This window comes from Misgurnus anguillicaudatus, chromosome 21 (genome assembly GCF_027580225.2).
Source record: "Misgurnus anguillicaudatus chromosome 21, ASM2758022v2, whole genome shotgun sequence".
Lineage (NCBI taxonomy): Eukaryota > Metazoa > Chordata > Actinopteri > Cypriniformes > Cobitidae > Misgurnus > Misgurnus anguillicaudatus.
Genome location: NC_073357.2, coordinates 1,947,891 through 2,016,342, shown reverse-complemented (window position 1 = coordinate 2,016,342; position 68,452 = coordinate 1,947,891). Strand labels below are relative to the sequence as shown.

Sequence of the window (68,452 nt, the reverse complement as noted above, 5' to 3'; positions counted from 1 at the left end):
AAGCATTTTCTTTTTCTACCAATCCAAAATAATTCTCCAATCGATATTATTTGATCTTCCAATACCTTAATTGTATATGTTGCTCTGATTTGATTATATTATTCTTCTAATAGCATTTCTCTTCACACTTTTACACCTTAAGTTATACTTTTTGATGTATTCATAATAGATCTACAGGTTTCTTAGTTGATTCATTCAAAATTCTTGTTATAAAACATTTCCTATTTAATTTCCTTAAGTCTATAATTCCATAAGGCTTATATTTTCTTGATTGTAATCTTACTGTACCATTTAGAATTTTTACTGTACCATTCTGAAATATCTATCCTTCCTTTTTTATTTTTAGTGTTTTGTTATTTACGTCCATTGACACAAATTTCCAAATTGTGGCCTACCAGATGTATTTTTAAACTCAGAATTTCCCAAAAGGCCTAAATATTATCCAGATAAATTGACCTTAAACTTTTTCTCGTAATCCATAAGAATTCTTGTTGAATTTATCACCCCAAAGTATGTGGACTTGAAAATGTTATTGCATTATTGAAATCTGGTTTTGCAAATATATTTCCTTAACTGTAAATATTCCCCATTTGTATCATTGTTATCTTTGGGATGTTTCCCATAAAATGTCCACCTTAAGTTCTCTGTTCAATGTCTCTATGTTTTCAGTCTTTCTTTCAGAGTCTGTTCCTTTGAAATTATCGCAGATCTTTCACTGGGCCTTGTTTAAGGCAAAAGTCCATCGCCAGGAAGTTTAATTGACTTTAGTAATGCAAATCTTCTGTAGTTATCGGTTTCGTTCTTTAATTGACTGTAGCAATGCAAATCTTCTGTAGTAATAAGTTTCGTTCTTTTCAATTCAATTTCTTTTGACAATTTCTCTTTTTCACTTTTTCCTCTCGGTGCTCAAAACTTCGCTCTCCATCCGTCGGTATACTTGAATTGCTTTAACTTTGATTTGGTTTTGATGTTTCTTCTTTCATATCATTGGCATTCTTTCTCCTTCTCTCCTTCCTACGAGCTCTGCTACATTGACTGCTCCTCCCACTTGGACATTCTGGAGCTGGTCTCATCTTGTCTCCCCCAGTTAGGCCCCCTGTGGCCGTGTTTGGCCTCTTCCGACTTTTCGAACCTCAGATAAGCTAGATCATCTCGCACTCATCAAGTCATGTTGTCTTATGTCCTCCTCAACTCCTTTCAGCTTTTTCTGTACACAAATAACTCAATACATAGACAATTAGTTTGTTCATATAACACTTAATTCCAGATGTTTTTACAATACGCATAGGTCTATCGGCAAATATTTCATGCAGTGTTAAAGGTGTACGGTTGTTAGTTTAATTAATACAAGGTAAAACATCAATTCTGTTATGATTAGTATTTTCACACATTTTGTTAAGTATGGCTTTGATGATTATTCCTTTTCTATACCTTTTTATCTACCATCCTTTGTGATTATAGATGATAGTCAAATTTTTCTTCTCTCTTCCCCGTCACATCAGTTTTTCCCTTTTTATCTCAACTCAAAATCTTTATTTTTCTCATGAATCAAATAATTTATTTTCATTCCACTTATTCGCCCCATGTACATCTATGATAATAATATTTATGACTGAGATTTCTCACTTCTTATACAATCTAAGAAGATCTCCTGACACTCTGAGGCCTTTTTTAGCTTCCACATCTGTTTGTCCATGCTGGCAAATCAACTGTTCTCCTGTGTCCCTATAACTCAATAACAACCAATCATTTTATCAACTTTTTAGCAATAATCAACCAAATTAACTTTCCGCATGTTGTAATAGTAGTTCATCCATTCTAAACCTGTATAATATTTTCCCTTATAATTAAATACGTAAATGCAAGTATCTACTTCTTATGCAAATCATAATTCACAGTAAAAATGTTTATCAAATGGAGAAACACTTGTAAGCAAAGTATGTACATTTTTGGATCATCAATCTTTTCTTGTCATTAATTGCTCTTAAATCGTGACTAGATAAAACTTAGATGTATTTCCTTAAATCGTATGTTTGTTACAATAATTAGTTATTTCTTTTTCCTATTCTCACAGCTTTTTCTTGTTTACCTATTATAGTATCCTATGGTGTTTTTTCAATTTATTTCTTTTATCTATTTTATTTTCCTTTCTGCCATAGCTGTTCGATGCCATTTATATTTGCTTTTTAGCTTAGTACCATCATTGGAGTTCTAACTTCCTCTGTAGAATACCAAATTCAAACCCCCCAATTTTCATTATGCATTTCTTCCTGTCAGATTAATAGGAGTCTGATTGATTTCAGAAAAGGTAGTCACACCTAACAACATAAGTTCTTGATCAGCCTTTAAATTTGTCTAGCTGATTTTCACCTAAAGATTGTATGTGTCCCTACAGTTATAAGGTCCTATAGCCAAACATTGAACGGCTGTTTACTCTTTCCCCTTTTTCACTCAAAGGCTCGTATGAAAATGAAAAATTATAGTCCAGTTTTTCTCTTGTCTCCAAGAACAATATTGTCTTTGTGGGTCTCTCTGGACTCCACTCAGTCTTTTTTCTGAACATTGTTTCAGAACATTGTGCAGTGCCCCCATCACTGCTTGAGATAAGTTATAGTCCCATTCCTGTAGGATGTGTTCGCAGTCCAGTTTATGAGTTCTCCTGTCTTTGCAACTCCAACACTTTGATGTCACACAGTTTTTGCCATTGTCTTTTCATCGCCAGCTTTTATTCACTTTCTTGAATGTCAAAGGATGAGAGCTTTCAGCCTTTCAATGTTTAACTTAACCCATTGCAAAATATTGCCTTTTAATTTAAAATAAATTTTATTTTGTGACCACCTTCAATCATCAGATGAAGACTCCTTTTCATTTTGTAATAATTTATCTTTGTATAATTTATCTGTGTCATTCACCTTTTAATAATTTTCCTGTCCTTTTTATTTTTCTCTTTATTTCCACCTTTAATAACTTGGTCTCCACTATTTTCCTATAATTTGTTGTTTTTCTTTCAAAGCTTTACTTCTGTCTTCCTGCTAGATTTAGCTTAATCCCCCAATTCCCTCGAGCTATGGGAGTTGACCTTCCCCCTCCCTTTCTCTCTCTCTCTCTCTCTCTCTCTTTCTCTCCTTCTCCCTTTGAGCATTTCTTTGTCTGTTAATTATCTCCTCTTATCTTTCATTAGTTTATATTTTTATTTAATTGTATTTCTCCTCACACAATGCCACATCAAATGTTTCCTCATTTGAACTCCAATTATTTTATTTTCTAATTCTCCACACAACAATAGTTTAATCCTTATTTTTCCATTAATGTGACTGCCATAATCTTTTCTTTGCAATATAACACACCTTATATTTTATAATTATTTCTCATTTAACCACTTCACAAACTTATTGTTTTTATTTATCCAATTTATATATTCCCCAAATTGTTACTTAGATTTCCAATGTGTCTTTAAAATAAAATTTCCTTTATAATATTTTGTAGTGTTTTGTCAAATAGAATCAAATACCATCACCAACATCTGTCCTTTTTTGGACTAGCAATCTTTTCCTATTGAGCACAATTTTTTTATTTTAATCAATCATTTAAACGAATTATTTAATTTCTAGAATTAGCTTTATACTTCACTGTAAAAACTAATATTTTTGGCTACAATACCTCAGAACCACAATGTCTTCAAATCTAATCTTTAATACCCAGCATTTATAACTGTCTCTTATTCATACTCTTACTCATATTTTCAAACTTTATCTCCTTTTTTATAGTTTTAAACAATCTTCACTCCTGTAACACAACACCTCTCTGTGCTCTCTACAGAGCAGCAGAAGAAAGACACACCCACTGCTCACTCAGCCCCCACTCTTTCCATCTCATACATTCCCACCCACAGACTCTTTCTAGCACAGACACATTGCATTCTCACACAAATAAAATAAAACAACTCTATCTAGACTACCTGGCCAAGTTCATCTTTCCACTACACTTCAGTCAACGTGGAAAAGATTCACTTACACAATTTACCAATCCGACATGACAAATAAAACAAAAACAATATCTCTCATCAGCCCGGGCCTTCCAAAACAACAAAACAAATAACACATAGACCGTACCTGACCTGCAGGACTTAATAACTCTTTTCTCCGAACCCCAACGTGTCTGCCCCGACACGATAACACTCAGGTTCGAGAAACTTCTTAGGCATTTTCTCAACTTAACATTAAATCTTTATCCAAGCCACTCAACGACAAAAATAAAACTCATTCACTCAATAAACCATCATCTGTCCTAGCACACATTCCTTTTGAAAATGAAACCCTTTATTCTTATCATTTAATCTAGTAATCTTTTAATTTCCCCTTTTATTCTTAAATTTGGACGAGCATTTGTGATTTGACCAGCATTTGTGATTTGACCACCCCGAGCCATCTCAGGTGAACAATACAATCTTTAAACAAGCAAAACTGCTCATCTCTGTAGGTGGCCACCTGATTGCATTGTCCATTGAGAAAGCCAGCTGTGGTCTCAGGTTCTGTGCTCCTTTTGATGTCCCATCTGATGTCAATTGTTTTTACCAAACCTTAAATTTCAAATGTATGTTTGATAACTTATAAACCAAATTGTTAACCCAACCACTTTTCAGTAGTAACCCATTAGCATTTATTTATTTATTTATTTATTTTTTTAGGGCTCATTCTTCCACACTCTAACATAGTAATTTACCCTATACTCACAGGATATACCCCCCTTAACAGCCCAACTGCCTAAGGGAAAGCCTCTCCTTGCTTTACCAGATTCACGTTCACATTTCTCTCACTAACACACATTATGCAGCTGCATACATACACACTCAAACACAAATCATTCAACAAATAACCAATCGTTAATTCACATAACGATTTAAACTCTTATCCGTTCACTTAACTTAAACCTCTACGTCATCCACTTACTGACAGACGCAGCATATGCAACCTTGCATACAAAACTCTTATCCGTTCTCTTAACTTAAACCTCTACGTCATCCTTTTCCCCGATAGACGCAGCATATGCAACCTTGCATACAAAACTCTTACGCGTTCTCTTTTACTTAAACCTCTACGGGCTCAGTCACACCAAAAGCGCTTTAAACGCTTGCAAACGCAAGGCGCGACGCACTGCCTTTTTTAAAAAAGAGCAGTGCAGCGCGGCTTTTCATATTGCTAAGCAACCACCGAGTCAGCTGTCTTGTCAATCAAATATTGAAGCGTGAGCGCTCTTTTGCTGTTAACTGTCATATTAGCAGAAACTTTAAAAAGAGGGCGCTTGCTCTGACCTTGTTTGAGGATAAGAGGAGCACAAACACGCAGGAGAGAGTGAGCGAGTGGAGTCCGGTTCTTCAAAGCAACTGTAAACTTCCCTCGCCACAACGTAAAGCCCGCCTCTCCCCTCATTCGATTGGACAATGGAAGACGCGAATGACGTCGGGCGCTCCTCCACTCTCAGCGCTCCTTCAAAAACGCGTGCGCGGCAGGTGGCAGAAAACCGCAAGGCGCTCGGCGCGCATAAACAGCGCGCAAACGCGCCCTGCCCATAGAATATCATTCAAAAAAGGCGCCTGCAACTGCCATAAACGCTTTTGGTGTGACTGAGCCCTTAGTCATCCTTTTCCCCGATAGACGCAGCATATGCAACCTTGCATACAAAACTCTTACGCGTTCTCTTTTACTTAAAATCTGTTTCAATTCACCATGATCATCAAAGCCAAAGTAATTAACACAGATTCATGCATGCATGCCTTAATTAGATTGTACCCTTGAAATCAAAACCCAGTTCACCTATATGGTTCTTAAATTTAGAAGAGCTTAAATTTCTCACCACATTGAGCAAAGTCTGGCCAACAACACAAACCTAAAAAATAAGCAAAAAGTGCTTACCTTGTATATGGCCATACGTTGTTTGTGTTGCTCGTCAGGTTTGCCCAGGTGGTGTGACTGTCCAGCTCCTGTCTATCCCGGGTTTCGGCACCAAATGTTGTGGTTTTCCTTTTCCTCAAATGAAACAATCTTCAGTCTTAGGTTCTGATTTCAAGAGATAGACTTTTATTTTCCGGACAAAATAATAAGCCGAGGCCGCCCAAAGATTTCCTCCCAAACCCAGTCTGCCGGCCTGGGAGGAAATCTCCAAAACAGTCTGACCCTCCAAGCCAGGGCCTGGCAAATATACGGGTCCTGGTCCCCTCCCCTCATAGTTAAAACAATATGTTTCTGTTCAGGCAAGACCCACATGACATTCATCAGACCAGTGTATAGTACCAATCACCTATTTGCAATTTGTCTGAAAACACTTTTTGCCTGTCCGAACACATAAGACACCACACAGATGGCTTTTAAACTCCTGACCCACACAACATAACACATGACCTGCATAACTTCATAGTAAACAAATTGCGTGTGATTATAATGGTAAACTCATATTCATCATATTAATGTAGATTGGGATTAAAATAAAACTTCTTCACCAGCCGGCTCGTTATTGTGGGGAGTCCGAAACGTGACGCTAGATGAAATAAACTGTGATTGGTTGTTTGACATGTCGGTCAAACAGCTCGTGGGCGGGCTTTGTCCAGAAAAAGCAGCGAAAAACACCAGACCTTCAGTATTGAAGGTCTGGCTACGCGAGACTATCCTGCAGGTGACCTTGTAACACTTACGATGCACTTATGAATTAACGATTACTCCAGAGCACTCGTAGATCTACGATGATTTTTAAGTGCTACTTAAGCTACGAAGCTTTTTGAAAACGGCCCGTAATTCTAAAATGATTCGTACGATCGTTTTTACGATCTACTTAGCCTTACGATGCTTTTGGGAAACCCGGCCCAGATTGATACACAACTGTAACCATCTAAAAATTACTTTATGGTCACACGGTTATATGTGCTTTTCAAAACAAAACAACGTACCTTCTTCTAATCTAGACCATGACCCAGAGACTGACTAAAGCATATACATGACACTGTACCACAAAACCAGTCATAGGGGTCATTTTTGAGATTTCACTGTAAAAAGGATGTTAAAATATGGCAAAAATGTTCCCTTTAAACATACTGTAAAAAAACCCAATGCACTTTGAGCAATATGTTACATTTACAGACAAATTTCAACAGTAATCTTTTGTATCTATGTAATACAGTTTAGTACTGTTTTTTTGCAATGCATTGTGGGTTGCTAATGTTTTAAATTGCAGTATCATGCAGTATTTTTTGGAAACTGGAGTAAGAGAACAAGGTGCAGGTCTGCTATGCATTTTAGTCCTTCATTTGGATCAATATGCATCTGGTCTACAAATAACATGGTAATTTAAAACATTTTCAAATTTTTTTATTTGAAAAAGCTAGTGAAAGCTTGAAACCTTTTGCACTCAGAAAATGATAATGAATTTTAAAGGAACTGGTATGTAAAAGCTATGTACTCATGAGTGAATTCGTTATTTGTTTTGAAGGCATTATCCGTGCCCTTCCAAATAATGTATTCGGCTTCGGGCACATCCCTAGTGTCCAGGCACGGTTGGGTTCATTGTGCCCGGGCAGGCTTGCAGAGTTGGACTCAAGTGCAGTTCACTTGGGGTCAGATGCGGAGCGCGCAGTGTGATCGCAGATCGCCAAAGCGGGGTTCAAAAGGAGATATGTAAATTGCGTGATCACTCACCTTCATCTGCCTTTGTGGAAACCTTCTAATGCGCGCAGCTTGGTTATGTAAATGTCTTAACTGCACATGCGCAAGATCAACTAAGCAATATGAGAGGGCTGTGTGTCATCACACACCAAACGACTCCAAATAAAAAACACAGACTTAACATTACGATGGGTTCCAGTGTTAAGAGAGCACTTAACTTCCTGTTTTCTTCTAAACAATCATACAGTGATCCTAATGACGAAAGCATGCCCAGGCTCGGATCGCTCATAGTACAGCGTGAATGCGTGGTTCTGGGGGAGTAGGGATGGGGGACAATCGTGCTGGGGCACGGTTTGGTTAGGTTAGACTAATGTGAGTGCGCCTTAAGTTGTTATAAACCTGTATAAATGTGTACAATAATGTAAAATTAAATACCTGTATAAATAATGTCAATTTCTTTGTTCTGCTGAACACAATTAAATTTTTTTTGAAAAATCGTAATAACCAAACAGATCTGGGGCTTATTCCTCATTGACTTCCATAGTATTATTTTTATTTTTTCTACTTTGGAAATCATCAACGCCCCAGATCTACTTGGTTGCAAACATTCTTCAAAATATCTCTTTAATTGTGTTCAGCAGAGAACAAAGAAAGTTTGGAACAACCTGGGGGTGAGTAAATGATGACAGGATTTTCATTTTTGGGTAAATTTTCCTTTTGAGTGCCAGTTTATGTTTTACATTTTGCTTTAGGTGTAGGAGTTTTCACCACTACACATGCCAGCTCTGCCCAGGAGGAAGGTAAGAACTAAAAACCTCTTTATAACTGTTGAGACAAATCATAACATATCATTGAGGATTCCTCATAGATTTTAATTGGTTGGTTTATGTCCAGATTTACTCATTGAAGACATTACACAGATGAATTTGGCAGATGATGCTTTTATCCAAAGCAATTTGCAGTACATTCAATTTGTACATTTCTTTGATCAGTATTTGAGTTCCTGGTATTGAACCCATGACTTTTGCACAGCTAATACAATCCTCTACTAATTGAGCTACAGGAACACACACTTTCTTTATAAATGCACAGGGTTGTAAAGCAGAATTAAGAGTTACGAAAAGAGTCAGCATTTCTATTTCAATCCAGATTGACTCTTCCTTTTTCAATCTTTTCTAGAGAATCTGGCATTAGGAGGACGGACTGTACAGTCATCCACAGCGATTTATGGTGAAGCAGAAAGGGCTATTGACACTTCACCTTTAACCTGCACCCATACTGCAATCACAACTAGTAACCCTTGGTGGAGATTGGATCTTCTGGATTCTTACTACATCTCTAGAGTTTTCATCACTAACAGACCAGACTGCTGTGGGTATCGACTTGACGGAGCAGAAATCCGTATCGGAAACTCTTTGGAGAACAATGGCAACGATAATCCCAGGTTAAGTTATTACTGTGTATTTATATAAAGGTAAAGATGAAAGCTAAAGGTGCAAAAGCAGTGCTAAACCTGCTTCAGCTGTCTTTAGAATGAAGATAATCCAGAGTTAAGAACAGTGTGAAAGGCCCTTAAATGTACAAATAAACAAATATGTTATAATATCAGCGAATTTTCACTTCTTACAGTAAGTGTAGTATTAGTTCTTTTTGTAAATGTTATTTTATTTTTTGCTCATTTGCAAGGTTTTACTAGGTTTACCACGGTTTTACTTACATTTCATAAAAATGTCAAATTGTAACATTCTATCCTCCGGTGAAGACGTACATGAGAGGGAATTTAACATTACGTCTAAATGTGCAATAATCTTGTGATTTGATTTTGGTTTCAATTCAAGTAGTGTTGCGCCTAAATGTAACCTTGATTATTTTAAACAAGGTTTGCAGTTTGATATAAAAAGGTTTGCAATAAACCTTAATTTAATCTGGGTTTAAGATTAAACGATTTTAAATTCATGGGTGACCACAGACGTAATGACAGTTTGAAGTGAAATCTTCATTAACACAATGCTAGGGTGGCCATTCATGCCAGTTTCGCCAGACATGTCCCGAAAGATCAAACGTGACTTGAGAAAAACAAATGATGTGACACTAGGAGTTTGACTAGGATTGGCCGGATCAGCGGTCAGTCAGTGATGTGGAGGTTAAATGAGCCCGAATCTCCCGGAGGATGGGCAAATTCTGGGGTTTGTATGGCAAAAAAGGGCAATAGTGACCCACAGAGATAGCCTTCTCCTATTGTGGATCTCCAAACAGACAGGAGCTGAACAGAGCAAAAGAACTCTGCCTGCGGTCTGGGTAATGCAAGATGGACTGGGCTGGATTAGATCAAAAGACAGGCCCTGGAGGCTAACTACCTTGTCCCAAAGGAGAGTGGTTGGAGCCTTGGGCACATTGCTGTGCTGGGGTCTCAGGAAAATGTTTGAAACTTAGGAAAGAAATGCTCTGGGCAGGGGAGACCTCGCTCTTTTCCCAGTTGGCCTGAAGGCCCAAACGTTGTATGTGCTAGAGCACTAGGTCCCTCAGAGCACACAAATGCTCTCGAGAGTGAACTAAAATAAGCCAGTCATTAATTGTGCCAAGGCCCTTCTCCCATAGCTCATCCCTCAAAAGCAAACCGCAGGAATGTCTGTGTGAAGGGGAAATTGAGACCTGAAAGTGAAAGCATTGCAGAGAGCCGCAGCTGGACAATTGGCATTTGGGGTATTTCAGCATTTTACAGATCCAAAAGCAGTAAATACTCGGTATAGGTTTGGATCATCGTTCTGAATCTTATCTTTAACAAAAGCCTTTAACAAAAATTTAATTATCTCAGCTTTTTGTTTAAAATGTGGTATCTTTGAAGAAACCTACCAAAAAAGTCATTTTTTAAATTTGTTTTTGTGTAAAAGCAGAGGATCTGTTTCTTCATATTGTATGTTTATATACTGAAAGAAGAAAAATGTCTGAAGAGCATTAGAACTTTGTGAAAATCATAAAAAATGTTGCCACTGACTGGAAACATTGTAATAAAATGCAGGTTGTGAAAGAGTTAAAATGCAGATGGACATAAAACTGTGGATTGTTGTTTTTTCTCTCTCAGATGTGCTGTGCTGTATGGTGTGGCAACGGGTCAGTCCGTATCTGTGTCCTGTGGTGACATGAATGGACGATACGTGAACTTCATTATACCTGGAAGTTCGAAAATTCTCACCCTTTGTGATGTACAGGTGTATAGTACAAAAGGTAATTTTCCATAGGAAGTTTTAAAAGGTAAGCATAATGTCACTCTACCCAATACATTTCAAAGCGGCTTTACAGGCAGTTATACTGTACTATTGTAAATTAACCTTGACCCTAGATCAGTGTGCAACACCGTGTGTCCTGCATCCTAAAGTTACTGCTTAGTAAATATTAATGCAAAAATAGTCTTAGCCTAGTAACTAGAGAGTCGGGCTTGTGGCCCGAGAGTTGCGGGTTCGAGTCTTGTAGCTGGCAGGTAGCGACTGTGTGTCCATAAGCAAGGCGCCTTAACCCCAATTGCTACCCGAGCGCTGTCCAGGTGTGTGTGTTTGTGTTCACTACAGGGTTAAATGCAGAGGTCACATTTCAAATACGTGTTGCATACTTGACAAGCATGTCACACTTTCACCTAATTCTTCCCATCATATGTTTGGGATGCATCCACTGCACAACTCAGGCTATTATGTCTTTTGTTAACTTTTATGCCCATTGAAACTAAGCGGTGTTAACCAGATGATAAGAAGTAAAATTTGTTATTATTATTTGTAGTTCTGTGAGGATGAGTTGGTCAATATCTCACTCAAAAAAGGACAACATTTGCTTACAGTTATTACTTCCCCCAGGGCCTAGTGCATAATGATGATTTTTTTATTCCTTTAGCTGTTTATTATGACGATTTAAAGGGCCATTTCACCGATAGGAACATTAATCTTTATGGAAAGTGAGTCATATTTGTAGTCAAAATGTAACATAAATGTAGAATTTTGTGCCTATTTGACAGAGAAAAGACAAAATGTGACTTTAGAGCGCATTTGTATGAAAAACTACAACTGCCACTATGCACCACAATGCACAGCTCTGCAAGCCACTCCCATTAATCGGAACACGGCTCAGACATGCTATTATGTACATAAATGCCACGTTAGTAAAACAAAGAAAATAGCCACCACCACTGTGTCTGACAGACACCAATCATGATTTACTTTAAAACGTGATGTTACATTGTGTTACACACAATAACACTCTGGCCTGGTGTGTAGCAAAGTCTTATTTAAACAGTAACGTGCGGTTTCAGATCCGCAGTACAAATGTCTTTTCAAGTAGTTAAAAAAAGGGTATGCATTTTTAATGTTTATTTAGTTTTACCAATTTTCTTTTTGTCTCTTGTGTACTGTAATTACATCTGTGTAATATCAGCCTCACTGCTCTCACAATATAGACATATAAAACACCGCTCAGATATGCTATTGTGTACATAAATGCCACGTTAGTATAACAAAGAAAATATTAACACTCACTTTAGTCAGACGTCCGTTTATCCCTGCATCCTCCACACAAACGTGTCCCCTGCATAATATCTCCACACACGCGCTGCCTCAGCTCTTGGAGCTTGTGCTCGTAAACCGAAACACGTCTTTGAAATAAGCACGCGACCAGAAACATTCACAAAACAAACGTTCATATCCTTATCTGATCCAGAAATGTTAAACCGAAAGCAAACGGCGCGAGTCCGTCCAAGCCTATATACTCCGCAACGCGTCTGCTCGTAAACCGAAACATGTCCGTGAAATAAACATTCCAAACGCGTGCAAAGTTCCTCTCTTGTCTAGAAACCTTCACCAAACAAACGTCCATATCCTTATCTGATGCAGAAATGTAATAAAGCAAGCACAGCGAGAATACAGGCAGTAGTCTGTCCAAGCTTCTCTACGCAGCAGAGGCCGATGGTTGCTGCGTCTTCACCGGGCTCCTCTACCCAGCCGACGCCCAGGCTCCGGCCTACTCCTCGGGCTTCTGTTCCTACATCTGCCTCAGCTCTTTGCAGTATTGTGGCTCATAAAGGTGCAATGTACAGCGGATTAGAGCATCACGCTTGTAAAATCACCCTCTTCCATGTAATATTGATTAACTTCCACTGTTATTGTAACATGAATTCTGGCTCGCTCCACAACTTCTGTTTAGCTTAGCTTAGCATAAAGATGGCGGCTGATCGTTTTTTTCCCGTCTGTGTTCGTATATTTTCGTAAGTCCCACCCACTTATCTGTAATTGGTCTGAAGCGTGAGTGGGTCCCACCCATAACCCCCACCTTGGAAAAATGAGGATTGAGTGTCTGTAGTCTTTCACACTCAATAGAGATACAGGATTTCCTTCTTTCAATGACGCAAAATGACGATTTTTACATCATTGAAAGAAGGAAGTGCCTCACTGAAATCAGCATTTCTCCCCTCTCAGGAGAAACTGAGGGAATGGTGCACGACCATTCAAAAACATGACTGGGGTTCTATCGTTACAAAGCTTAATGCAAATGGGTGAAGTTTCCCTTTAAGATTTTTTTTGGGGAAATTCTTTAATACAATGTACAGAAGTGATGACAAGTGAATTAGATCCTCTTGGAAACTTTACAATAACCCAATTTGTCTCTTTGTTTGTGTTTTCCAGTCAAAAAAGGGGTTATGAGGATAAACTTTACCTCCAGTCTCGATATGTCCAATCCAGCAGAGAGTAACAAAGTTCTTAATGAGGTTAGAAAGACATTTTAAGAGTTTGACTGATTCACTGAGCTCTGAATGACTCGCTGAGCTCTGAATGATTCTCTGAGCTCTAAATGATTTACTCAGCTTTGATAAATTCACTGAGCTCTGGTTGATTCTCTGTGCCCTAAATGATTCACTATGCTCTGAAAGATTCACTGTGCTTTATATGATTCGATGATTCACTCTAACTGTTATGACACATGCTGTGTGTGATGTCATTACGTTGAAAACTTTTCTAATAAAGGGTCAGTATCATGACATAATGGGGTGAAAATTAAACGTGTCATCTGAAGGTAGGGAATGGAGACGTTGATGTCGATAACAGACGAATTGGGAACTTGCTAGAGAGACCAATCTGCTTAGAAAGAGGCATGCCGTATTTGCATATGCTGGCCTAGCTGTCTGTGCGGACTTTTAAACATTTTTAAACAACATCCTTTGAAGTGCTTTCTTCAGCTTACACAGATCCAGGATCGGTTGTAACCCACCACCTTTCTTGGGTACAATGAAGTAAGGGCTGTAAAAGCCTGACCTTATATCGGTTGGAGGGACCGGGTCTATTGCATCATTTGCCAATAGGCCCGCAATCTTTGCACGTAAGACGTGATCATCTGCATGTTTCACAGCAGTGGACTGGATGCCCCTCAACACAACATCCCGATGAGCAGTCTTCGCCATCTCTAGGTCGCCCTTCTCAGGGCCACTTGCATTTGCTGACAGGTTTCACGGGCAGTTAGATGGGCTGGGGGGCGTTTCCACACCTGGCTCCACAACACTGTTTAGACTGTGGTTGCTGCTGCATGGGGCTGGCAGACGATGGGGTGCAGCAGCTTTCTGCTGGGGCAGGATGTGACTAAATCTGCTTTTGGGTGATCAAAAATTGCTGAGCAAAGCTCTGGACTGTGTTGCTGAAGAGGCCGGCCTGGTATACGGGGCATTTAGGAAGATGGTGCTGTTCCTGGACCACCAATGTGGACATTGCACGGCCCAGAGACTGGGACATAACTTTGGTCGCCAGGTCTATCACAGTGTGCAGCTCAGCCAGAATTGCAGGGTCATGACTACCCTCCTGCAGATCCTTCAGGGCATAAGTCTGATGGATTTGCAATAATGCCATGGTGTGCAGAGGCAGCTTCCCCAAGGAACCAAATACCAACTTGGTGGCAAAGCCCCGTCAAGTCCGACCTGCCTGGCCAGCCGGCCGAGCATAGCCATCATTTCCGGGTCGGATTAAGATCATGCCACCTGTCCCGAAGGTGGCAACGCATCCTCGTCTGCGGAGCCAATGAACTCATCAGCCGGTGCCGCAACTGACATACGGTCATCCACAAGAGACCCGAAGGATAGGGACGGTGTACCCATAGGTAGCCTGCTCGTTTCCCTCCACATCTCAACTGGCTGCAGCCTTGATGAGTGAGGGGCCTCATTGTAATCGTAATTACAGCCCTTATTACGCAGCCTGCCCCTTATTGACCAGGGCATCAGGATGGGAACTAGACCTCAAGACTGCGGTAGTCATGTGCCCGTGTGTGCCAATCCCAAGCATGTCAGGCAGCGACTGTAACCATCTGTAGCCACCAGAAATCCACTGCATTTAGAAACACACGGGAGAAATGCTGTCTTTAAAAAGACGCAAAACCCCCTGTGCAGCTCTTTTAAAGGAAACTGCTCTTGTAAATGTTGAAGCTGTTCAGGGTAGCCGGCAACGCTAGAGGTGAACGGCTGATACCGCAAGAAGCTCTTAACACCAACAGTAAAACTTGTGAATGTTATGCTTAATTAACTGAAATAAACCAGGCTTAAGGACGTATGCAGCCTGCATATGCGACCTTTGGAGGCTACAGCCTTCGGATTGAAAAAGGCTTCAGTATAGCCTGTGTATATTTTTAACAGTAATGTTTTTTATTTTAGATGAAGACCACTCTGATTTCTGAAGGATTCTCTGTTTTCACATTGACCTGGACAAAACTCCCTCAGGAGGTCAAACCGGAGACTAAGCTGGGTAAGTATGTTTACACAACAACAACAATAAATCCTATCAAAATCTACATTACATTAAAACAAAAGTGTATTTATTGTTCCTAAAGTCTTAATGTTTTATATCCACAGGTCCATGTACTAATGATACTTTCTGAATGAACAGACTGTCTTTGGAGAAGGAAAGAAATTATTTTTTATTAAAACAGGCAAAGATCTCTGTACATTTTAATGAAGCGATAAAGAAAGTTTTTCTATAATTAAAGCAAAGTCAAAAGGCACAACACCACCTAACAGTTAACTTTTACATTTTCAACAAAGTTTGTCTGTTGTTGCATCGGTTGTGATGTTTGTGTGAGCTGCGGGATGATCAATATTGAGCCCAGTTGTACTATTAAATGTTGGTTTAAGAGACACCTCTGCATTTATAACAAGTATGTTTATAGTTTCAGTGGTCAGTTTTTGCATAGTAGATACCTCTGATTTTGTATGTGCTTTTACTGCTTTTGGGACAAAAGGTATGGTGCATTCAACACAGCTTAACCTCTAAAAATCCTGGGATTTCCTATAAAATCATTACCATCAATTTAATCATTAACAATTCCAAAAATCTTTATACAAATTAAGTGATCATTAAATATTATCAAAAGAGATTTACTTACTTTAGCTCTCCTGCTGTCCTGATCCTAAATGACCACAAATCAAAGTTTCTAAACAAAGCAGAGCAAAAATGCAAGCTGGAAAAAGTCTCAGTTTCTACTGTAACCTCTGTTCCCTAAGATAGGGAACGAGATGCTGCATCATGAAATGACACTTTGGGAACACCACCAGCATTCGTGCATCTGAATAATTTATAAAACTAGTCCGTCTTATAGGTGATACCGTAAGGCATAAAAGGGAATTGCAAACAGTGCATTACAGCTTTAGGAAAAATAAAGCAAGCGCAACAGGCACAAGAATTTATGGCAATGAGACAATGCGTCTTGTTCCCTATCTCAGGGAACAGAGGTTACAGTCTTAACCAAGAAATTACACTTTGGGAACGAAATGCCCGCTATGCCATAAAGATTGTGTCTCTCCTGTGTGAAGGTGTTATGCACAGATCAGGACATACGAATCTGGTTTCCAGGTAAGGATGATAGGTCCAACCTGTAGTACCTCATAAACGTATGTCGTGTGGATCACCCTGCAGCATCACACACATATTGGATGAGGGCCTGAGAAGATGCCATACTTCTAGTAGTATGTGCCCTGACTAACAGAGGTGAAGGCAATCTGCGCACCTCACAAGCTAGCAAAAAAGCTTCCACAATTCAATTACTGATGGTCTGCTTGGAAGGGGGTTGGCCCTTGTTAACTCTTTCCCCGCCATTGACGAGTTAACTCGTCAAATATGAGAAAACGCTTCCCTGTCAATGACGGGTTTTTCCGGCAATCCGTATTTTCGCTATTATCCACCAGGTGGGACTCTTACCCAACCTATAAACGGCAGAAGTATCCCCTTAGAGCAAACAGTTCAAAAAAATTTATTATTTCAGCTATTTTTGAAGAAACCTACCCATATTTGAGAGGTGATAAAAAGAGAACAAATGAAGGTAGGATGAAACAAGTTTGTTTTGCTTGAAAGCAGAGGATCTGTTCTTTAATTTTATGTATTGTATGTGTCTACAACTTCCAAAACAAACAAAACATTGATCAAACATTTTCTACAGAGAAGAACTTCTCACATACTCTTCTAATGCTCTAACAGGGGGCTGTCATCTGTGCTGACTAGGCTAATATTAGCCAATAGTAAATATAAATTAATATGCGAATGCCTTAAAAACGCCAGGGCAGCATTTACACATTTTGTAAATATGTGAGGGGATTGAGCTAGGCCGAAGGGAAGGACCCGATATTGGTATGCCATGCCCTCAAGAGCAAACCTAAGATTCTGTGAGCAGGAAAAATCGATATGTAAAAATAGGCATCCTTTAGATTTATTAACACAAACCAGTCCTCGGATCTGATTTGTGACATAATGTGGGTGACACTCAGCATCATGAACCATAATTTTCTGACTGTTCTGTATAGGCGGCGTAAGTCTAAAATTTTAAAAGCATCCCTGTGTGCCGGCATAACTTTCTCTATAGTGCCTTTGAGCAAATAGGATTTCATTTCCTGGTCTTAAATTAGGTAAATAGCCGAAATTGATTGTGATGCACTCAAATTCAAACACACTAACGCCTGTTTACTTTAAGTACATGAACAAATAAACTATTATTTACAATTAATCCTGTTAAATGTTTTTATTCTATGCAAAATTTTCTATTCTTTTTTCATATAATTTTCTTGTTTATTATTTGGATTTTTTCTCAATTTAATTTTGATAATACCACACTTTTGCTGCTGTAGACGGTAATGGTTTCTCTTGGTTCATATGAATTCATTTTGACGTATAAGTCACACCTGACTAGAAGTACCAGGACTCACCAAACTATGAAAAAAGTGTGACTCATAGTCTGAAAAATATGGTAAATGCAGAGATACATAAAATAGTTGTCACAGGTCGGAGTGGACCACAGACTTTGTGAGTCACGCCCCTTCCTATGTTCCACCTCGAGGAGGTCCCAAAAGCACCACAATGACCAGACACACGAGAGTGATAAGTACAATTTAAGGCAATCTTTATTAAATTGTTTAAAATGAGTTTGGGAATGGGGAAAGGGAATCTAAAATATTTCTCTCTCTCTTCCAGGAGAAGATAGGGGTCCAGAGAATGGAGAGGGGGAGATCCAACCGACACAGGTAAGGGTCTACAGGGAAAGGACAGGACGGAGCTCCTTCGCCTCCAGGTCCACCTTCTGCATTACTGTTGTTCCCGTGGCGCCCTTCTCTTCTCCTGGAGGCAGATTAAAACACACAATGAGTATGAGGGAAGGCAGAGACCAACTACCTGGACCTGACGACAACGGTTCTTCTCAGGCCTGGCTCCTTCGCTCCAACAGTTCCTGTGAGTGCAAGCAAGGGGCAGAAGTGAGTTAACTGGGACTCCGCTTGGTAGGTGGATCGTGACTGACCTTACAGACTCTTCGCCCCGGGTTGACAAGGCACACAAGGTAGGTTTAACCTAGCCTCGACGGGCAGGTAAGTATCAACACATTCACAGGCTCTTTCTCTGGGCTTACGAGTTTCACAGGGTGGGTATAGCTTTAGCTCGATGTAAGGTAAGTATCACACATTCACAGGGTCTTTCTCTGGGCTCACGAGTTTCACAGGGTGGGTATAGCTTTAGCTCAATGTAAAGTAAGTATCACACATTCACAGGGTCTTTCTCTGGGCTCACGAGTTTCACAGGGTGGGTATAGCTTTAGCTCAATGTAAGGTAAGTATCACACATTCACAGGGTCTTTCTCTGGGCTTACGAGTCTCAAAGGGTGGGTATGGCTTTAGCTTAATGTAAGGTAAGTATCACACATTCGCAGGGTCCTTCTCTGGGCTTACGAGTTTCACAGGGTGGGAATAGCTTTAGCTCGATGTTTGAGTAGGTATCAACAACAGTGGGAACAAAACCATACGTCACCTCTCGGCTTTGTTCAAGGGCGAGAAGAGGGAGAGCTTTTACCAGCGTTCGGCTGTGGCTTGTAGGGCCAAAGATGGCCAATGGCACCTCTGTGACTGAATTCAGGTGGAGCAGCTACCGTGCGTCCGCCCTCCTGGGCTAACACATCCTCTTCGCTTCCTCGTGTGGACAAGCGAAGATCTAGACAGTGGGGTGAGCAGCTCAGCACACACCGCCACACACAAGTATGATTCCTCCCACAATGTTCTCACAGTACCTCACTCAACGTATGCAATCCACTTCTTCTGGGCTGGGGTTGTATCGAGCAGTTGGAAAATTGGTGTCCACCGTCTCAATAGCTCACGCTCGTTTCCACAGAGACCCTCCTAACCTCGGGCGAGTACAGACGACAAGAGACACGGCACAACACTGCAAAGCTTCTGTGTACTCACGTCAAAACAGACTCACACACTGCACGACACACACTTCAGTGATTAATAAGGTCCGTACTCTTCACCTGGCCGGGATCCGCCCTGAGGGAGACTTGAGTTCGCTGCACAGAGCAATGTCCTACCCAGTCGTGGTAACTCCGCACACAACGCCAGCTCGGTCTCCAAGACTTTGGCTCGCCCACCCGTCCCAACACACACGGTGGGGCCACTAAAAAGCAGATAACACTCCAATACTGTTACTTATATCCGTTACAAAGATGTCTTGTACTTTGTACTCACAATCTCTGTGTCATTAACTGTTCTTCCCTTCCGTTCCTCTCTCCTTAGGTGACCCACAGGATGCCCAGCAGCAATGTTTGCTTCGCCCAGACCTTCAATGAAGCACACACTTGGTAAGTATCAACTTTCTCAAATGTTGCTTTCTCTCGCCCTTCTTTAGGATCTTTGTTCTCCTCTCCGTTCATTCGCATAGCGAATCCCCAACGGTTTCAGCCTGCGTTTTCCCACACTCGTATTCCAGCCCTTCGCTTTGCTTGCAGCATTCCTTCCCAACAAACAACACAACAGCGCACCTCTTCCTGTGTTTCCAATGCTCCTTTTATACTCCTTTCACTCGTGTGAACCACCCACTCAGCAATCGCCACGTTGTTTACACACCTGCGGTTGATTTCATTTGATTTGGGGGTTCCCGGGGATACCCGGAAGTGACGGTGTTTGTAGAATTCAGTCCAGGCGGAACCTCTTCTCTCACATTTGGTTCCGCCATAAAAAGTCACTCCGTAACATAGTTGCATAGCAAACTTTCTCATTCATTTATTTTTAGTTTTTGTGTTTATGCAAATATAGGGGTCCCGGGTCTGGATGAAGTTTAAGGCTGAGTTTTAGTCCCAGTCCAGTTCAAATAAAAAGTCCTGTCTTTATCAAAATGTTGATCATAGACTGTGGTTAGAGAGTGTAATGCTTCAACTGGGAATTCATTGTGCTCATTCATCTCATACATTGCATTGTTCAGCAACTGAAAACACATTAGGTTGTCCAAATCAGCAAATCTTTGTTTGATTTGCATCGTCTGGCTGTCAATTACTAACATGTAAAGCAGTCGATAATATCCTGTCACATCCACTCCCTCTTTTGTCATGTTCCGAGTCACCTTTGGAGCACAAACAATCAGGGAAATGAGCAGCACTGTAATACACATGTGCAAAGTGTTCTTTGGAACCCAGACTCTCCAATTGGAAAGAAGACAATATCCATTGCCTTGTGCAGGGGCGGTTTTAGTATTTCTTTCATTTTTGGGGGGGCTTAGCCCTCAGTGATGATGTGAACAGAGAATTGCGATGCCTTTTTGTAAATTGGGACCAGTATTATTATATTAATAAATTCATATAGCCTAAATATTACTCTCCCATACAGTTCCAAGTGTATTTTGAATTAATTATATCTATATAATTTTGAATTATATCTACAGTATATAGTTGAAGATTATGCCTACTATATGTATAGTCAAAGTTTACTGTATGAATTACTAACAATTAATATAAAAACAGACTGTACTTCTCGTTATACATTATAATCAAATTTTTTATTTTCCAGTTAAAGCATGTGACAAGCATGCAACGCATACTCGAAATGAGACCTCTGCATTTAACCCATCCCAGTGTAACACACACATACACAGAGCAGTGGGCAGCTATCCCAGTGCCCGGGGAGCAGTTATGTAAAGGGGGTCGCACACCGGAAGCGGCGCGTCGAGTCGCATCTAGGACAACTCGGAGGTATCATAAACCGGAAATGTGCACATTAAATAGCGCAAGCTTAGTCAGATAGCGTCTACTAAAAAATGCAAAATATACGTTAGCAGCCAATGTTATTCATTAATGATTTGGGACAAATATGATGTTATTTAATGTTAAACTATTTGAGTGGCACGGCAGGGATTTGCTCAAGGGCACCACAGTTGCAACCTGCTGGCCATGTGACTTGAACCGGCAATTCTCAGGTTACAAGCCTGACTCTCTATTCACTAGACTACAACTGTCCCCATCAGAGTAATGTCAAAAATACAAATTTGTGTTATTAATCTAATAAAAATACATTTATACTATAAATTCTATGACCTTTAAAAGGTTTGTTATAGATAATTTAAAGATGAAGAACCACGCACCTATAGGGTTAACCCTTTCTTTATAAAGGAATATGTAAATTCTCCATTGAATATTTGAATTTGTCACTTCATTAATGTTAGTGAGAAAAGGTCTGTCATTTGTCATTTGTTTTATAAAAAGCTTAATCAGCTAGCTTTGCATAAACTTACCATGGGATCAACAAAACATGATATTTCCATTTGGTGTCAAATAGAGAATAGCTGAGAAATAGACAAAGAGGAAAGAAGGAGAGAAAGAAACTAAAGGTAAGCTCTCACTTTTTGGATGTATATTTGGAGGGAAATTGCATTAATGCATTCTTGAGATTTATGTCTTGTTTTCCAGTAAAATAAATAAAGAAATCAAAGATAAAGACTTTATCTTGAATTGTAGTTATTTTCTTTACAGCACTTACTTATTAACAATAATAAACTTTAATGTGTAGTCTGTTCTCGCATAACTGCTCATTTCATCAAATAACTTTTTTTTGTTTAAAAATGTTTTTTTGTCATGTTAAACAACTTTTATTTGAATATTTATGTTCCAAAACTGATGTAATGTATATTTATGTTTAACTCACTGTGTCTTACATCTCAGAAGAAAGCATCTGTGTGAAATTTGTGACCTGTTTAACAGTAAGATGTGGATTTTCAGTTGTCTCTATGTACTTTTCGGTAAGTTTAACTTGTTTATTTTATTTAAGAAATTCTAAATTCAACCGACTGATGGCAGAAACTTTAATGTAACTAAATCCTAAATCACTTTAGATGAAAAACCTTGGACACTACAAAACACACATTTCTACACATTCTATATATATATATATATATATATATATATATATATATATATATATATATATATATATATATATATATATATATATATATATATATATATATATATATATATATATATATACACACACATACATACATACATACATACATACATACACAGATTCTACATTATATGTATGGATTTATGTATGTATGTATGTAAGCAGTAAGGTACGAGAGGCTGTGCTGTATCTTGAATAAGTAACGGCTGAAGGGCATTGTTAGACACAACGCGAAGCGGAGGAATAATAGAAATAATTTGACAATAATTTAAAAAAGACAATACAAAATGAGACAGAAATCCGTTTAAAAGGTATTTGGAATGAAGGCTTAAGAAATCGCATAAATGGTTCTTGAAAAAGCTTACCAGGTGTTTTAAAGAATCAAAAGTTTAACCAATTACTTTGTTGACAGTCTATTGTTCAAAGATAATGCAAATAATTTATCAAAGGTTTAACGTTACTATTAAAAAAAGTGATTTTCACAAAATTTACAATTAACACAAATTATTTGCTTACTAAATAAAATGCATTAAACTTATCAAATTAGCCTGTGGATTATTTGTAAACAATGTATTTTTCATCCATGGAAAATTAGGTTAAAATATAAATTAATGATTCAGATAGACCAGCAGAAAAGGCTTTGCTGGCCCTGACGGCCCATCGCTGATGAAAATTTTCACCTAAAGTTAATTTTTAAGTGTTACCAATTGAGGTAATATTTTAAGTTGATCCAACTTTTCACTTTTTACAGTGTATTCTTAGTTAATTGTAAATTGTTGTAAAATGCTTATGACGTGCCAATTTAATGCTCAGTTAACTGAAATAAACCAGGCTTAATGACGTATGCAACCTGCATATGCAACCTCTGGAGGATGCAGTTGTCCATTTGAGAAAGAGCCATGATTTTATTTTCTATTGCCTTTTTTTGTATGTTTTTTAGCCTTTGTATTTAAAATTTGTTTTTCTGGTTATAACTTGGGACATAATTGTTTTTTATTTGTTGACACAACCCTTTTAAATATTTTTTTTTATTTATATCCTTTTTGAACTGAAAACCCTAATAAGTTGATTCAACTCAAATGATTTGAGTAAACTCATTCCCTCAATTTAATTGAGTAATGGGGTCTCCCAAAACGTGCATATTTAAGTTTACTTTTGGTGCTTATGTAGATTTGACTTAAATTGTTTAGTTCACCAAACTTTACGATTATTTAATGTACTTAAACAATAAAGTTCATTTAACTTAGTGTTAATTTCAAGTGTACTTGTATATTTAAGTAAACTCAACATGACAATTTAACTGAAATTAGAATTTAATTCTAAAGAATTAATTCTATTTCTTTAATTGTAAAGTTATTATTTTTGACTGAAAGCTTTGTGCACACTGCCCTTAAATAAAACAATGACAACAATTTTAAGTTGAATAGACTTAATGTTTTAATTTCTTCCAATATTCCTGCACTCTTAACCCTGATTAATTGACATTACTAGAAATTTGTAAGGAAACTTGTTGCATATAACTTTAGTTTTTATCACTTTATATTATAACACCAAATTAATGACTGACTTTAAGTCAATCATTGAATAAACATGATTCTCCACAGAAACACACAAAACTGTGTTTTTGACATACATTGTCAGTACTGTGGAGAGAAATACAATAAAATGTTCTGAACATGGTTCATGTACGGAAACACTGATCACCTGAATGGTGACTTCACAAAATTATCATTTACAACAAAACAACATCAATGATATAAGAGCTTAAACCTATATGACATTTTATTAACAAATATTTGAGTAGTGCAAGTTCTTAGCAGTTTTTATTCTGTGAAAAAGCTGAAAATAATAAAAAAATATTCAGGCTCAAAGGATTATGAGTATTACTCACAACAAGAACTAATAATTTTAAGTTCATTTTACTTGAATGTTTTAGTTTAATGGATTTTGTAAGCTTAAAAGTTAAATCAACTAAACTTTTAAAGCTTTGGCTTCACAACAGAAAATATTAAGTGATGTCTACTTGATTGTTTAAGTAAAGACAATATCTGGGTTAAAAGTATTGCTTATAGATTTTTTGGTATAATGTTTTTAGCAGAGGTGTGTAGACCAGAACAATAGTGTTCTACTATTAATGTTATTTAACAGTTATATTATTTAATTTAAAGTTAAATATTTCAAGTTATTTTATTTCAAGTTGTTTTATTATAAATTATACCTATAAATTAACCATACTGTTACTGATAACTAAAATCACAAAAATATACTGCATACTTTTTTACAGAAAAATGCTGTAAAATAAGTCACAGTACGAATACTGTAAAATTAAAGTAGATTGCTGGCATCTGTGCTGCCAGCATTTTACGCACAGATTCTGGAAAAGGAATGAACCTAAATTAAATTATCCTTAGACAAATCCTGCATGCATTTTCCATGTATTTTTCCTGTAACCTGGGCTTAGAAGTATCATTTGTGCCTGCACCAGGTTTTCTTGAAATTTTCGCAGTTTAAGTGAGATTGAAGTTACCAATTGAAATATTTTTTTTTTTTTACATTTTTTCGTGTTAATTTTTTTGCATCAAGTGAGAAAATTTAAGTTTACAAACCTCAATTTTTAAGTGTTACAAATTGAAGTAATTGTTTTAAGTAGGGTCAACTTTCACTTTTTATAGTGTAGTTTAAAGGAAAACTCTGTCCTCTTTTAATCACTCTTAAGTTGTTACAAACCTGTATAAATGTGTAAAATAAGGTAAAATAAAATACTTGTATAAATCATGTACATTTCTTTGTTCTACTGAACACAATTAAAGATATTTTGAAATGTTTAATAACTAAACAGATCTGGGGCTTATTCATCATTGACTCCCAAAGTATTGTTTTCTCTTATGGAAATCATCAGTGTCCCAGATCTGGTTTGTTACAAACATTTTTCAAAATATCTCTTCAATTGTGTTCAGCAAAGAACAAAGAAAGTTTGACCTGAAGGTGAATGATGACAGGATTTTCATTTTTGGGTGAACTACTCTTAAGTGTTTACATGCCAGTTTATCATTTGCATTTTGCTTTAGGTGTAGGGATTTTCATCACTACACATGCCAGCTCTGCCCAGGAGGACGGTAAGAACTAAAAACCTCTTTATAACTGTTGAGACAAATCATAACATCTCATTGAGGATTCCTCATAGATTTTAATTTGTTGGTTCATGTCCAGATTTACTCATTGGAGACATTTACGCAGATTAATTTGGAAGTTGCTGCTTTTATCCAAAGCAATTTATATTTAATCTGTATATTTCTTTAATCAGTATTTGTGTTCCTGGGATCAAACCCATGACTTTTGCTATACTAACACAATGCCATACCAATTGAGTTACAGACATTGAACTCCATATAGAATTGTGAAGCAGAATTAAGGGGGTATGCACACCAAAGCTTTTAAACGCGGATGAAAACGCCAGGCAGACGCCGACTGCCATCTTTTTTTTAGCTGTGCGCTTTGGTTGCTGTGATACTTCTGCTTTGTGTATCAGTTGTTGTTGTGATATTTGTCCCGCCCCTCCTCCACTGTGATTGCATGGCCGTGTGAGAACTGACATTGACGAACTGAGCCTTTCACCCAAGGTTAAATATTTTTCAACTCTCGGCTCTCAGTGCTGAGCGTGAAAAAACTGCAGAGTGACGACTTTCAGCGCAGAAAAAACACCGGCTGCTGACTTTTTAAAAAAATGCTTTGCTTGCCAGCCGCCGGCATAAAAGCTTTGGTGTGCACGCCCCCTAAGAGTTACCAGAAGAGTCTGTATTTTTTCATCAACCAGACTGACTTTCTTCAATCTTTTCTAGAGAATGTGGCTTTAGGAGGACAGACTGTACAGTCATCCACAAGATATGTTGATTGGAAAGCAGACAAGGCCATTGACACTTCACCCTTAACCTGTACCCATACTGTAGAAACATCTAACCCCTGGTGGAGAGTGAATCTTCTGGATTCTTACTACATCTCTACAGTCGTCATCACTAACAGACCAGACTGCTGTGGAGAACGACTTGATGGAGCAGAAATTCGTATCGGAAACTCTTTAGAAAACAACGGCAACAATAATCCCAGGTAAAGTTATTACTGTAACTGTGTATCCATATAAAGTTACAGATGAAAGCTGAAGGTGCAAAAGTGCTAACCCTGCTTCTGTGGTCTTTAGAATGAAGATAACCCGGAGTTAAGGACACATAAAAGGCCCTCAAAATAAACAAATATCTGCTATTTTCACTTCTTAAGTGTAGTTTAGTTCTTTTTGAACATTTATTTTATTTGTTGTTCATTTGCAAGGTTTTACTTGATTTACCATGGTTTTACTTTTACTTAATTTCATAAAAATGTAAAATTGTGAAATATCTGAGATGACGTATCTGGGTGGGACAAGACCCACCCACTTTTTAAGACCAATGGTCTGCACAGGACAGTTTTTCATCCCTCTCCCACACCCACCCGCTCACACTTAAAATATCTGTTCAATCTGTGTTCCCCTGTTATCTGCTTAGAATTATTTTTTCTCGACCCGACGGGTCCCGTTCAATTTAGATCAAGTCTTCAGAATCTCACATTAAATTTTTTTTTAAGTAAGATAGAGAGAGTGTCAGGACCCTGTCTGTTATGTATGTGTTTAGTCTTGTTTCTAGTGACAGGGTCCTGACAGCCCCGTATCCTTGTTACAGCAGCAACCTATAGCCGCTGAGACGTTAAGCAGCAGGAAAGATCTATGACGCGTTTACATGCATTTCAAATCCAAAAACGTTTATTGATAAGACAGAATATCCATGCAGGAACATTTGTTGGTAAAAACGTAGCCTACTGTATAAACGTGAATGGTCAACAGAAAGTGAACACTCCTGGCTCCTCACCCCCCTCTACACACACAAAAACAAAACATAAATGCCATTATGTCTTATGTTGTGTGGCCGGATCATTAGATACCGTTGTGTCTGCTCTGTCTGTCTTGTTATGTTTATTATTTGAATTATTGTCTTTGTTTGCGCCCTCGAGGGTATTTATATTATAATAAGTCTTTTGTTACAAGCTGTCTGCGATTAAGTTTAGTCCATCACTATACCCTGACAGAAAGATCCAGCCAGAAGAGAACCCAGCAGACAGCTCTGTTTTTGATTTGTGAAGTGTTCCTGTTGTCCGTTGAGTGTTCCTGGTGTCCGTTTAGAGCTCTGTGGGAGTGCTCCTCGTCGGCTAGCCCTGCAAAAATGTTCCTGGTCAGTGAGCCCCTCGAGTGTTCCTGGTCGACGAGCCCCGTCTGGTGATGCGCAGGGCTTAAAGTTTTCCGGCACTATGCTGGATCTCCGGCGTGCAGCATTGGCTGCAAATAAAAACGTTTTTTTGGACAGCTGCGATTAAACACTAAACGGCTAATGCCCCCTTTCGATCCCCGCGGGGGCAAATCGGGCTTAAAATCTTTACATTTGTGGCCAGCCTTAATCTGTGTTCGTGCAATTGCAACCTATCCGAAAAGTTTTCGTCACTTCAGGAAAAGTGTAGAGAGAAAGGTCAAAACAGTGGAAAACACTTAACTCTTTCCCCGTGCTTGATGAGTTATCTTGTCAATTAAGAGTTTTTGCGGCAATCCGTATTTCTGCTATTATGCAGTAGGTTGCGCTGTTACCCTCCTTATAAAACAATGCGGCATCTATTGATCCAAAAGCAGTAAATACTCCATGTAGGTTTGGATCATCGTTCTGAAACTGATTTCTAACAAAAGCCTTTAATAAAAATATAATGATCTCAGTTTTTAGTTAAAAAATTTGTATTTTTTAAGAAACCTTCCCATATTTGAGAGGTCATATTTGGAAGGCATTACAATTTTGTGAAAATCATAAAAATGCCGGCACTGGCTGGCAACTTTTTGATAAAATGCAACTGTTTGATAAAACTTGGACATAAAACTGTGGATGGTTTTTCTCTCTCAGATGTGGTGTGCTGTATGGTGTGGCAATGGCTCAGTCCATATCTGTGTCCTGTGGTGACATGAATGGACGATACGTGAACGTCATTATACCTGGACATTTCAAAATTCTCACCCTTTGTGATGTACAGGTGTATAGAACAAAAGGTAATAAAGTTAAAGTTACTGCTTAGTACAAGCAAGCATGTCACAGTTTCACTTAATGCATCCCATCATACTGTACGTTTGGGATGTGTCCTATTCACAACTTCCGGTTACTTGACTGTGGTAAAGTACATGACATTATGTCTTTTGTCTGCTTTAATGCCTATTACAACTAAGCGGTGTTAACCAGAAAAGTTACATCTATTTATTATTATTATTTGTAGTTCTGGGAGGATGAGTTGGTCAATTTCTCACTCCAAAAATAACAACATTTGCTTACAGTTATTACTGCAAACAAGGGCAGCAGTGCATAAATGATGATGTTTGATTCATGCAACTCTTTATTATCATGATCCAAGATGGGTTTTTTTTTTGGGGGGGGGGGGGGGGGGGTAATTCTATTTACTCTACAAAAGTGTTGACATGTGAATTAGATCCTCTTGGAAACTAATAACCCAGTTTGTTTGTGTTTGTGTTTTCCAGTTAAAGGTTTTATGAAGATAAAATTTACCTCCAGTCTCAATATGTCATATCCAGCAGAGAAGAACAAAGTTCTTAATAAGGTTAGAAAGACATTTTAAGAATTTAAATGATTCACTGACCTCTGATTGATTCACAGAGCTCTGAATGATTGACTGAACTTTGACTGAGGCTGCGTCCAAATATCCACACTTGTGGTCTTTGCACTTGAACACTTGATTACTTACATAACATATTTCTGGTATTTTGCCCAAGTGTTCTAGTAGGCGTGAAGATCACAAGCGTGCATGTAGTATTATTCACCCAATAGGACACACTTAGCAAGTGTAAAAATGTCAATCCATGCAGTGGCCGCAATTTGCCCCAAAACTTGTTCGTTTATATTTAGGCTACTTATACATATATATGTTTAATATCTTTAAATAAAATGAACACATAACTAAATAAATAAATGAACATTTGCTGAACTTAAAGATAATTATCTACACTTATGTGAAACTTCAGAAGCAGAATTCTTTGCACCTGTAAAACAAACTCTTCATTTTGTGCATGCAGCTATATTAAAGTTTATTGTTTATTCAGTAGTCCCTGAATAAACGACACAATTAGTGTTGTTTTAATGTGATAAAGCAGTATCCCGAACGAGCCCCCAAATTTGTTACAATCCCAGATGGCGTTTTAGGGGTATGGATGGGATGTAACAATATGAAACGATTATCAAGTTTTATTTTGGTGCGTGTATGGAAGTCAACGACAAAGACAGCTAAAATAGTTGGCAAAAACTGTTACATTTATTTATATTCAAAGGTGTTCAGTAGTGTGACAAGGTGATAAAGTTGATGATAATATTTACAAGAAACAAATAACAAAGACACAACATGGGACATTTTTTACAAAATAATGTTTGCACCAATGAAATGTGCTACACTTTCCATTTCCAACCAAAATATGTAATATCCAATATGTATTACTAACTTACAATTAAAAGTTTCCACGACATCTCTTGAGGTTTGGCATCCAGAACATAATGCATGATGAAAATTACACGTTTAGCCTTGAATACTAGGGATGCACCGAATCCAGATTTTTTAGGTTCGGCCGAATCCCGAATCCACCGTTTAAGATTCGGCCGAATCCGAATACCAAATCCTACTTGCATCCTTATTCCATTAACACAGTAAAACACATTAATGAATTATACAACGTCCACAGCAGTGTATTTTTCATTTTATTTAAATTTAACTGTACATTATGCCAGGATGACAAGTTGGAAAACTATTTTGACAATTACCATGGTAAGCCTATGCATAATGAAAGCGATGCGTTGCGACACGCTCGTTTTTCCAATAAGCAAGCAGCTCCGCGCTGAAAACTATATTTAACTTTGAGTGAGAAGCTCCGCTCGTCAATGTCAGTTTTCACACGGCCGTCCAATTACAATGGAGGAGGGGCGGGACATTACCACAACAACCACCCGGCTCACAGCTGAAGCATCACAGCTACCAAGCGCTCGGCTGAAAAACAGCTGGCATTTGGCGTCCTCAAGGCGTTTTCAGCCGTGTTTAACAGTTTTGGTGTGTTTAGCCCCTAAGGCTCACCGAAAGAAAAAGCTCATCTCCACGTCAGCACCCGATGTGTGTAATCAACGGCCGCGTGACGTCGACCAGCGTAGCGCAAGCCTAGGGTTCGGTTCGGTGGAAAAAAAATGTAGGATTCGGCCGAACCCGAACCCCGTCAAAAAGCCCAGAATTCGGCCGAATCCGAATCCTGGATTCGGTGCATTCCTATTGAATACTGCTCCGAAGCGGTATTTGAGACAGTGTGGGTTTAGTGTGGGTTAAGGGCACTGCACTTTGCCTGTTGTGAGACATGGGATAGTCTGGTGCACTTACTTCCTGTCACGTGCAAGCGCTCTTGAGTGGCCAAGACCTCAAGTGTGTGTATGTGAATGCAGCCTGATTCACTGAGCTCTAATTGATTTACTGAGCTCTTATTGATTCACTGAGCTCTGATTGATTCATTGAGCTTTTCCACTGGGTGCAGTACATAGTATCCAATACTTTTTTTAGTACCAACTCCGTTGGGGTTCTGAGCGACCCAAGCTGATACCAAAACATTCTGCAAAAACACAGTAGATCACTGATTGGTCTTAGAGAATTGCCATTACCAGCGTCCTCGCCACCATACCTTTTTTCCCAGACTTGCAGTTTGTGGCGGCACATTCACGACACGCACATACCCAATATATGCTTAAATGCAACTAAAATGCACCACGGGTGTTTATACAGAAACTGTCATGTGAGACATAGGTATTAATAAACACGACGTGTAAACATCTATTTGTGGTGGCCAATTTAACTTTTGTTGCGGAATGAGGAATAACGTTAAATTAATGTATGGGCATGTAATCCAGCAGCAATCATTGCTAGGGAAAATTCAGTGTCCCAACCTAGTGTCCCTACCCAAATCGATGCCCCTGCGTATGCCGAGCGGAGACACATAAAATGTACGTAATCAAGATTTCCCTCCAAACATTTGTTTTATTGTTCTTAAAAGTATTGCTTTTAACTGTTCACAAGGCAACCAACTTTTTCTTTTTCTTTCCTTTTTTATGTTATAATTTTTCTGAGTTTAATATTTTTCTCACTACGTGAACATGATTAGTGATGTTACGTCTGACACAGACGCTCTGATGCTTGCTTCAAACTCGAAAAGTCTTTGCAATGAAGCATTGGCTGCATCCGAAATCTCTAAAATGATGTCCAAGGTATGAAGGCATCAAGCCATGCAATGTTAAGTTTACTTCCCGTCTCCTGAGATACCTTCATTGTCCTGTCCCACAATTCTATGCGTATACAGGGGATGTGATTGGTCGAGTTCAAAAAAATGGCTGCTGTAGTTATTCTTTCACACTTTACACCTTTTAATTGCATTTCTAGAGAGAAATGTATTGTAGTTTTTAAATATGGGATTAGTTTTCACAAACGTTCTCTTTGCTTATACTGTATTTCAAATAGAAATCCATTACGCTGCCTATGAGGTCTCCCCAAATGCGTTTCTGGAAGTCATAGCCTCATGAGGCAGCAAGGCAACAAGTCAGGGCTCATTACAGTTGTGCGTAGGTTCTATGGCCTGGCCTTGAAGCTGTAGGCTACGCGTCAGTTTTAACATATACTTCCGCATCAACTGGAAGCGATCAACACAGTTTTCCGGTTTGGTCATGTGACGTTCCACATATAAAGTATTGCACATACAGACCATATACCACATACAGTATCAATCCGTGTAACCCACAGTAGCGGTGCAAGTGAAGTCACATGAAATATGAGGTCTGAAGCAAATACACTGGTTCACTCCTGTAGTAACACATGAAATTCATCCGTCTCTGTGAATTTCACCTACTACATAAATGGGTTTGAAACCATGAATAAACACTGTGTCAAAGCTCTGACCGGATGGTAACATAAGCCTACTTGCATTTCATGGTTGTCAGCTTTGTTGCATTACATTTCCTTCACCAGCAGATGGTGATGTGCATTTTCTGTTTGAATGAAGCTTCAAGTAATGAACCATATTCGACACAATTGTATCCAAAAGCAATAATGCTTCAAAATGCTTTATTTGGCCATCACTAAACATGATATGTATTTTCATTATGTAATATAAATTTTTTCTGTTACCTGTATGATAAAGATGTGTAAGTGACATGTGCAGATGTAACATTTGGTCTTGTTAGCATAATCTCCTCTTGGCAGAAAACGTTCATTACTGAAACCCACAGGACATACTTTTTGGGTTTGGTGCATTACGATTCCAGATTTGGGGGGGGGGCTTGTTGACATGGGGGCACTGGCCCAACCAACCTCTGTCCCCCCAGAACTGCCCTTATTAAACCGGCATCTAAAAGATAAAAGTAACACACACAATATTAGCCTTCATGAGATAATCTACAACAAACCATTAACTGGCTTTAGAGATTTTAGAATATTGACTTGTCTACACAATATTAATGATGGGCGCTTTTGAATCCCAATCTTCCCAAATGGGACGCACCCACCATTTTATAAAGCTTCAAAACATGTCATTTTGTTTTAAATAACTGGGTGAAGAGTGTGTATTAAATTAGGCAAGTCACATGGCTTCAGCAAAAGTGATTTTGTTACATCATTACAGTTTTGAAAAGTTTTACAAACTCGGATGGCTGCCACTAGGGGGTGTTGAACTATGAATGTCATAAAATGAAATGTGTCAATTGTGTTTATACGGATCTATTATCATAGCGTGTGTATATATTTTATTTTATATTTTCTGTATATATTTGAACAGTATTGTTTTTATTTTAGATGAAGACCACTCTGACTGCTAAAGGACTCTCTGTTTTCACAATGACCTGGCTGAAGGTTGAACCCGAGATAAAACTGAATGATGATAAGTATGTTTGCACAACACAACAATAAAAAATCTTCAAAATCTACATTATATTAAAATAAAAGCGTATATATGATTCATAAAGTCTTATTGTTTTATATTCACAGGTCCATGTGTTAAGGGGAGTTACTGAATGAACAGACTGTCTTTGGAGAAGGAAAGAAACATGTTTTTGTTGTAATAGATCTCAGAAGAAACATACATTTGTGTTTCATCTGATTTATTTCATCATTCATTATACATTATTTCATTCATCATTAATTAAATTATATATTTTTATTCACTTACGCTTAAATTATAAAGTTGTTCATTTAATTCATCATTTAATCATTCACTTTTATGCTTATATTTATTATATAGTTTACATTATATTTATTTTATTCTATTCTGTTCTTTATTACTTTTTTAATGTTGTTAAATCTTATAATGATGCTGTATCGTCTCCAATGGTCTCCATCTCATGGTTCATAATAACTTTACGAGACAAAGTTTCATATCTATTGAATCTGTTTCTACCCAGATGAAGTTAGTCAGACAATTATTGAAGTTAGACTGAGCATTGGAGCAGAACTGAGATTATTTAATAAATCATAATTTAATTTTATTCCTCCAAAGGCGCGTGCTGCGGCCGGCGGCAAAAACCAGGCGCTCAGCGCGCATAAACATAGCTTAAACAGCGCGCAAACGCTCCCTGTCCATAGAATATCATTCAAAAAAGGCGCCTGCAACTGCCATAAACGCTTTTGGTGTGATTGGCCCCTCCCATAATGCCTATTTCGCCCTCTGTTTTCCAATGCTCATGGAGCATCATATACAGTTAACTTATGTGCGATCTACCGGCATTGCCTTTGCGATCGACCAGTCATTACAGGAGATTGAGTTGCGTATTATTCGGTATCGTAAAAAATGCCTACTTACGTCGTGGGGTGTGAAAATCGCACCAGGTCTTCCGTTAAATTTTCGCGATTCATGCAGAATCTCAAAAACAAAAAAATACAACATCTGCGGCTGCAAACAATTAACGTGCAGACTGGGACAATGCAAATATCAAAGAGGCTTGTGTTTGTAGTCGTCACTTCATTTAAAGGTAAGTCATCATTTTTTAGCCCTGTTAGATTAAATTATAAAGCCTCGATTGTATAAAAAGTTTGACCCCATGATGTGCACGCACCCGATAGTCATTCAATGTTTACAAACCTTGAAGGGTTCTATAGAGTAGTATGACATCCTTTATATCTCCGAAGAGTCTTTAGTTTAATCAGATTTATAAAAGAAAGATTAGCTTTACCGAATCTTTCGATAACGTACGGAAAAATTAAGAAGGAGGAGTTACTACCGCAGGAGGAGCGAGTACGAGTCATGCAACACTATACAACACTGTTTAACTGATGATTCACTACATGTTCGTGTCATTTATATAATATCCACGTGCATATTTCCAACATAAGACAGAAGTCTTACTTACCGCATGCAACTCATGACCCAGTTGAGAAAATCCAGCGCATCAAACACGCACACAAAACTGTGCTCGCTAGCCAAAACGACAAATAAAGATGCACCGCATATCATATGCACGACAAAGTGGAATTTGGCTAATGTATTGCACGATTTTTACACTTCGTGCTATTTATACGCAACTCCGTGAGACTGGGCTGGTCTTACCTGCCACAGCCGAAATCTACCCGCATTTGGCGGGTGTTAATGTCAAGCCCTGTTTATAACAGTTCTTAATGTGTTTGCGAGTACTTTTGTGTTGTTTTAAATAAAAATGCAAATAATAATTTTATAAGCTCATGTCTCCCTTTAGTGCATAAGAAATTATGTAATAATGTTTTCATAAAACATCAAAATTACATCAACAAAAATACTGAATACATGTAATTGTTTAATGTTTATGATGTTTTTTTCTTTAAATAACTCATAATGTGTTGAAACGTATGCCTGAAAAGGTTAAACATGAAATCTTGGTGTGGTAAAAATATATAAACAAAAGAACGAACAAGTGTTTCCAAACTTTTGATAGGTACTTTATAAAATGTATTTTTTTAACAATGCAACATTCAAACAATTCAAGCATGACATAACCATCACAATTAAGTACCAGAACTATCTGTTTTATAGAGGGTTTCAGCAGTAACAACATAAATGCGCAGCTTTCATGGTCATCACGTAACTTCTGGTAAACTCTGCGAAGAATATATAACAACAAAGTCCTTTCAAAGTAGTTTATTTATATAACAAACAAAATAAACAACACAAAGATTACATAGGAGCCCAAAACATTTCTTATTTTCGACGAGGTATTTGTTTAAGAGTTCCATTTCAGCAACTAGTCAGACCATTAATCAAACAGAAACTGGAAGTATGAAGCCCGATGAAACGGTCTATAAATAGTTGTTTATAAAATCTCCAGAAGTCCTGATACAGAGATTTAAGAATAAGTGACACACACATTTACCACTGCTGCACACATACACACTACAAGTATGAAGTGAAAACCGAATAGAAACAAACAATTAATATAATTACATTACCTTGAAAAAGTGCTGGCTAGCCAAAATATCTGATTGTTCCCCCACAGCGAGCTTACATTAGTATTAGGGGTGCATCAAATGTACTGTTGTAAACTGGAGTGCAACATTTCTGTGAAATGTCTAAATTGAAGCTGTGCTGCGTGCCAGAGATGTTTAACATAGTTCGGGTCGCACAAAATTATCTCATTATTAACTTATTGTCATGCCACACTAGATGTTTAGGACTTCCATTTATCAGCAGAACACATACATCCATTAAACAAGCCATCATTAAAGTTGTTACGTCCCAATTTGTCTAGGGATGCGGGACTAACAAATAAATAAATAAAATACCCAGGATGGAAAAAACCAAGGATAACTCAAAACACGTGTCAAGTACATATAATCATTTATTAATAACATATACTGAATAGAAAATGTGCAGCACAATACGGTCTCCACGGCTCCCGCCGCGCTACCGCAATACGGTCTCCACAGAGATTACCCGCCGCTCACCACGCCCACTTTCCGCTGATCGATTCGGGAACACTGATCCAACAGCTGCCTCCACCGAATCACCAGACAGGCGGCGCGGGCAAAACTTAAGATCAGCACCCAGCAGATCGCCCTTTAACCACACAGCTATACACACAGTAGTTCACACAGCAAGTCACGCAGTACCACGAGGCCGCCCAGAAAGAGTGAGAGACCAGCCAGACACTTCACTGGCTCAACTTATACAACCCACTAATTGCCACTGATCAGCTTCAGCTGCGAGGTTCTCACCGCGTCAAACTTCAATCCCGGAACACCTGTGGGAGACAGACAAAAAAAAACACCAACAGCAATACCAACACAACACACAGACCTCACAGGTCGTAACAACCCCACCCATAAGAACAAACCTATTACATAGTTTGTTTACCACTATCAAAATCCCAATTCAAAATTTGTCATTATCTAAGGCCCACTAAAGAGGAGGTCTTACCCACGAGACAAGGCATCAGCCAAGATGTTGTCCACTCCCCTCTTATGTTTGATATGAAGATTGTAGCCTTGGGCCAGAAGGGCCCAACGCATCAATCGCTGATTACTGTTGTACATGCGAGCTAGAAAAACAAGAGGGTTATGATCGGTGTAAACTGTGATTGGCAAGAAACTTGAACCCACGTATACTTCAAAGTGTTGTAGAGCCAGGAGCATGGCCAATGTCTCCTTCTCTATGGTGGAATAGTTCAGCTGGTGTTTCTTGAATTTAGCTGAAAAATAACACACAGGTTTACACATGTCTTCATCCCCCTTCTGCATCAACACCGCTCCAGCCCCAGTGGCACTAGCATCGACCTCTAAATAAAAAGATTGGGAAAAATTGGGTGCCGCCAGCACAGGTGCACTGCAAAGAAGAGATTTGGCAGCCTCAAAAGCCTGGTTACACACATCATCCCACAGAGAGGGTACCAAAGGGCTACATAGTCTGGTAAGTGGAGCAACCACGACCGAAAAGTTTTGGCAAAAACACCTATAATATCCAGCCATACCTAAAAATCTCCTAAGCTCACGTCTAGTAGTAGGAATTGGTAAAGCAAGAATAGCAGCCACCTTGGCATCTAAGGGACGGACCTGCCCCTGACCAACCTGTTTACCAAGGTAGGTAACCGTAGCTTTACCAAATTCACATTTCGCCAAGTTCAGTGTAAGAGAGGCATCAGTTAATCGCTGGCACACAGTTTTTAAGCTGGACATATGGCTATCCCAGTCTTCAGAGTACACAACTACATCATCAAGATAGATGCTACAGTTGGGTATCTCCCCCAGCACAAGTTGCATTAGGCGTTGGAAAGTGGCAGGAGCATTTTTCACCCCAAAGGGCATCACAGTATATTGCATAAACACATCTGGCGTCACAAAGGCTGAGATCTCTGAAGCACGCTGGGTCAAAGGTACCTGCCAATATCCTTTTAGTAAATCTAACTTTGTGATACATTTAGCTGGGCCAACCCTATCAATTAAGTCATCCATGCGAGGCAGCGGAAAAGAATCAGACACAGTAACTGCATTCACCTTTCTAAAATCAGTGCAGAACCGAAAGGTGCCGTCAGACGTAGGCGTTAGCAGACAGGGTGAGCTCCACGGGCTGTAACTAGTCTTGGCTAGGCCGTGTTTTACCAGATACTGGACTTCTCTTTGCATTGCTTCTCGTTTGGCTATCGGAGAGCGATAAGCATGCTGTTTAATAGGTCTTGCATCACCCACATCTATATCATGCTCCAGCACCGTGGTACGGGATGGAACGTCATTCAAGATGGAAGGATGAGCACGAAGTAAGGCTATCACATCCTGCTAGTGAGATGTGGGTAAGTAAGACAATTGTTGAACTAAAGTAGCCATAAACTCAGAGTTAGCCAGCCTACCACACATGTGATCCTCACAAGGCGTTGCTAGATCATGCTCAGACCAATCATCCACGAGAGTTGTAGCTCCCACCACTGCCACTGTTGGACTCTGCACCGGTTCCATCAGATCAACATCTCTAGAATGAAAAGGCTTCAACATGTTTACATGACATAAGCGTGTTTTTCGTCTACGGTCAGGTGTACGAAGGATATAATCTGTCTCTGAGACCTTCCTTTCCACCTCATATGGCCCTGAGAATTTGGCAGTGAGGGTAGACCCAGGAATGGGCAGCAAGACCAACACCTTGTCACCTGCATTAAACTGCCGGTCGACTGCTTTTTGGTCAAATCGCTTCTTCATACGGGTCTGCGTGGAAGAAAGTGATTCCCTTGCTAGCTCCACAGCACGATATAACCGCTCTCTACACCGGGAAACAAAATCCAACACATTAGTTTTGGTAGGCTCCTCATACATCATCTTGTCTCTCAGCATCTTTAACGGACCACGCACATTATGGCCAAACACAAGCTCGGCTGGGCTAAACCCTAAAGACTCCTGTTTTGTGTAACGAGCAGCAAAATGTACAAAAGGGACTCCTTCATCCCAGTATTTACACGTTTCATGACAGTATTTTTTTAACATGGACTTTAACGTTTGGTGCCAGCGCTCCAAAACTCCCTGTGACTCAGGGTGATAGGCACTAGATATGGAGTGAGTGATTCCCAATGAGCTAAGTGTTTGTTTGAACACCTTGGAAAGGAAATTTGTTCCCTGGTCAGTTTGTACCACCTTTGGCAACCCATATGTAGTAAAAAATTTAACTAGTGCCTTGGTTACTGATACGGCTGTGATTCTCCGTAGCGGAATAGCTTCCGGAAATCGACTAGCAAGACACATCATGGTGAGCAGAAACTGATTACCGGCTTTGGTTTTTGGTAACGGGCCTACACAGTCAACAATGACATGTTCGAATGGTTCACCAACTACCGGAATGGGCTGTAACGGGGCCGGTGGAACACACTGATTCGGTTTGCCGACAATTTGACAGGTCCTGCAGGTTTTACAAAACCGGGTCACATCACTTTTTAAGCCTGGCCAAAAGAACTGTTTTAGTACACGGTTGTAAGTTTTACTAATGCCCAAATGACCTGCCCATAAATGCTCATGTGCCAATGACAATATTTGCTGTCGACAATCAACAGGTGCAACTACCTGACAAACCACCTTCCAATCGATGTCGGATTCTATACCTGCATCATCAGTCTGAGAAACCCACCTGCGCATCAGTATCCCGTTATCCAAAAAGAAAGGTTGTCTGCTGTTACACTCGGTTTTATCCTTGACCACTAAATCAAAACACTTAATCAATGAAGGGTCACTTCTTTGAGCTTCTATCAGAGCCTTGGGAGTGAGCGCCAAAGGTGCAAGATCCGATTCACCCACAGAGTCCACTGCCTTTTCAGCCTCATCCACCTTACAGCCCACAGGGTCAGAGAAAATAGAAGCAAGAATTGAGTCAGACAGATTAATTTCCTGGGACTTTTCACGAGATTGTGCTCTTGTAGTAACACTGGCTACAAAAATATGAGGATGACTTTTCCCCAACTCATCCTGCTCAGGCTCAAGGATGGGATTACTAACCACCCTTGGGACAGGAAACACCTTTCCCCCAGCGATATCGTTCCCAATTATTAACTCAATGCCCTCTATCGGAAACCCTGTACGTACGCCCACTGTGAAAAATCCAGTCACTAGATCAGACTGGACATAAATCCGGTGCAGTGGCACTGGTACGAAACCCATCTCAATACCCCTCACCACTGCACTTACATCAGAACTGTCACACACAGGGAGAGTGCCAGCCAGCATTAGTGACTGCGAACAGGCTGTATCCCGCAGTATTCTCACTCGTCGCTGGTCTTCTGGTTTTCCTGTCAAAGAAACAAAACCTTCAGAGATAAAAGGTTTAAAACAATCGTCAGTCTCATGGATCACAGTCTCTAGCCCCTGGAGCTGGGAAGACATGTTAATCAACCCCACCCCCTTTGGTTGTTTTTGATTTAAACTGGGTTGCTGACCCTTCCAAGCTCTACACTCCGCAATTAAATGTCCCGGCTTACGACAAAAAAAACATACTCTGTCTGCCTTTTGAATGGGAGCTACACTGTGACGACTGTCAAGGGTCTTATGAACCACCGGTTCAATTTTTTGAACACCTACTCGTAAAGGAGCGTCACGCCTATTAAAGGTTGCCTTATGCAGAAGCGCAAACTCATCTGCGAATATAACTGCCTGTTGTAGGGAAGTAATCTTTTGTTCACCCAGATATACAGCAGTTCGTTCTGGCAAACAGTTTTTAAAATCCTCAAGCAAAATCAGCTCACGTACCGAGGCCACATCATCTGCTCTACAGGCCATGCACCATCTATCAAAAAGGATTCCCTTTTCTCGCGCAAAATCTGTAAACGTTTGATCGTGTGCTTTCCGTAGGCCACGAAAACGCTGTCGGTATGCTTCCGACACTAACTCATAAGCTCTCATAATAGCACTCTTAACCCGTTCATAATTCAACCCGTCCTCCACAGACAGTGCTGCGCATGCTTCCTGGGCCTTACCCGTTAATTTACACTGAAGTAAAATGGCCCATACCTCCTTAGGCCAGCGTAAAGCTCCAGCAACACGTTCAAAAGCACCAAAATAGGTTTCCACTTCAGCCTCCCGAAAAATAGGCACCAGAGAAATATATTTGCTCACATCATACCCACTGGCAGACTGTGCAGGTAACACACTAGCCGAAGTATCAGGACGACCAACTTCAATATTTGTCTGCAATTCCAGTTGTCTCATTTTAAGGTTTGTATCTGCTTCTAATTTCTTTAGTTCCAACTCTCGACGGAGTTGAAATTCTCTCTCCCTCTCTTCCTTCTCTATCTGAAGCCTCAATAATCGAACTTTTAACCGGCCATCCTGCTTAGAACCAGGAGTTGACTCAACTGAGAATGGCACAAATTGGGGTATCGTTATGGGTTTCCCGACTGGTACCCCCTGTTGACCAGTAGGAGTCCCATTACCAAGTTGGTCCCCTCCCACACTCTGCTCTGGGTCAAGATTGCTCATTATTACTGGTAATGTGATAACCCCTTTACTGATAAGTCCATTTAAAATTATAGCTTTAAGTTCAGCTTTCCTTAGGGACTTGGATACAGTGATATCATAATGGTTTGCAATGTCATGAAGTTCAGTTTTCTTGCATTTATCAAACTGGTTCAAATCTGGATTAAACACAAAAGCATTTAAATTAAACTCTGACATGAAAAAAAACCCTAAAAAAAAAAAACCCAATAATTGATATTAACCCCTCCAACAGTCAAATTGCCTCCTTCCACAGAACAACCCTCTCAACACCTGCCTCACCAAACTTACCTATCTATCTTCAGAAGCATGCCGGGCTCGAGGCGACTTACAGGCAATACATCAGCGGTCGAAACCCTGAAACGCCAGCCCCCTTTGGAGAACGTAGTCTCCGCCCAGGATTTACTTCCAAAAATAAAAAAGGCAAAATAATAAACTAGTGCCCGATGGAAAGGCTGTTTCAGCCCAGCTGGACACTACCCTGTGCTAAGCTGAGAAAGCAGTTCAAGTGGAAATTTACTCGGGGTAAGATCAATGATTATACTGCCATAAACACACAAAATATATAATATATATATATATATATATATATATATATATATATATATATATATATATATATTTACACATAAATATAAATAATAACCATTATGATATAAACTGAATCACCATACATACATGAACATGAAACATGAATTAAGCATCCTGGTTTTCCAAAGAAATCTCGGACACGCCCCCACTTTTGTTACGTCCCAATTTGTCTAGGGATACGGGACTAACAAATAAATAAATAAAATACCCAGGATGGAAAAAACCAAGGAGAACTCACAACACGTGTCCAGTACATATAATCATTTATTAATAACATATACTGAATAGAAAAAATGTGCAGCACAATACGGTCTCCACGGCTCCCGCCGCGCTACCGCAATACGGTCTCCACGGAGATTACCCGCCGCTCACCACGCCCACTTTCCGCTGATCGATTCGGGAACACTGATCCAACAGCTGCCTCCACCGAATCACCAGACAGGCGGCGCGGGGAAAACTTAAGATCAGCACCCAGCAGATCGCCCTTTAACCACACAGCTATCCACACAGTAGTTCACACAGCAAGTCACACAGTACCACGCGGCCGCCCAGAAAGAGTGAGAGAGACCGCCAGACACTTCACTGGCTCAACTTATACACCCCACTAATTGCCACTGATCAGCTTCAGCTGCGAGGTTCTCACCGCGTCAAACTTCAATCCCGGAACACCTGTGGGAGACAGACAAAAAAAACACCAACAGCAATACCAACACAACACACAGACCTCACGGGTCGTAACAAAAGTAATCCAAACATCTCTTCAATCATCTGAATCAAAATGATGATAAGAATCTGCTTAAGCAAAATAAAAACAAATCCATTAGTACTCAAATCAAACATTGTGCTATGACGATAACTTAAAATCAAATTAGTTTTTGTCATAATATTTAATCACTTAAATCTTGATCACTTTTTTGCTAAATTGAGTTCACTACTAAAAGAGGAGTGTCACATAACCTAATTCAATAATATTTAAATATAAATTTCATTAATTCATTCAGCATTCATTCACTGGATATGAATTACAGTAGACAATTGAATTCTAAAACCAGTAAAGATTCAACTTCTCAATATCATCAATGCAATTATCACGAATAAGAATCAGGAAATCTGTGAAGACATTTCAACTGGCTTAATCCTGATGTCTGAAATGTCTTTGTTCTGCAGATTTTAAGAAATCATTTGCTTTTCAAAGGAGCTTGAAAATCTAGCTTTGCATGAACCTTAAAATTGGATCAACAAGTCAAGACGTTTTGCTGACAAGAATATTTCCATTTGGTCATGGATAGAAAGTAAAAAACAGCTGAGACAAAGACAAGGACAAAGAGGAAAGCGCGAGAGAAAGAAACTTAAGGTTAGTTCTTTCTTTATGGATGTATAGCTAAAAATGGCATATAAAAATAGATTGTTGACCAGTTCTGTCTTTTTTTCCAGTAAAATAAATCAAAGAGAAACTTTTATCGTCAATTTTAGTTATTTTCTTTACCCCACTCTGAATCACAATGATAATTTAAAAAAAAAATAAACTTAGATGTAGCCTTTTATCTCAAAACAGCTAATTTATGCTAGTTAATTAATTAATTAATTAATACAACTTTTGATTATTTGTTACTCTGTAAGTCATTTCTGACTGAAAAGTCATTTTTTTGTGTAATTTACTGTTTTCTACATAAACTCATTCTACATGCGAAAATATAACCTTGATATCTTTAATACTGACTAAGTAAGATCATGTCAGCGATTGAAATCAATGAGTGAAATCAAACTTTGATGCTTTTAATCTCATCATTAGATTAGAGACCATATCCTGGATTTCAACCGGACAGGGTCACTTTAATGTTTAACTCCTGTGTGTCTTACATGTCAGAAGAAAGCATCTGTGTGAGATTGTGATCTGTTTAAGAGTGAGATGTGGATATTCAGTTTTCTCTGTGTATTTTTCGGTAAGTGTTACTGATTTATTTTGTTAAAGAAATTTGAAATTAACTGGACCGATAACACAAAGTTTTATTGATTAGTTTACTTTTTTAGTTGACATTCATTATCTTACTACACTGACCAAAATTATGAACGCAACACTTTTGTTTTTGCTCCTATTTTTCATGAGCTGAATTCAAAGATCTAAGACATTTTTCTAAAGTACACAAATTTCTCTCAAATATTGTTCACAAATCTGTCTAAAGGTGTTTCTCAATGTCAAAGAAGGATCCTTAGAAGCCAGAATTTCGAGGATGCTACGTCATTGACATTCGTCGAAGGACTGTTCCAATGTCGAGGATCCTCGGAATTTCAACCAAGGACTGAGTCCTTTGTTCAAGAAATATCCCATATACCGGAAAGGATGTATATGTGTAACCTAACCTTCGCGCTCTCAAATCACCCACAATCCTATGCACGCAGCACCGAAAGCACATCTTTTCACTGACGTAATGACGCACACTGTAAAAAAATTCTGTAGAAATTACAGTATTACTGGGTATTACTGGCAACTAGATGCCAGTAACTTACTGTAGATTTTACATTTATGTTATTTACTGGCTACAGTTTGTTTAAAGTTAAATGAACATGAAACATTTTCAGTCTTTATCTTCTACAGTAAGTTACTGGCAACCAGCTGCATAATTACAGCAAATTTTTTAGAGTGCAATGACGTGCACTTGCTAGCCTGTTCCATTTACGTGTTCTCCGATTGCTAAAGAAGATCCTCGCCTAGCTTCTGAAAGAAGTGACTTTGGAAGGACTAGTCATGCCAAGGAAGTATCCCCGACATTGAGAAACACCTTAAATCTGTGTTAGTGAGAACTTCTCCTTTGCCGATAACCAATACACCTCAAGATGCTGATGAGACAGCATGATTATTGCACAGGTGTGCCGTAGTCTGGCCACAATAGAAGGCCTCTCTAAATGTGCAGTTTTATCATACAGCACAATGCCACAGATGTTGCGTGTTTTAAGGGGATTGGCATACTGACTGCGAGAATGTCCACCAGTGAGTTGAATGTTATTTCACAATAAGCCATCTCCACAATAAGCCATCTCCAAAGGCGTTTCAGAGAATTTGGAAGTACATCTACCCGGCCTCACAACCGCAGGCCACCCTGACAGCTGTCGCAACAATTTGTTTGCCTCTTCCAAAAAGGGAAGCTCGACCTGACTGCAGTTCATCATTGTAACCATTTGAGTGGGTAAATGCTCACATTCAATAGCGTCTGGCACTTTGGAGAGGTGTTCTCTTCACAGATGAATCCTGGTTTTCACTGTACATGGCAGATGGCAGACAATGTGTATGGTGTCGTGTGGGTAAGCAGTTTGCTGAGATCAATGTTGTGGAACAAGTGGCCCATGGAGGCTGTGGGGTTATGGTATGGGCAGGTGTATGTTATGGACAACGAACACAGGTGCATTTTATTGATGGCATTTTGAGATACCGTGAGGAGATCCTGAAGCCCATTGTTGTGCCATTCGATCACCTCATGTTGCAGCATGATAATGCATGGCCCCATGTTGCAAGGATCTGTACACATGTGCTAGAAGCTGAAAACATTCCAGTTCTTGCATGGCATGCATACAGTACTGACCAGACATGTCACCCTTTGAACATGTTTGGGATTCTCTGGATCAGCGTATATGACAGCGTGTTTCAGTTCCTGCCAATATTCAGCAACTTTGCAGAGCCTTTGAAGAGGAGTGGACCAACATTCCACAGGCCACAATCAACAACCTGATCAACTGCGTGAGGGAAATGGTGGTCACAACAAATACTGACTAGTTTTCGGACCAAAATGAAGCACTTATGCAATGTCTATTTATAAAAAAAATCTATAAACAGAATGGGTTGTTCTGAAGAGTTCAGTGACTTTAGGTGTGGACCTGTAATAGGATGGCACACATGCAACAAGTCAGTTTGTGACTTTCCACAGTCAACTGTAATTGGTATTATTGGAAAGTTTTAACAGTTTTGAGACAACAGCAACTTTGCCAAGAGGAAGACCACGTAAAGTCACTGAGTGGGGTCAACGACTGCTAAAATGCATGGTGTGTAAAAAACAGACTCCATAGCTAAAGACCAAACATCCACTGGCATTAATGTAAGCACAAGGACTGGGTGGCGGGAGCATCATGGAATGCTTTCAATAGCCGAGCAGCTGCATGCAAGCTTTACATCACCAAATCCCATGCCAAACTTCGGATGGAGTGATTTGGAGCAGTGGAAACATGTTCTGTGGAATGATAAATTACAATTCTCTGTTTGGTTGTCAGATGGGCGAACCTGAGGGTTACCCACCTGACTGCATTGTGGCATGTGTAAAGTTTGGTAAAAGAAGGATAATGGTATGATGATGTTGTTCAGGGTTTGGACTACTGTAGGCTTCTTACTTCCAAGCAAAGGGCAATCTTAATTCTTCAGCATGCCAGGTCATTTTGGACAATGCTATGCATCCAACTTTGTGGAAACATTTTGGGGAAGGCATTTTTCAATATCAGTATGACTGTGCCCCAGTGAACAAAACAAGGTAAGACATGGTTTGATGAGTTCGGTGTGGAAAAACCTGTGGAAAAAAAGTCTGAAATTGCTTGATGGCCACAGGCAGGGTGCGATTTGCTGGGGGACCATACTGATTTCTTAGTCTGACGTCATGTCTATGTATTCATATATAGCCTATTTATTGTCATATTGAGAGTACGTTGTGCATTGCATTTTGCTATTTTTTGGCATAAAGAAGGAATGCATTCTGGCATATAAAGTTCAATTCCGTAATTGTTTTATTAAGCTTCTATCCATATTTTATTTCAACTGTTCCAAGGAATAGCTTAATACACTGAATAATCATTGAATAAGCATGTGGTTTGTAATTTATTTTCATGAAGAAAAACATTAAAAAGACATCCTCTCCTAGGTTTTTCACAAATTGCACAAAAAAATGCATCCATCTTTCACAGAAGTAAATCAACTGGCTTCCGGGGGTTAATAAAGGCCTTCTGAGGGCAATCGATGTGATTTTGACAGACAAATATAAATATTTAAAACTATGTAAACTAAAATAACTAGCTTACTGTAGCGGCCAACATGCGTTCACGGGAGAGTGCATTTTCAGTGCACCTCTTACACTTCAACCTATGTCATATGAAGTTCACTCTCTCGTGAATGTGCATCGGTCCTTTTACCAGAAGCTATAACAGAAACAAGTGCTAGTTTATAATTTGCCTTTTGCTTTTTTTAGGTGCAGGAGTTTTCACCAATACACATGCCGAGGAGGAAGGTAACAACTACAAACATCTTTTACTACCAAGATGAATCATAACATAACAGTAAAGATTCCTCATAAATGTTTAATGTTAAAACCAGGGCTGTGCACAAGATCTTATAAATACCGAGGTCCATATATGTATTTTTCTAGGGCATGCAGCCTAGGAAAAAAAATCTTATTTCTACATATATACATTTTATTCAGAAAACCAAAGAATAAAAAGAACTATAGATTTCAAACCATGTCAGTATGCAGAAGGCTTGTATTGGTCATTAGGAATACATTGTGATAATTATTTTACCATCCTGGGCACACTAGGCTGTGTCAGTAAAGTAAACATAGGCTAACTGAATATATGATCATTTTAGTGAATTAACAGAAAATTACCAAGAATTAGTTTAGTAAATTCATTAACAATATGCACAAACTAATTATACACTTAATATGCTGAAATACAACATCAGTAATGCAGTGGCAGAACTAGAATTTTATAAATGGGGTGGCCAAGGCTACTTTGGGGGTCCATATCCCATAAAATGAAAACTTTCTTTTATTAAAAAAACATGACCGTTGGCCTTTGACATCACACAACCACGTGATTTCAAACTATACTGAGTCATTTACTGTTGAATCGGTCTCACGGTGCTAAGACGTCACATGCCGATCGGTCTGCGCACCGCGCAAGAAGCCAAATGAGTGTTGAGTCAAACAAGATGAGCTTCAGAAAATGACAGAGGTCTGGACCTGGTGGGAACGGCCATGGTTAAAACAGTACTGGTTAGTCCAGATTTAGTGTGTTAACCTATTGCAATGTGAAGCAGAAATTATGTTTTATTAACGTAGTTCAGAAGGAACACGTCAGAATAAGCTACTCAAGTGTCACCAGCTGTCTACAATCAGTAATCAAGATAACTATCCAATCAGCACGCCCATTTATAATCACATACAAACTCACCAAGGGATTCTCTACAGTCTACAGAATTCCTCCACCACCCCATCTCCGTTCACTCACTAGGTTACTTCCTAAACCTGGGGGTTACTCTGCATTGGGGCCAATTCCCAATCTCTGAGCCTTCTCCCCGGACAACACGCCAAATACATTTTCCAATTTAATCTATCTGACTTATTTCTAAGTGTGAATTTGTGAATTAAGAGTTACAAGAAGAGTCTGTACAATATGCTTTCACCAATCCAGACTGACTCTGTCTTTTCCTAAACTCTAATCTTCTAGAGAATTTGTCCATAAGGGGACAGGCTATACAGTCATCCACAGGATATGCAGGTTGGGAAGCAGACAAGGCTATTGACACTTCACCTTTAACCTGCACCCATACTGTACCCACAACTGATAACCCCTGGTGGAGACTGGATCTTCTGGATTCTTACTACATCTCTAGAGTTGACATCACTAACAGACCAGACTTCGGTCCAGAACGACTCGACGGAGCAGAAATTCGTATTGGAAACTCTTTGGAGAACTATGGCAACAATAATCCCAGGTTAAGTGATTATCATAACTCTGTATTTATATAAAGTTAAAGATGAAGGATTGATGATGTGTTGCACCAACAAGGATTAAAGGGTTATTGCACATAAAAATGAAAAAAAGTTATTTACGTACCCCCAGATTACAAAAATATGTGGTTGTGATCAACTTGTCATGTATTTCAAATTAAAACGGAATTTCACGCGAGGACAATGGCAGCCATGGTTTGTGTTTTCCATTGTGAATTGATTGAATATAGAAAACGTAGGGATTTCAGTTAGAAATTGAACACGCAGCAGACTGACACTTGGAAGGAGGGCAGGGTTAGCTGATGCTCCAACCAAGCTGTCTAGCTAACGTCATCAAAAATGATCGCCACAAGAAGGCGGAAGTACATTTACAGATTTTGATTTACTTTTATGAGGGCACATGAATTACAAATAATAATAATGATAATAAAACCACACAGATAAACTGATTATGAAGGACAATGCAATATTCTATTAACAATTAAGAATTGTTCATTTTGATTTCACAGGGACCTTAAAAATAAAAACCATGGTTATTTTGTGGTAACAATGGTGTTACTACAGTAACCATAGTTGTTTTGTTTTAACTGCATGGTTCATTTTCATAAGGGTTGTTTTTTATTTTGGTTACAGTGGGAGTGGATTGTGACCGCCTCTTCCCAAACTTGAAAAGGATGCAAATGCTTTTAAAAATGATTTCATGCAAAGGTGCATTTCAAGTGTCCTAAAGGTGATCAGATATTTGTTTAAAGTCTGTGCCTCTTCTCTTTATGAAGGAGCGTACACATCACTGCTGTCCTGTTGTAGATTTCACTGTTGTTTTAAAGTTAACGTCCTAAACTGGGTCAATCTCGCAGTCTACGTGAGGAAAATGCCTGCACAATTTTTTTTTTTTTGGGGGGGGGACTAACCCTTTAAATTAATCAAAGCTTCCACCTAATGATATATACTTACAAATGTTAAATATTTATAAATGTTATATATTTTTTGTGTGTTGCTCTGATGACTCCGTACTCTGATCAGTGTTTAAGTGGAGGTACCTTCCTATGTGCATGTGCATTTTTTTGCCCTACTTGGATTTACTTTTGACTTTTTGGAAGTTTCCGGTTTTTACGGAGAAGCTCTCTGGAATTACTTTTGGATATATTTTGTGCTTTTCCTTGGACTTTCTTTTGCTTGTGAATTTATTTTGTAAAGACTCTTGGATTTAACCCATTTTTGCAAAACATTTTGTAGGACTTTTTGCATTCCTTAACTGGCTTCTCATACATCTTCATCTCTCAAATTGTCCTGAGTCTCGTATCTGACAGTTACATTTTATCCAAAGTGACATACAAAAGAGTGGGCATGTAAGAGCCATTTGTCTTGTAAAGGTGTCCACTAGGTGTCACTGTTCTATATTATTGAGTCAGGTGACAGGTGTTGCTGGAGGAAGGTGAACACACAGTTTTTGACCGTTTCACGGGACATGCTGTTACAACAATGCAACACATTGAATAAAATGAATATTCTAAGCGTTCAAATGGTGAGTGGACATTGATTTAATGACAGTTGACTTAGGCCAAGTGAGCCCGTACAAAATACACCATCCAGCAACCCTCAGCTGCTTTAAGTATAGACTTAGTTGCTTACAGGGCATTTAACAATATCAAAATGTATAATTTTTCATTCGAGTGGTCAGCCACTTAACTTGAAATGCTTTATTTGTTAACAAATTAAAAAGATAACTTAAATGTAATGCTGATTACTGTAGTTTTAAACAGTGTTTAAAGTTTAATACAACAGTGTTTGCAACAAACCATGATTTAATTAGGATTAAGCCTCTGTTAACTGTGTTGGTGGAAGTGTTTGTGGTGTTTCAAGAAAATCTGTTTTTTGTGGCAGCCTGCTATATTAGCAAAATTGGCAATCCTCAAATAAACTGTAAGTCTATGGGAAACACTGAAAGGTATAAGGAAAAAGTCAAAACAGTGGGATACACATATGGACATAAAACTGTGGATAATGAGAGTGTTTTTCTCTTTCAGATGTGCTGTGCTGTATGGTGTGGGAATGGGTCAGACTGTATCTGTGTCCTGTGGTGACATGAATGGACGATATGTGAACATCATCATACCTGGAAGTTCAAAAATGCTCACTGTATGTGATGTACGGGTGTATAGAACAAAAGGTAATGTTTTCATATGCAGCTTTTAAATATAAGCAAGATAAATCACTCTTTACAATACATAATACACTTCAATTAACCTATAAATCAAAAGATAAACAGAACAAAACTACCTCGTAACAGTACAGAAAAAAAAGGAAAAGAGAAAGATAGTAAGTCCTATATTAGGAAGTGAGGTAATGGCAGAAGAGATGGGTTTTTGGTCGATTCTTAAAGACCTTGACGCGACCGGCAGATCATTCCACAGTTGTGGAACAGCTCCTGAAAAGGTACGCGCTAATGTTTTTTTCCCTTTTTGAAATGGCACCACAAGCCGTTGCTCAGTGATGGAGCGCAGGGATCAAGAGGGTACCTAAAGCTGTATAAGCAAGTGAAGGTAAGGGGGTGCTGACCCAGTGGTTCTTTTAAAGGCCAGGAGCAGAGCTTTAAATTGAATGCAAGCTGCTATAGGGAGCCAGTGTAACTTTACAAAGAGAGGAGTGACGTGTACCCTCTTTGGCTCATTGAAGACCACTCTTGCCGCTGCGTTCTGAATCATCTGTAGGGGTTTGGTTGTGCAGGCTGGAAGTCAAGCCAGTAGCGTGTTGCAGTAGTCCAGCCTGGACAGGACAAGAGCTTGGACTAGGACCTGCGTGGCATGCTCATTTAGGAAAGGTCTAATTTTCCTAATATTGTAAAGAATGAATCTACAAGAGCGAGCGGTGCTGGCAACATGTTTGGTGAAGCTAAGCTGATCATCAATGACCACTTCCAGGTTTTTGGCTGTCCTGGAAGGCATAATGGTTGAGGAACTTAGCTGAATGGAAAGGTTGTGCTGAATTAATGTAAAACAGCTTTGAAATAATTTAACAATTGCGAAAAGCGCTATATAATTGACTGGACGTAAATTAAGAAAAATCCTGGAATGTGTTCCTTAAAAAACTTAATTTCTTCTTGACTGAATAAAGAAAGACATCTTGGATGACATAAATGATCAGGCTTTTGTATGAACGTGAAGTAATCCTTTAAGTTACTGCTCAGTAAATATGAATGCTTTCCATCATCCATGGGACTGCACAACATCAGATTACTTGACCATGGTAAAGTACGTTCCATCATGTCTTTTGTTCACTTTTATGCCCATTAAAGCTAAATGGTGTAAACCAATAGGGTCAAATCTGTTATTAAAACAGCTCTAACCTGAAGCAGTTCTGTGAGGATGACTGGGTCAACTTGCTTACAGTTATTACTCTTAATATAATCAGTTATTGATTCATTAAATTAAATACATTTAACGTCCTGTACACACAAGAATCTATGACATCATTATGTTGTTCTGCGTCTTTGGAATTGATACACGTTTCTATCACGTTATTATCATCATCATCCAAGATGTTTAACTCATTCACCGCCATTGACGAGTTATCTCGTCATTTATGAGTTCATATTTAACTAATAAATATGCCTTTCTGGACGAATTTCAAAGTGAAAGTGTAATACCGCTTTTATCCACCAGATGGCGCCAAACCGAATTTATAAAAACGGAAGTTAAAAACATTTAATGATTTATTTTAACTGCCTTTATGTCTGATAGTCATTCTGAGTCTGATCTCTAACATAAATTCCTTTACAAAAACACAATTTTTTAAGCTTTTTGCTCAAAATGTTGTATTTTTGAAGAGAAATATCCATATTTCAGTGGTTAACTTAAGTAGAAAAAGTTAATATTTAATGAATTGTTTTTCCCCATTTTGTTTGTTTGTTTGTTTGTTTATTGTTTATTTGAAAGCAGAGGGTGTGTTCTTTAATTTGATATCATTTGTATGTTTATATATTTATAGAAACAAATTTTTCCTGCAAGGAATTTTGTGAAAATTTTGTTAAAATCACAAAAATGCAGGTGGGCAACTTTTCTCAAAAAGGCTGGCGGTGAATGAGTTAAAAGTCTGTTTTAGTATTTGAGGTTCTTAGGTGAATATCTTTAGTACACTGTTGACAAGTGAATTAGATCATCTTGAAAACTTTACAATAACCCATTTCTCTGTGTTTGTTTATGTTTTCCAGTCAAAGTTTTCGTGAAGATTAAGTTTACCTCCAGTCTCACTATGTCAGATCCAGCAGAGAGCAACAATGTTCTTAATGAGGTTAGAAAGACATTTTAAAGCTCCACTGTCCCTACTGAAAAATCCAGCTAAGACCAGCATAAGCTGGTGAGCTGGTTTTAGCTGGTCTCCCAGCTTGGTTTTAGCTGGTAATGCTGGTGCAGCAAGCTGGTCTAGCTGTGTTTTGGTCACTTTTTAAGCTGGTCTAGCTGGAGTTAGCTGGTCAGGCTGAAAGACCAGCTGACACACCAGCTTGACCAGCTTTGCCAGGCTGGGAGGACCAGCTTAGACCAGCTACTGCAACCTTAAACCAGCTAAAACCAGCTACCAGCTTATGCTGGTCTTTGCTGGATTTTTCAGTAGGGGTGTAGGATCTACTCCCATCTAGCAGTGAAATTCTATATGACAACCAACTGAATATTACTTTCTAGCCCCCCCCCCACATTCGGAGCGCGTTTTAACCCTATGGTGGCTGTTTCATGTCAAGGTTAACATGGCTTCCAGTACAAAGCAAAAGCAATGAAAAATAACTTCAATTTACAGTGTCCTTTGCCTGTGATCCATCATAGCACACAGATTTATGTTAAACATGGAAAAGTCTGATTTTCATGATATGTCCGCTTAAAATCACATACAAAAAGCAACCATAAATGTAGCTTTGACACTCCTTTTTAATCAACGCGAGGAAAAATATCCCAGGGGCTGTTACACTTGGTATTAAGATGTGTTTTTGTCGATCGGATCACAAGTGGACGAGAGAGACCCATCATGTTTACACCTGGGCCCGTATGTATAAAACATATCAGAAATGCTCTTAAGCTAGCTATGACTTAAGTGTCAAAAAGTTCTTAGTAAGGAGTAGGACCAGTTTGAGAATAGGAGACATTTGTAAAGAAGCTGAAAGCAACTTTCAGTAAAGTGTAAGACTCATTCTTAAGTGCTGACTTAAGTGCCGCAAACTGAGAACTACAATGATTTCAACCTAAAATGGCCACCCTTAACCTCTGAATCAGCCAATAGAAAGCCAGCAATGTTATACAGTCACAGCAGCATGTGACACCATACATTTATGAATCATGAACACATTCAAATTATATTAGTATTTAAATATTTAAATTAGCTTCACAAAAATGTTTAACAATATTACAAATAAGTACATAAATAAGAATTTATTTTACACGATTTTGCACCATTTTGATTAAGTTTCAACATGTTAATGAAATATACAAACGTAGCCTAATGCTATTTAAAAAATGAAGATGATGAATCACATCATTTTGATTTCACTCACAAGCTATTTATAAAAAAGACTAAAGTTTGCAAACACTTAGATAAAAAATACGTTGATGATCAAGCCCGAAAAAGATGATCAAGTTAAGTTGGATTTCTCCACTTAAACACAATTGTAATTTTTGCTATCTTTGTCACTTTCACCTTTGGCTTGCTCACTGCTAACATTATGTTTTGGGTCAGGGTTGTGTATACTCCATTAATATCACTTTACAGTTATAGTGTCACTGCAAACTTGTAGATACTTCACATTTTTTATTGTAGATTTTATTTACATTTTATGGTATTTTATTTACCTATCATAAACTGTAAAATGTAAAAGCGGCTCTACTTAAAAACTTACTTCAATTGGTAACACCTAACATTTTTAACTTTAATTATTTCACTTAAACTGAGAAATTTAAGTTCTTTAAACATTACATCTTTAGGCATTATCAACTTTGATCCAACTTTAACTTTTAACAGTGTATAATTATTCAAATTTATATACATTTAAGTATATACCATTGCTGTCTTAATAATCCCATAAAAATTCTTGGTTTCACTAATATACATCTTATACTGTATATTGTATTGTGTAATATAATATACATTGTATAAAAACCCCTATACTCTTTATATTTAATGTTATATTAATTTCTATCTACTGTCTATTTACTACTAACATGTATTTATTGTACATTTTCTGCTCTGCAACAATGCAACAATTTAAAAAAAAGTGCTATAGAAATACATTTGAATTGAAGTAATTCTAACACATTCTTTGTTGTAAAGTGCATGATCCTCCGCCTCTCTGCTGGCCTCTTGTCACTCTTAACTAGGTTAAGACACCTCTCCAGCTCTCTTAAATAATTTAGGAGCTGAGACCTAGTCTTAACACTTAGGAGGCTTTATAAATCAAACTTATTCTTAAGTCTAGAAATAAGAGTAAAATGACGTCATTCTTAGAATTTTGACACATTTAAGACTAAAATTTTACTCTGAGCAGCTTTATACATACGGGCCCTGGTATTTAAATCCGTCTCATTTTGTCCATTTTCGACCGCTTCTCTCCAGATTACTGAGGGGATGGTCTGTGGACGAGTCCCTCTCCTGTCATTTAAACATGAGCGGGAGTAATGACGGGTTTAAAGGGACACAAACTAATATTATGTTAGAGTGCACTGCTTGTGTTGTAAGTAAACAGGCTACAAAATGTTATTTCCGTATATATGTAAGAGCTTTCTCTGATATTTCAGCGCAATTCCTAAAATAAGATTGCGCAACTTTAAAAACGCTTGTAAAATGAAACTAATGAAAAACGTGCAGATCAGCCACGTTAGTTTTATCAATGAAAGGCTAAAATAGCACTGCACACCGTGTGTTCATGCTAGAGGTCAGAAAAGATGTAAAACATTTATCTCAGTACCTCAGATTACATAAATGGGCGGAGAGACGGCGTGTGGCTGTTCAAACACATTAAACCACATGCGTGTTTACACTAACAAGTGTTATGCATAACCATGCTATAATTAGCCAAGGAACTATAAAACTTTGAGTTTACAACATAGACTGTATAGATTTAAACTAATATGCTGAATTACCTGTGGAGAAGATAGAAAGCAGGCAACTTCTGCATCTTATGAGCTGTTTCCATCTTGGAAAACTAACGTACTCCAATATTGACTTTGGTCTTGTTGTTTTTCCTGTCGCATTGTCGTTTTAAATCTCTTTTTCGCTTCTTTGGCAACTCGTTTTAATGTCTTCAACAGGCTTTCAAATCTGCCTCAAATCAAAGCATTAGATCGCGGGATCATCACGGTGTGCGTCTGTTTCTCAATCCGAAGGCTTTCAGTCTACGCAGGTCGCATATGCAGGCTGCTTACGCACAGTAACTTTAGTGTCCATACACTGTTAACTGAGCATTACATTCGCAAGTCATGAGCATATTACAACAGTTTACAATTAACTAAGAATAATTGTCAGCTTTATAATTGTTACAGTTTTTCTCGGTTGATTAAACACATTTCTTGAAACTATGCCTCATATTCTCAAAACAGTAAACACAATTGCACAACATCTCACACAATTCTCCAAACATCATATTTTCAGGTCAAAATGAAGCTCTACACTCAAAACTATTCACTCTTACTGAAAAACCAACATTTTCCCTCAGACATCACACACAAGTTTTCAAAAACACACACACTACAACATAGTCTCACACACTGGTGCAATAAATTCAAAACAATATATCCAAAACTGTAAGGCAATTTGATGCATTTCTTTATTCTAGTAGCATAGTCCAACAGTGTATGGACACTAAAGTTACTGTGCGTTACTGTAAGTACACCTACCTGATTTCCTCCCTGAAGGCTCTGAAGATGGAGGCAACAGTGAAGCGACTCAAATTAGGCTTTACTCGTTGCTCAGCCTCCCTCACAAGTACATGGTCAGCTAGATTGGCTCGAATTTCATCTGAGACTGCTTGTCACCTTGCCCTTCATCTCTCTCCTCCTCCTTCACCACATCCTCCTCCTCTTCCTACTCATTCACCAAGTCCTCTTCCTCCTCCTTCACCACATCCTCCTTCTTTCCCTCCTTCTCTGCCTCTTCCTCCTCCTTCACCTCGACCACTCCTTCATTTCTCTGTGGATCCATTGTTCCAAAGCTCAGTGAACTGATTCAGGCACTTGTATCTATCTATTGAAGGATCTGATTGATGTGTGTTCAATTTTGACTCTTAGTGTTTCCACCTTGGTAATTGTTTGCTAATTGAGCTGTGCTGAATTGAGTGAACAGTTTTGAATGCTAGTACTTTCCATATGACCAGATGGTGTAAGCACTGAGAAATGTAGGGATTTGTGTGTAAAGTTTTGAAGTAAAAGTTTACCAAATCTGTGTAGTGAAAGCACGAAAGGCGGAGCTTGAATTTCAGGAATGTCCCTCATCGGTGAATGTATTTCAAAGATGGAGCCACAACATGGATTCAGCCAGCCGAGCGACTGGCCATTATGTATTTTAAATAGCAGATTCTACACTTACGAGAATACTTTCATTAGTAGGTGGAAAAATTACACATGAATAAGCACATATTTTTGAAAGAACACATGGGTTTTTGCTAAGAATTAATAAAAAAACTACACAGTGTAGCTTTAAGAGACTTTAAAAAAACATCTATTCATTTGTTCACAATCCCTCAAGTCAATTCACATTAGTATGTGTAGCATTTTTTTACAATGTTTCATCGCTACAGAGCAGCTTTACCAGAAAGATGTAGAATGATTAGGAAATCATTAAATAGAGTATATAAACAACACCCCCCAAGCACCCCCCCCCCACAGTATATATAATCCACACTCAGATGGGTCTTAAAGGCTCTATTGACATAAAGGCAGTATAATCTACATAACTATATTAGTTATGGAGTTGGTCAAAATTAAGGGGTGAGCTGTGGACCATTTCTCAATTCCAAGAATGTAATGAACTGTCTGCCAGGCAACCTTTGAAGAATGATCTATAGACGGATTCAGCAGTAACAACATAAACAAACAGCTTTCTTGAAACATGTAACTTCCTGTAAAAAAACTCCGCTAAGAATCAATAACAACAAAGTCCTTTTAGAGTAGTTTATTCCTGATTACAAGCAAAATAAACAACAAGTAGATCATTGTAGTTCATATTTCATAGCTAAAGCGTATAAAAAAACAACACTGAGCTAACGTTACTGTGTAAAATGTATACAATGTTAACTACAAACCGGCTGCCAAACTTCCCTTCACATAGCAGTGATCCATGATTGCCATCTCCCATCTAGGGTGGCCATTCGTGCCAGTTCCGCCGGACACGTCCAGAACATGTTCGACCGCATACGTCATGGTGGAACTGGCACGAATGGCCACCCTACTCATATCGTCTTTAGGAAACCAAAACATTTGTTATTTTTGATGAGGTATTTGTTCCAGAGTTCAGTTTAGACACTAGTCAGACCATTAAACAAACAGAGACCGGAAGTAAAGCTCCAACCAGACGCGTAACTGCGACAACGCACTTGCATCCAATGAAACCGTCTATTGACTTCCATATAGGGAAAACAAGTACTATGGAAGTCAATGGGTATCATCATCTGGCAGCAATTGCTTCTGTTCTCTTCATTTGTCATTAAATACAACATACCTGCCAACTTTTCAAAAAACCTTGAAGTGAGATTTTGTCAGGGGTGATCAAAATTATGCCGCACACGCAGCCACACAAGTTGCTGGCTCAGATATCAGAGAATTTGAATTATTTTGATGTTGTCCCCTTCATTTTGGTGTTTTGTGGGGTGGCCCAAAGCCGTTGATAAGGGCGGTCTACTGGAGATGGACAATACATTGGATAGATTCTGTGATGCAGACATAGGTGAAGGTCCACCTTAAAGAAATTTTGAAAAAAAGGTGGTCTGCTAAAGATGCAGAACCTGAACTTATTCTAATTCATGTTTGGCATCATGACCTGTTGGGCCTTCTAGACTTGAGCTGAACATTCAACCAAAAACACTATTGCTGTGCCTAAATGACTTATATACCACAATAAAGCCTTACTTATAGGCCAGTGTTTAAGATTTGACCTAGGTAAGTTGACTGATATTTTTTATTAGAATGGTAAGAGCTATATCAGCTGAGTTTACATTCACAACACTTAATGTTCACAGACACATGCACAAACAAATAATTTCTTTCAAGATTTAAAATAGCCTATATGAGTGAGTACTAAATTGGACAACATTTCATTGTTATATACTTATTGTTACATGTTACAGCACCAGATTTACTAAATGGGGCAAATTAGAACGAGAGCGCAATTCCAAAAAATGCGCAAATTAAATAACACAGGCACAAAAGCTGATTTTTAATAATGACCAACAATCTATTAAGAGCAGCACCAATTAGTTCAGGGTCACAAATAAGCAGAGCTGATGCTCCTGTGGGTTATCTACTAACACCTGGGGCCGGTGGCACCAGCTGTGCGTAAGTTACAACGTAGCTTAGTTACGGCGTAAATGGGCACTAAGTTACAACTTACGCACTACTAAATGTTTTTGTGTTGCACCATTAAACTTAGTTTAAACGTAACAATACGTTGTAACTAAATATTTACGGAAGCCTCTGGCCATGAATAACGATTGGAATAAGATGTCAGCCAGATTATATTACATCGATGAGCTCGTATAAATTATAAAGAGCCGCAAGTTTGTCAACAAGTTTTCAAGAACTGATTAATTTTCTGTGTATCCATAAATTAAAATAAGATTTAAAATTTCTTCCTGTTTATTTTCTCCTCCATGTGTGGGATAGAGATTTTCAATTAAAAGTGTAATGTTTTGACTTCGATAACATTTGCTTTAACGTCTTTTTTAACTTTCAGTTTAGGCGAGTCAAGAATGAGTTTGAAATTATGTACTGTTCAGACTATTTCCTGTTTACCCATTATAAGGCTTGTGATTGGGTTAAGAAAAATAGACGTCATTCTATGCGACAACGCTATTGAAATTTTCGTTCATTTAGGTGACTCGTTCATTTTCAGTTCGTTCACCAAAATGATTTGTTCAGATTCGTTCACTGATTGGTTCAGTGACCATTTCTTAATTTTACATAAATACGCCAATAGGTGGCGAAGATGTGTGTCATTATGTGTTATAAGACAATGAAAGACTTTTTGCAAAAACTCATTAGTTTTTAATAAAGGTCAAATTGTGAAATACTAAGCATAATTTTATCAAGCTACAGAATATATTAGGACACACGTACATTTATAGTACATCTAATCTGGATTTGTTGTAAATAAAGACTCCCGTGCTGTGAGTGATTGGCATGCCTCCTCTGGTTCAGTCAGTCATCAGATCCTCGTTCATGAATCATATAGTTTCGGTCATGTCGTTCAAGACTTCGTTCAGACGCAGATGACTGACTAACGTTAAAGTTCAGTGAAAGGGTGGATTCGTTCAGCAGCTCAAACTTATATAGACGATTGGCTCATGGTAACAGAACAACAGCTGCCACATATTTAATTTATTTTTACTACAGTAACCAGAGTGACCAAGATAGTTGTAGTAAAACTATTAAACAGAAATACCACATTTTTCTACAGTAATTACCATGATAATCATTTGTATTAAGGTAAATAGTCCGCCTAAACATGGTTACTATAACTTTACTAAAACAAAAACCACATGATTCTTTCACAAGGTTGTTTACATTGCACTCGCTTTTTGTACGATCCCTCTCATTCTTTAGGTTGTAACTTGTACCAGTCATTCAGTTTGTTTAAGAACGCGATCTCTCTCTCGTTCGTTCAGACTCAACACAGCTGCTCGGTCAGTAAAGGGCGTATTCATTCAGTACGTTAAGCCAATCATATGCTCGGCCACAGCTCATATTCGATTGCCATTGGCTCGTACTTTTGTCACTCTTTGAAGGCAGAAAGAAAGCCTCGCTACATTTGTTCGTGCTCCTCAAGAAGGGAGGGACATTTCAGTGAACGAGAAATATGAGTCAATGGATGGCGTGAACGAGAACGATTCGTACACCTAAAAGATTAGTTCAAAAAGAACGATTCATTCACGAACGTAACATCACTAGACAACGCATTACTTTACGGAGAGCTTATGACCTACTAGCTACGTTCTGCCTTAAGAACAAATGGTGCAACCGAATAAAGTAAAGAGTTAGTTATAAACTAACTAGTAGTTACTAAGCCTCTAGTTTGGACTTTACGTCCCAGTTTAAGTAAGAACTTACGAACTACTGGTGCAACCCTACCCAGATGAGCTTGAGTTCAGCACCACCGACATCTTAGCTGAAAATTTAGGGTCAGCTAACGAAGCCATAGTACACTGAAAAGAACTGGAAAACAAAACAAAAAAAATGACAGGTTAACAAGTTTCGAAACACCTGTTAATGTGTGACTTCTCCTAGTAACTCCTCTTTTAGTTCCTCCAGCAAATAAAAATAAAAGGTCTTGGCAAACAATATTTTTGAATAATATGTTCCTCTGGCATTATAAATTAACTGTTACATGATCAAAAATCCTATGCCTTGTACCACAAGCTCTCTGATGTCTCTTATCAGCAACAATTGCAGCCACTTCAAGCTCAAAATTACATGCTTTTTTCGGCATTAAATAATGTCTAAAAAACTAGATATCACATGCGTCGCATTGAGTGAATCGTTTAAATAATCTTCTCCCATAAATTTTGCGTCTGAAAGGGAAACTCCTAGAAATGCATTTGCAATAAGGTCAGTCGCAAAAATAACTAGACCACATCTTTGCAGTGCTAATAATCCACTGTGTGTCTATAGTAAATCCCAACAGTCATTATTTTATGCCAAAATTAAAGTTTGTGCTGGGGCAAACTTTAGTCTTAGCGTAGATTATCATCATCAGACATATCTCTAAGGGTTTTGTCTTATGTTGTGTTTTGTACTTTTATTTTGATATCCTGCTCTGTTCTGGCTTTTATTTTGAAATCTTGTCATGTTCCACTTCACTCTGTACTTCCTGTCTGTTCACTATTTAACCGGTAAAATCTGATCACTCCCCGCGAAGTATTGTATGCATGTATGTATGTTTATCTGCTGCCTAACCAAGTTTATCTGTTCCTTTTTTTGACCTGTTGCCTGTTTATTTGGATATTGATTGTTTGCTGCCTGCCTTGACCTATTGCCTGTTTTGTGGATTACGTTTTTGGATTACCCTGATTGGATTTGTTTGCATGCCCTTCTGGGATTTTTACAATAAACTTGCATATGGATTCATCTCTCTCTTGCTTTGTGTAAAGCAGCCCACGTTACAATATCTTGTTGTCTTTCGCGGGGTATCTCTTCTTCTGTCGCTAAACTCGGGTTGCAGCCAGCTACAGACGCCAGCAGCGCCATAGTACTGTCAGAGAGTTTGAAAAGGAATGAACGAGTCTTGGTCCAAGATCAGATTTTTTTTGCATGAGTAATTGGATGTGTGGCATAAGTGCGTGTGAAAAAGCCATGTGTCACACGGCGAAAGCGTGAGAGTTGGCAGCTTTGTACAATAAACTTAGCAAATGAACATTTCAGTTTCATAATACAACCAATAAAGCCACAAAATACAAACTAAATAACATGGGTATTATGTTAATGATGAACATGTATTTTCTGAAGCATAGTGTTTACTTAAATGATCAAAATCATTCACACAGTTTTAGACAGCATATGACAAACTATATTTTCCCGCCACTTCATGTGTAATCAGAAGTGAATAAAAAAAAACATTTTAACCACGGGCCTATTGAATGCTTTATTTTGACTGGTTGAGAAATGTTCTATGGGTGTTGATTATTTTTCAATAAACACACACCTGGTCTGTCAAACGTCTTAAAAATAGACACCAGAGCAATGTTTGTGGTAACCGTGGTATAAAAGGAATAACTGAATCTGGTCCTTTGAATTATTTGAAAATAATGCACACCGGTTCTCGTCGTGCCTCATTACCACATTGGGTGTGCATTATTTTCTTATATTACAACGGCCTGCCATCAATTATTCCTTACTTATAGGACTTCAAAAGTAACTTTGCATTGAAACGGCATCTAAAAAATATGTTGAAAATACTACCCTCATCATCATTTGAACAAACCTTTTATAATATAAATTTTCTACACAATGTTATGTCTATATAGACACACAGTGACATCCACTAGTTGCTGGAGGAATCACATGAATGTCACCAGTTAACTGTTATTTTCTATAGTGTTTGTATATATATATATATATTAATAGTAATGTTTTTATTTTAGATAAAGACCGCTCTGATTTCTAGAGGATACTCTGTTTTCACATTGACCTGGACAAAACTCCCTCAGAAGGCCAAACCGGAGACTAAGCTGGCTAAGTATGTTTACAACAAGAAAAACCTTTCAAAATCCACATTACATGAAATAAAAGTGTATTTATTATTCATAAAGTCTTACTGTTTTATATTCACAGGTCCACGTGCTAAGGGCAGTTACTGAATAAACAGACGGTCTTTGGAGAGGAAAAGAAACATGTTTTTGTTGATTTGCATTTATTTTTCCAAATAATTATTTTCTTTTCATCATTTTGGATGATTTGTAGTTAACACATTTTTATAATAATAATAATAATAATAATAATAAGATAAGTGTCTTCTGCACATCATGGTTTTCTTTCTTTCCTCTGAAAATTGTGTAATACAAGCAAGAAGTGCTTTTTTATGTTTCTCCTATCAGAAGGCTTAACATAGAGGCATAGGTAGGCGGCCCCCTAATAACGTTACTCGGGGCCCCCAACCAACCTAAAAAATAAATGATAAAAATCATATCATCATGAACACTTCGATAGCAAGTTGTATTAATATTTTTAAAGGGATAGTTCACCCATTTACATATCCTCATGTTGTTCTAAACCTGTATGAATTTATTTTTTCTGATGAACACAAAATAAAATATTTTGATAAATCCTTTGACTTCCATAGTAGGAAAAAATATTTGGGAGTATTGTGATAAATGATGAAGAAAATATTGTGATAAGTGATGGAAAGCACACAGTTGACGCTACCCATTATTTTCCATCATATTGTTGTCACCTTCACGTTACACCTTAGTAGTTTACTAATTCGCCATGGAATTCGCTTGGTTTCTTTGTCATTAAAACATTTTGGGACACATTTAGCGTCTGTTTGTGAGGCTAAATGAATAAAAGTGAGAATGTTGGTAGAGCATCATATTAAACTAGGGCTGTCACGTTTCAGAAAAATCTAATTCGAACGGATATTCAAATATCTACGTGTACGCCCACAATCCGCCAACTTCATTTCTTAATATTGTTTGCAAGGAACACCAGTCCATCAACTTGATCTGGATCAAGTGCGCCTCTCTTTCTTTATATTTACGATGTTCCCCGCGGTGGAGAACACGCGTTTTGAGCGCACAGACATGCCTGGCACACACACAGGTATTTGCGCGTCAGTGTTGGGAGAAGTGGGTATTTGTTGCAGCCTGTGTCTCTCCACCAATGCAGCGTGTTGCTGTCTGCACGGAGCGGAGGTTTAGTCATGTAGCTTGTAAGCTCCTGGATACCAGAGCCGTTGCTGCGTGTGGCCGAGGCGATTGAATTATACATGTCCCCAAACAAGGTTCCCATGGCACCTAAAGCCGGAGCCACATCTTCCCTCTGTTGCATACAGTCACCGTCGGTCTCACTCTCAGCTTCCTTTAGCTCCTGAGATAAGCTTTTTATTTCAAGGTGTTTCTGCCCAGGCGAAAGGTGAACCAAGCGGCTGAACTGGGGATCCAGAAGGGCTGCTTTATTGAGAAGCATCCATTCTGTGTTGTTTTCACTGTAGCGTGGTTTTAAATTGTTGACCATCCTCGCTAATAATGGAAATAATAAAAAAATGAATTATTTATGATTATGATTAAATAATTGTATCTGAAACGAATTGTTTTGGTTAGCTCGTGTTAGTATCTGTCATATTTCCATATGCTATAACTTATATTGATAACCTGTGCTAAAATGAAATAGGAAAAGAAGACACCTACCTTTCATTTCTTTGATAGCAGCTCTCTGTGTTGCATCAGGAGCGGTCAGCTGAGAGAGCATAACATGTTGTAAAGGGAGGACGGCAGATGCTGTAGGATAGGCATTGGTGGAGAGGGCCTGAGTTGCAATTTTGAATGGTTTCAGTGTGTCTTTTTCTTGTTTAACCACAGACCACTACGAAGTGCTGAGTTCCAAGTGGGACATTTTCTTTTCAAAAATGACCGCTGCCACGGCTGCTTGCTGTTCGGAGGCATGACAGATCATGCCATACGTCGTGTTCCATCTCGTGGCACAGTCATTTATCAGTCTCTTCTTTTTAGTCCGAGAAGCTCCTGCTTTGCTTCCAACAGGCAGCAGTCAGCAGGAGACTTTCCAAAATGAACTGCTGTTTGTTTAAGGCGAGAAAGGCAGTATTAATAGCCCTCACCTCTAGTCCCTTGCGTACGGCTAGGTTTAATGTGTGTGCTAAACAAGGTACATGTAAGAGGCTAAAATCGCGTACGGCTTTCACGTAATTCTGCGCATTGTCTGTGGCAGCCGCTATTACCGCTTTACAGGATATATTCCATTCGTCCAGTATGTTGCTGATGCTCTTTGCGACTTGAGCAGCTGCGTGACTTCTCTTAGCTCTTTTGATCAAAGAACGAAATTCCCTAGCTTCCATGTCTCTGAAATGAAGTGCGCTGTGATTGTCACCTAAGCATGTGTGGCCAGTGATGTCCACCCGTTTGTAGTTAGAGTGAGTTTCTTGTCCTGCAATACGGTCTTAATGTTTTCTTGTGTGGTGTAATACAACTTTATTATGCAAGCTGACATAGTGATGCGACATGGAATTGTGTATCGTGGCTCAAGTTCCATTATAAGGTTCTGAAACCCGTCTCCCGAAATAACACTTATAGGTCTCATATCCCTGCAAATAAATCTTGCCATCTTATCAGTAATAGCATTTTTCTGTGCATCTGAAAAGGTACCAACTGGTTGTGCATGAAAGTATGCAGTCATGTGATGTTGGACGCCCGATGCTCTGGCTGTCTTCTGTGTCTCTGACTCCGCTGCCTCTTTTGGATGGTAAATTCTGCAAACTACTTTATCTTTTATGGTTATTTTACCATCTACGGTAAAGAACCCAAAATGTTTCCAGACACTACTTTTCAGATATGTTGGAGTTGTTATTGTCCGCTCAGGCTGGTCGTTCTGTTTGTTGTCTCCCATTTTTAAAACAGCTACTAGCTATTATTCACTTGATTGGGTCACGGGCCTACACTACAATACGTCTAGAGAAGACCGCTCCCTACTGGATAAGACTTAAATAAAAAACTAAACTAAACTAAATTGCTTTGAGAAACTGGTCACATCCCACTTAAAATCCTGTCTCCCTGCTACATTAGACCCATTCCAATTTGCCTATCGCAACAATAGGTCAACAGAGGATGCCATCTCAACGGCACTTCACTCTGCCCTCACCCACCTGGACAGTCAGAACACACATGTGAGATTGCTGTTCATAGATTTCAGTTCTGCATTTAATACGGTAATCCCCTCCAAGCTGATCTCCAAGATCAGTCATCTTGGAATCAGCACACCCATCTGCAACTGGATTCTAGATTTTCTGACTAACAGACCTCAGTCTGTTAAGTTAGATAACCTCTCTTACTCCATCATCACCCTGAACACTGGAGTGCCACAAGGCTGCGTACTTAGCCCTCTCCTGTACTCCCTATTCACCCATGACTGTATTCCTGTTTATGGCTCCAACACCATAATCAAATTCACAGATGACACCATGGTGGTAGGTCTGATCAAGGATGACGATGAGTCAGCCTACAGGGATGAGGCGCAGCACCTGGCATCCACATCTCAGATGACCTCACCTGGTCCCTAAACACCTCCACCCTGGTCAAAAAGGCTCAGCAGCGCCTTTACTTCTTACGGAGCCTTAAAAAAGTTCACCTCAGTCCTAGGATTCTTTCTGAATTCTAGTGCTGTACCATTGAGAGCATACTCACAAACTGCATCTCAGTGTGGTACAGCAAAGCATTCCAGCGGGTTGTGAAAACTGCTCAACGGATCACTGGCACCCAGTTAACCTCCATAGAGAACATCTATCAGAAGCGCATCAAGGATGCCTCTCACCCTAACCATGGACTTTTCACCCTCCTTCCATCCGGCAGGCGTTACAGGAGCCTACGCTCTCGAACTAGTAGGCACAGGAAGAGCTTCTTTCCTGAGGCTGTGACACTCCTAAACGCCGCTGCACCAATCTAACCTGAACCTGCTCTTTTACTGCACTGGTCACAGTACTTTACATACATGTATTGTACTACTCATATTTTGCACAGACTGCACAAGGTTAAATCCATTACACTATAAACTGTCTAAAGCTGTTACTGTACAAGCATAGTAAACTATTTCTACAAAAAATATCATTGCACTACTGTTATTTTGCATATAATAAATTGTTAATCAATACTTTTGTACACTCATTCAACTTTATTTATTACCACTGTTCTCAAGTTCCTGCTATTCATAATGTATGTATAATCCTTCTTTGCTCTGTTCATAATGTACATACAATCCCTACATTACATTCATATTTATATTCTGTATATACTTTGATCAATATTGTATACAGCAACTCCACTGTACATTCTGTATATCATAAGCATTACTTACTCTGCACTTTTATGTATATAAAACACTACATTCTTGCACTTCTGGTAAGATGCTAACTGCATTTCATTAGCTCTGTACTTGTACTCTGCATAATGACAATAAAGTTGAATCTGAAGTGGTTCACTTACCCAATTCTTAACCGTCGAATCTGTCAGTTCAAATATAGTGGTTCTGATGCTCTCTCAAAACATTGTGAGGGCAGTCCTTATGCTGGACAGGCCATTCAAAGTTTGAATTTTTTAAAGATTCTACCTGTTGTACTTGGTGACAGAGTGCTAGAACCTGCAGATGAAGTTTGGCAGCTAAAGGAGATTGTTGTTAGTGTCACAGGTTGCTTACTTGGATGTTCTCATACAGGATGGAATACTTGAGGTCCAGAAAAGCAGCATTTCCTGAAGTAAATCTGAGACCGAAACATCACTACTTGCGCCACTATCCAGGTATGATACTTAAATTTGGTCCTTTGATCAGATTATGGACAATGAGATTTGAAAGTAAGCATAGTTACTTCAAAAGATGTACCAGACATATAAAGAATATTAATAATTTGTGTCACACCCTTTCAGAGAGGCATCAGTTGTTTCAGACCTATTTGGCAGCTGGTTCTTGTCCCCCAGTATTGCAAGTGAAAGGGAGTTCTCCATTTGGTTCTGAGCTTTGAGTGAAACTGTCAAAGCTGCCGTCAGTCAGTTCAGCTTTAGTGAAACACAAACAAAGGTTTCTGTAGAAATACAAATAAAGGAACTGTATTCAAGAAGGGCCAACACAATAGAATTTGGTCAACTTTTACTCATGTTTATCACACACGAGCGAGTTGATTTACTTACCAAAGTGTTTATAGCAGACCTACTTTTTGAGTATCATTTGTACTTGCTAAGAAACACCAGTGAGAGAGTGCAGTGTTTGAATATTGAG

General features: G+C 38.7%; 3 protein-coding genes and 1 long non-coding RNA gene across 5 annotated transcripts; all 4 read left to right on the top strand.

The window, feature by feature from the left end:
- The first annotated feature begins 7,977 nt into the window (after positions 1-7,977).
- LOC129444772 (fucolectin) lies at positions 7,978-16,292 on the top strand. Its single transcript, XM_073859741.1, has 7 exons — positions 7,978-8,008; positions 8,405-8,452; positions 8,832-9,096; positions 10,735-10,877; positions 13,316-13,398; positions 15,322-15,412; positions 15,520-16,292. The coding sequence occupies exons 1-7, from the start codon at positions 7,978-7,980 to the stop codon at positions 15,543-15,545; spliced, it is 687 nt and encodes a 228-aa protein (XP_073715842.1). The 3' UTR covers positions 15,546-16,292.
- Positions 16,293-24,943: 8,651 nt separating this feature from the next.
- On the top strand, positions 24,944-28,500 carry LOC141349191 (fucolectin-4-like). The gene is made up of 3 exons (XM_073859740.1): positions 24,944-25,481; positions 26,205-26,469; positions 28,332-28,500. The coding sequence occupies exons 1-3, from the start codon at positions 25,355-25,357 to the stop codon at positions 28,498-28,500; spliced, it is 561 nt and encodes a 186-aa protein (XP_073715841.1). The 5' UTR covers positions 24,944-25,354.
- Positions 28,501-28,952: 452 nt separating this feature from the next.
- LOC129414100 (uncharacterized) lies at positions 28,953-33,949 on the top strand. The gene is made up of 3 exons (XR_012360443.1): positions 28,953-29,034; positions 33,295-33,383; positions 33,487-33,949. It is a non-coding gene; the product is annotated as an uncharacterized lncRNA (long non-coding RNA).
- Positions 33,950-43,089: 9,140 nt separating this feature from the next.
- LOC129414320 (fucolectin-like) lies at positions 43,090-63,703 on the top strand. 2 transcript variants are annotated; one of them, XM_073859949.1, is made up of 8 exons: positions 43,090-43,363; positions 43,877-43,952; positions 47,232-47,270; positions 48,490-48,757; positions 50,801-50,943; positions 52,984-53,063; positions 63,100-63,194; positions 63,290-63,703. In XM_073859949.1, the coding sequence occupies exons 2-8, from the start codon at positions 43,919-43,921 to the stop codon at positions 63,300-63,302; spliced, it is 672 nt and encodes a 223-aa protein (XP_073716050.1). In that variant the 5' UTR covers positions 43,090-43,363; positions 43,877-43,918; the 3' UTR covers positions 63,303-63,703. The 2 variants fall into 2 exon arrangements, with proteins under 2 accessions (XP_073716050.1, XP_055024350.2); XM_055168375.2 differs by lacking the exon at positions 43,090-43,363 and having other exon boundaries at positions 43,777-43,952.
- Positions 63,704-68,452: the final 4,749 nt, after the last annotated feature.

Excerpts from the sequence above, each read along its gene's own strand:
- LOC129444772 (XM_073859741.1), top strand. The coding sequence starts at position 7,978 with ATGGGGGACAATCGTGCTGGGGCACGGTTTG. Across the intron at positions 8,453-8,831 it reads CAGCTCTGCCCAGGAGGAAG|AGAATCTGGCATTAGGAGGA; the intron begins GTAAGAACTAAA and ends AATCTTTTCTAG. Across the intron at positions 10,878-13,315 it reads ACAGGTGTATAGTACAAAAG|TCAAAAAAGGGGTTATGAGG; the intron begins GTAATTTTCCAT and ends TGTGTTTTCCAG.
- LOC141349191 (XM_073859740.1), top strand. The coding sequence starts at position 25,355 with ATGATGACAGGATTTTCATTTTTGGGTGAACTACTCTTAAGTGTTTAC. Across the intron at positions 25,482-26,204 it reads CAGCTCTGCCCAGGAGGACG|AGAATGTGGCTTTAGGAGGA; the intron begins GTAAGAACTAAA and ends AATCTTTTCTAG. Across the intron at positions 26,470-28,331 it reads AACGGCAACAATAATCCCAG|ATGTGGTGTGCTGTATGGTG; the intron begins GTAAAGTTATTA and ends TTTCTCTCTCAG.
- LOC129414320 (XM_073859949.1), top strand. The coding sequence starts at position 43,919 with ATGTGGATATTCAGTTTTCTCTGTGTATTTTTCG. Across the intron at positions 47,271-48,489 it reads TACACATGCCGAGGAGGAAG|AGAATTTGTCCATAAGGGGA; the intron begins GTAACAACTACA and ends CTAATCTTCTAG. Across the intron at positions 48,758-50,800 it reads TATGGCAACAATAATCCCAG|ATGTGCTGTGCTGTATGGTG; the intron begins GTTAAGTGATTA and ends TTTCTCTTTCAG.